Source organism: Ambystoma mexicanum, chromosome 4p, assembly GCF_040938575.1.
Source record: "Ambystoma mexicanum isolate Mex_15411 chromosome 4p, UKY_AmexF1_1, whole genome shotgun sequence".
NCBI classification, from domain to species: Eukaryota; Metazoa; Chordata; class Amphibia; order Caudata; family Ambystomatidae; genus Ambystoma; species Ambystoma mexicanum.
In genome coordinates this window covers 838,015,375-838,087,463 of record NC_090927.1, presented here as the reverse complement: position 1 = coordinate 838,087,463, position 72,089 = coordinate 838,015,375, and positions in this window count along the sequence as shown.

Genomic DNA, 72,089 nt, shown 5'->3' with positions numbered 1-72,089 from the left:
GGCCCGATCGCGTGAGAAACTTCACGCGAACCCCTGAAATACACGTAGCCCGCTCCCCCAGGCCCGATCGCGTGAATAACTTCACGCGAACCCCTGTGATGCACGTACCCTGCTGAAATCGCGTGTTAGACTTCCCGCGCACCCCGGTATACACGCACACGTATTTTTTGTCAGCGGGTGTCGTGTTTGTGGGTACCCCTTTGCACGTCATTTTTCCTGGAGGGCCACAGTATGGGACATTCATCATGGCAGTATATAGGTGCTATTTGTTGGCGCACCTTTTGGCGCACATTTCTTACAGCCGCAGAGACGCTACCGCCTGCTTTCTTGTGGCGGTCGTGTTTGTGCCTGTGCGCTGGTTTGAGCGTGCGCTTTTTTCCCCTATTCTATTCCATGAATACGTGTTGTAGGCGAGCGTGTGGACGTTCCGCGCACTTGTGCCCTGTACTTCCCCCGTGACGCCCACGTTTTGGCAAGTTGTTCCCCATTCCGAGTGTTACGCCCGTGTTCCGCCTACTTTTGTTGTGTGCGCCGCGCTATGTGCGAATTTCGCTGTGGCCTGTGCGATTTTCGCTGTGACCTGGCGCACGCTGTTAGATGGCCTGTGCGCCAACGTGCACCGCGCACTTTTTTATCGCACATACGCTGGTTTTCTCGTGCACGGCCTTCCATGAATCGACGTGCGCTGCTTTTCGTGCGATTTTCGCAATTGCACTGCGATTTTCGCTATTCCACTGCGATTCGCACGTTTTTGCCCACTTGCGCCGCGCTAATTATTCCATGAATCGGCCTGTTAGTTTCTCACTACACCAAATGTCACAGTGCCCATTATTGTGATCACATAACTAATCGCGCCTGGTAAAATCTTCCTACATTATGGCTTATCCTAGTAGCGCAATACCTGCTACTGAAATTTAACATCAGCAATGCTCTGGGCACTAAAGGAGCACAAATTGGTATAGAACAAGAACCACGAGTCTGTCGCTTATGTGGCACTCAAGCTATTGAAACTCTGGAGCACCTTTTGATTGAGTATGAGAGTTTGCAACAACTACGGCTTAGCTATCTCAAACTGTATAACAATGGTTGTAATTGTACTGACTTGTTTGCCCTTTGGTACTTGTTTTTAGAAGGTAATGATCACAATTTGGTTTTTCATATGGTGAAGGTCTACTGGAAATGCGCAGAAATTCTTAAACTCCTATCATTTTAATGTTTAGAAGAGCTTTAATTCACTCTGTAAGGTTGATATGTTTTAATAGTCGCTAGGTAGAAACCTTCTTAACGTCTGTGTTCCTTCTTTTAATTTTTATGTATTTTTATGGTCTGAAATCATAATATTTTCCTACTGTGTATACTGTTTTATGTTTTGTTTGTTTTTAATGCTCTTATATTGTATATACAAAGCCATTCGGTTGGAAGCAAATAAATAAATAAATAAAGGTTGTAATCAAGATAGGCCCTCATTCTAAGTTGATGGTATCCCTCTGATAATACCGATGAGATAGCACCAAATGGAATTACAGTTTCTTCCACTTGCTCTGCCAAAACTACCAGCAGATTCCAAATGGCAGAAAGGCCGGTAAATCCCCATTCTATGGAGTGCTATAGGAATCCATGCAGGATTTTGCCAGTATTACCGGCAGCGGCATTACTGTACTGTGTAATACCAGCAGTTTTTTGCCAGTAGTGGTTCGATTTACCTCCAGCTCTAAACTGGAGGTAAATCATTCGTCCCTACCGGCAAAGTTGTTGTTGGTTGGTCTGGTAAACGTGACAGTTAACGTTATTACCAGTGTGTTTACTGTGTACTGGCCAACTCATAATGAGTGCCCTCACAACGTATTCAATAATTCCCTGCATGCCTGCACAATTGAAAGGTTTATGTAGAACATTATTATTTGTTTTTAATCACCATGGCATTTGGTGGAAGTAGTTGCACATGTGGGGTTTCGAATTACCATTTGGTGACAAAATATCAGGTATAACATGGCATTATTAGCACGTGTGTGGCTGCATCTGGCACATGGCACTCAATGCCTACTAGCTTTGGCAATGCTTGTTTAAAATGTTTTTGGCAATTCACCAGAACGAAGCAACTAACTGGAGATTTCTGGGGACCTCGGTAAAACTGAGCAAACACTGGCTCCGTTTCTCGTGTTGCCTTTCATATAATGGAGACTGCTCTCTTTCCCTTTGTCCCTTTGTTGAAAGCAACCGGGGGACCAAATGATAAAAGCAGAAAACATCAATGCACACTGAAGAGCAGGGACATAGTACCGTAGCTCTTTTGTGCAGAGCGCACACCCACCGCATATAAGAGCTGCTTGCAGGCAGGAGTGTGGACACAGAGCTTATGCAGCTGGCCTGACCTTCATGCGACAGGGTGAAACAAGTCCAAGCTGGCTGGCCTTAGATTCAATTCATCTAGAGCGTCGTGCAGCTTCATAATTCATTTTGAGAAAAACTGCACAGAGCTGACAACCTTTCCATGGCACTAAGGGCACCCTGATAACATTCGTTCACTAACACAGAAGAAGCTTTTAGAGCAGAAAGGGTTGTTCGGCCTTGTTCTCCGTATATCTTTCCATTAGTTTCATTTGTGTTTTGTTATGTGTGCAATGTATGTAACTGGTAGCCAGTGGGCTGAGGACCATGCATTTGGAAGGATGTCAAAAGAGCTGCATGCATACAGTGAGTAGCAACAATGGAGCAAAGCGAGAACAGCAAATTAAAAAATAGACAACTGAATTGACAAATGCACCTGTTGCTGTGCTAGTATTGCTAACTAACTTATACCAGTATACTAACACAGAATGCTCCTCCATGGAGTTGTTTAGATCGTGCATGATATACATCATTTCCATTTGGTAAATCAAGACTAAAAGTAATTACTGGTAAAGTAATAATACACTGTGTGATGCTTGTATCAATAGTAGTGCGTTTTTCCGCTGACCATTCTGCAACTTACAAAGAAAAGGATGGATTTTGTATAGGTGTGGTTTGATTACATTTCCTGTGAATTTGAGCTGCTGATTAAGCACATGAGACTAAATAAATAGGTTAATCTCTGCTCCCTGGAATGTCCAGCTGGCATTGAATGGCAATGGACAGCTTGTTTACGGAAAGCTAATTACATGCTGTGCTTTACAGTTTTTAATAATTCAATCCATGTGGAGGCCAATGATTCTGGTTGTCCATGCTGATGTTTTAGCATCATTTTGGTAGAAGCTACTGGGATGAGGTCATTCTTTTGAATTCAAGAAAGTAATTAATGGTTACCAAAAATACAAAACCTATAAATATCCCGAGACAGACAGAGAGAAAAGGGGAGAAAGAAAAACAGAGGTAGTGATAGAGAGAAAGAGAGAGTGAGTGAGAGAGAGAGAGAGAGAGAGAGAGAGAGAGAGAGAGACTAAACAATACACAAAACTTACATTTTAATCTGAAACGCTTTACTCCATTCACAAAAGTTCCCCAAATATCCCCAAAGGAAGGTTTGTCTACATCACAAAACACTACTACATTTTGTGTAATGAGATTAATGGTTTCATCTAGAAAAATGTAATGTTTTAAATAGTGTTTCTGCAAGATTTCAGTACAAAAATCTTGACCACATCTATTTTAAAGAGAGCCCTAAATGGAAGACCATGCCACAAAAATGTCAACATGTCAGGTCATGAAGATGAGCTTATCACATGTGCAAGCAGACACTGGCAATCACCAGTCAGTTCATGCTTAACACATACATACACACGCATACAAATATGTAGTTCGGCATGAATGAATGAATATGCATTTGGAGCATGCTTGTCTAGACACAGCATTCAACTGGACAAAAAACATAATTAGGCATGCAAACGACATCTAGAAAACACTCAAATACATACAAATATGAAGTTCAGATTTGTATGTCTATATTTGGCGACCACATAAACGAGGAAGGAGAATCCAGACATAGGTAAAAAACATGGAAATTATAGATATTTTATAAAAAATGAGGTAAGTAGCTGAAAGAATCACACTTTTAAACAGGGAATCATTTCGTTGGAGCATGAATCATAAGAGTGTGTGTTGGATAATGTATTATTTGACTGTGTGTCGTAGGAGCACGTGGAGTCGAAGCATGTTACATAGGATGGTTTGTCATAGAAGCTAGTGTCCTAGGAGAATGTGTTCACTCTCTCTTCCTCCTCTTCCTCCTCCTCAACCACTCCTGGCCCATCTGAGGCTGACTCTCCTCCTCCTTTCTCCTCCTTTCCCCTGTCTACCCCTGACGATGTTTCTAAACAAGTCCGATCTATGAAAGTCTCATCAAAGCAGGTTCTCCCCTGCTCATCCAGAGCAATCAAGGACCACATCGACACCCTTGCTCCAGCCTTGGCTGATTTCTGCAATCACTCCTTTTCCACTGCAACTTTGCCCTACCCCCTTAAGCACTCTCTTGTTCACCCCCTTTTAAAGAAGCCCTTGGATCGATTCCTCCTCTCCAGCTAACTATTGCACGATCTCTATCACTCCTTTGCTGGGCAAATTCTTGGAAAAGCTGGTAGTCTCCGGGCATAATATACATACTGAATCTGTTGGTTGCCTCCATGACCACCAGTCTGGCTTCAGAGCTGCCAGAAGCATGGAAACTGCTCCTGGACACCGGTGAAGACTTGATCTCCAATTTTGACTCTAATCACCCTTCTGTCTTCATTCTCCTGCCATCCTGCTTAATCATCTCTGGGACAACCTTGGAATTACTGATCAGGCCATGGCCTGGTTGACATCCTTTCTCACCGACCAACCCTCTCAGGTCCAACTGGGGTCTTTCCTCTCTTCTATCTCTCTCTCTACTCGTGGTGTTCCCCAGGGGTCTAACATCTCTTTCTGTCTCTTTAACCGCTACCTGCCACCTCTTGCCCACCGCATCCCTACGTCCTGCTCCATTTTTCATTGTTATGCAGATGACATCAGCTCTCTTTAAGGCTGCCCTCAGCCACCTCTGCTTCTTCTCTCATGCCAGACTGTATGGCTGCAATTCAGGAATGGTGTGTCACCAATGATCTCTGCCTTAATGCCAGTAAGACTGAGATCCTCCTCATTGGGACATCCGCTCCCTCCTTTCCTCTCTCTCTCTGGCTGCCCACTCAGGACCCTCTTCATGCTCTTTCCTGTGAGCCTAAGAACCTTGGTGTCCTTGTCAACTCCACCCTCTCCTTCTCTCCTCACATCTCTGATGTCTATAAGAAGTCAAACTATCAGCTGCATCTCTTCAGAGGTATTCTTCCTTTTCTCACTTTCCCCCAGAAGCTCAGTGTCTCCAGAGCTCTGGCCCTCTCTAGGCTGAACTATTACAACAGCCTCTTTCTAAATCTTCCTGCCTCTACTCTTTGACTTTTACAACTTATCCAGAACAGGACTGCAAGACTTTTCCTTGGCCTCAAGCCCAGGGATCACATCTCTCCAGCTCTGAAATCTCTTCACTGGCTCTCTGTGGCTTCAAGCATCAGCTTCAAGACCCTCTCTGTTGTCCAGATGACTTTCATGGGCCTGTGACCGCTCTACCTCCAACTTTCTCTTTCAAAACATCTTCCTTCTCGAGCTCTCCGCTCATCCAGCTCCAACTCTCTGAGGGTCATATGCTTCTCCAAGCATTGATTTGGGGGCAGATCTATCTCCTTGGCTTGGGCCTCCCTTTGGAACAGCCTCCCTGCCTCTCTCAAACTTGAGCAGAACCACCTCCAGTGCCGGAAGCAACTCAAGACCTTCCTTTTCACTTCCGCTTTCTCTCTTCCTCTCCCCTGCTGATGTACCTGACTGCTCCCCGCACTGGTTACCCTCTGAACTCAGGCTCAGACTCCTGCGTGTCCAGTTGCCCTTGCACTGCCTCCAGGGTCCCCAGCACTTAAGGGTATGTATCTGCAACCCTACAGTCCCTTCTCTCTGCACTTATCAGCCACCCACTGGCTGCACTTGTGAGGTAACTGCACTTCCCCTTTCGCCTCCCCCTGGCACTTCTCCCCTTCCATCTTCACTGCACTTGCGCGATCTGAATGACACAAGGCCTAGTAAGATCATTATTTTGTCCTCCCTTGTTCCCCCCTCCTTGTCTTATCATGCCTAGAAACACTAGTGTACAGGCATGTTATACATGCCATATCATATCATATCATGTTGTAGGAGCACGTGCCATAGCAGTGTGCGTAAGAGGATTGTTTGTTGTAGGAGTGTGTGTTGTAACAGTGTATGTCATAGTAGCATATGTCATACCAGCACTTGTTGCAGAAGCACGTGACATAGGATAGTGTGTCAGAGCAGTGTGAGTCATATGAGCATGTGTTGCAGGATTATTCATCATAGTAGTGTCTGTCATTGGACAGCACATCATAAGAGTGCGTGTTGTAAGAGTGGGTGTCATAGGAGCATGTTTCATAGGAGTGAGTGTCATAGGCACACATGTCATAGGAATCTGTGTCAGGAATGTGTGAAGTAGGCGAGCATATAGTTCAACAATGTGTCATAGGAGCATGTATCATAGGAGCATGTGTTGTAGGAGCACATGTTTTAGGAGAATGTGTTGTAGGATGACATGTCATAGGGGTATGTGTTTAATCACAGATGTTGTCGGAACTTGCGTAGTAAAAGTGTGTGTTATTAGTGTACATTTATACAAAATGCTCATCTCCCATACATATCTGTAGTGTTTGAATATAAAATGTACCTTCAGTCTGCTCATGCGTTGTATGCCTCCTATACATACTTATGTATGAAAGCTCATATTAAAGTGAACTGTAACTAAGATGGGAGTTTTCAATATGTACACGGGGTCTATGATTATTACAGTTGGTTTTCTTTGCAATTAACATCTCCTGAAAACTGACATCAAAGTCAGCCTTGACTTTGATGTGAGATTTCAGGAGATGTAAATTGCGTAATGTACAAACTGTGAAACTCATAAACCTCTTTGTACAGCTCATATACAAAATTTGAATTTATTACATCTCCTTAAAACCCATATTAAAGTTAGCCCTGAAAATTGTGAAATATACAAACTTTAACACTTGTGAGCCTCTTTGTCAGTTTGTATGAGGGATAAACATTTACTCACATCAAAGTCATAGTGCATGTATAGTACATATTCCACATTTGCATGTTCATTTTGTATAGAAAGAGTACATTGATTTTGAGTGTGTAATGTACATATATTACACGAACATGTATATTTTGTATAGAAGCTGTACATTTATTTCCAGAATGTTTAATGGATATATTCTAAATGTTCATATACATTTTGTATAGAAGGTGTCCATTGTTTTAGAGCATGTGCTGTAATAGCATAACAGCAAACAGTGTAAGTATGTCATGTGTGTGTGCTGGAAGAGCATAGGTTGCAAGAGTGTGCGCTGTGTGTGTCGTTGGAGTATTTGTCATAGGATTGTGTCACTAGGATGTTTGTCTTAGGAGTGTGTGTCTTGGGAGAGCATATCAGAAGAGTGCGTGTCATAGGGCTGTGTTTCATAGTAGTGTGTGCTGTAGACCCAATAATCAAAGGAATTTCTGTCATAACAGAGTGTGTCTAAGCAGTGTGTGTCAAAGTAGTGTGTGTTGTAGGAGTGCATATAGCAGCAGATGGTGTAAGTATATTATAAGTGTGTGTGCTAAGACTGTGCATAGTAAGAGTGTGTGTGGCGTCTGTCATAGAGGTGTGGGTCGAAGGAGTGTGTGTAGAAGGAGTGTGTGTCAGAAAAGTGTCTGTCATTGGGCCATGGGCTGTAGGAGTGTATGTCATAGGATTGCTTGTCGTACAAGCATGTGTCATAAGAGTGACTGTCATAGGAGCGTACATTGTAAAAGCGTGTGTCGCAGTGTGTGTCATAGCAGCACATGTAACAGTACAAGGCATAAGTGTGTTGTAAGTTTGTCTTATAACAGCTGTAAGGAACTCATGGTGGCAACAGTAAAGACAGGCACAAGTGATCACCGTTTAAGGGTGTTTATTATACTGTAGGTTGGAAAAACACCTAATCTGAACCTAAATCTAAGACCAGAGTTTCTTGGAGCAGCACCCACGTGGTGCCGGTCCCCTTCTTCAGCTGGTCTCTCCTTTATAATTTTAGAGTTCTTTGAACTTCTCTTTGCCACTTTCCGACTTTCATTCACCACAACCCGCCACTTATCAGTTCCCCCCTCGACTCACCGGCTGTGATGAACCACTTGGCTTTCCTCTTTACTGGAGTCAAGGACGGTATCACGCAAGCAGGAGTCTCCCTTGCTCTGGCTTATCAGCATCCCTATGCCCTGTGTACCATTGACATCTGCTGCAGCACACTTGGGCTATTGTCCTCAGTCTTGCGATTCTTTCATCAACGGGTTCCCTGGGTTTTGTCGAAAGGGGAAAGGTCGTGTTTCTCCTTGTCAGCCTCTCGATATTTGCCACCTTTCTCCTCCTCTTGGACTGCCAGGTCTGGAGAGCTGTCTCGTTGTGCGGTCTGCCTTGCTCGCACTGTGTAGTCTTGCTTCATCTTTTATCCCTGTGGGGAAAAGGAAGGACCATCAGGTGGTTGTGGTTTAAGTCAATTGTCTGACTTTGCCTGATGCTTGTATTGGGACATGTCAGGGGAACGGCTCTGGTGTTAGTCTGCCGTCTTCCATGTGGTAAAAAGGTGTCTGGGTCGGAAAAGGGGTGTTAGAGTGTCAAATTGTTCTACGGGGTAGGATGTGGAAACAGTGCTATATGGGATTACAGCCCTAGTATTAGAGGGGTTTGGAAATAAGTAGGAGAGTTTGTAAGGCAAACAGGAACAGCCATGATTATGAAATAAACAAGAGGGATTGTGGGAATGGTAGTGTTTTGCCTGAGCGGGTTTGGAGTGCGAGAAATAATGACCAGAGGGGTGTGAAAAAGGATGACCGGGAGTATGCAGTTAGGGAACAGAAAAACAGGGAATCTGGGAGATGCGGTTTTCAAGTGCAATGGGGTTTTGGCTCCTAGGGTATTTATCAGATATTGTATTGTATTGTATTGTATTGTATTTTGTTATTTATATAGCGATCATTCCCCACTTGTGTGGCCTCAATGCGCTTTTTCCTTGGTCGAACACCCTTGATGACCGTAGTCGATGTGGTTAGAGATTTTAGGGGATTAGCTTAGATGCGTGTGTGCATGTTTGCCATTCTATGACTTGGGTGGCTGGCAAGGCTCGACTAAGCAGCTCAGTAGCGGTCAGACACGTGGGCGGGTGGTCTTGAGGTTAGAGATAGATTGCTGTTATTGGTAGAGTCTATGTGAGGCCAGCTGTACCGGGTGGTGCACGCTGTATGCTAGTGGCAGAGATGGTGTTGTACCTCAGGTGTTTCAGTCTGGATGGTTATGTGTGAACTAGGCCGCATGCGCCGTAGACGTGTTCTATTGGGCATGGATGTTTGGCCGTGGTTGCGGCCTGTGTCCATGCTAGTGGTGTGAGCAATGCATACCGTAGGCTGCGAGAGTTGCTTGTTTGTTGGGTCTAGAATTGAGAGTCCATCGGCTAGACTAAATACAGCGACCTAACAATGCAAGTTGTGTACAGGACTAAACACAGCTAGATTTGAGAATCCTGTATAGTGGGAGAGAGGCCCACACCCAACAGTGCAATTCTTGTACAAGACTAAACACAGTGACCTAACAATGCAAGTTGTAAATGGGACTAACACATCTAGATTTGAGAGTCCTGTATAGTGGGACACAGGCCTACGCCTAACAGAACAGTTGACTATAATACTAAACACAGCTAGATTTGAGGGTCAATTTTGTTAGTTGAGCATTGATGCTAAGCACAGCTAGATTTGAGAGTCTTGTAAAGTGGAAGAGAGGCCTACGCCTAACAGAACAGTTGAGTACAATACTGAACCCAGCTAGGTTTGTGAGTAATGTATAGTGGGAGAGAAGCCTACGCCTAACGGAACAGTTGAGTACAATACTAGACACAGCTAGATTAGAGAGTCCTGTATAGTGGGACAGGGGACTACACCTAACAAAACAGTTGAGTACAATACTAAAAACAATTAGATTTGAGGATCAATTGAGTAGTTGAGTACAAATGCTAAGCACAGCTAGATTTGAGAGTCCTGCATAGTGGGAGAGAGGCCTATGCCTAACAGAACAGAACAGTCCGAGGGGACATCGGCTTGGGACAGGATCGATCTAATGGGAGGAAGGGAGGCAGATGTAATACATCCTACAACGGTTTCAAAGATCTCACCCTCCTATCCTTCTACGGTACAATACCATGCAGTGTGACGAGGGAGTGTTCTTTGTGTTCCTTGCTCTGCTGTTTTGGACCAGATTGCTGCAGTGTTTCCACTAGCTCCATTGACAAGGAGGAGCTAGTGTACAGAAACCCCTCTCACCGGCGGAGAGATGCGGAGTGACGAGGGAGTGTTATTTGTGTTCCTTGGTCTGCTGTTTTGGACCGGATTGCTGCAGTGTTTCCACTAGCTCCATTGACAAGGAGGAGCTAGTGTACAAAAATCCCTCTCACCCGCGGAGCGACGCAGAGTGACGAGGGAGTGTTCTTTGTGTTCCTTGCTCTGCTGTTTTGGACCGGATTGCTGCAGTGTTTCCACTAGCTGCATTGACAAGGCAGAGCTAGTGTACAAAAACCCCTCTCACCTGCGGAGCGACGCATAGTGATGAGGGAGTGTTCTTTGTGTTCCTTGCTCTGCTGTTTTGGACTGGATTGCTGCAGTGTTTCCACTATCTCTATTGACAAGGAGGAGCTAGTGTATAAAAACCCCTCTCACCCGCGCAGTGACAAGGGAGTGTTCTTTGTGTTCCTTGGGGTGTGCGGGGTGTGAGGAGTGGAGCCGAGCGGTTTGCGCACATCCAGTGGTAAAGACTCCAACATGGAAATGAGACAGCAACTCTGTGCTCGCGCTAATGCCACATGCTGCAAGTCTGCCCCTGCGAGGATTCTGATACGGACATTGAAACAACTGTCCACAAAGTATCAAGTAAGTGAAAACACCTGTGTTAACCTGTGTCACATAATGACAAGAACCGAAGAAGTGACAGAGGGGGTGACGGAGGGATTGGAGGATGTCCTGGGCTCAGCTCTGTTGGATGCAGAGTACCAGGTTTTTGATGAGCCCCGCCCCCTGCCCTCAGACTCTGGGAACTCGTTGAACTCGGCGAACTCGCATTCGAGCACCGCCGCTCCAACAAGCAGAGCCAAAGACATAGAGTGGGTGATAAATGCTTCCGAGAGCAACCAACAGCGAGGTGGCTTTGACAAAAATGTGGAAATGGATGACCAAGTGTCGCATGCACCGAGATCAGATACCCCAAACCTGTGTGTGCAGGGAAGCGAATGTGATAAGGGTTCTAATGAGATAAAGTCTAAACCCCAAAGAAATCGGAAGAGCGGACGAGAATGCTCAGATTCCGGCTATCACACGCCTGTAACCGCTAATGGGGAAAACAATTGGCCTGACATACCGTAGCTTCCAATAACTGACTGCTCTACTCAACGATATCAGAAAGGATCTGGTCTGTCTGATCCTGCAGACACTATTAGGGAGAATGGCCCGACACACTCTCTGAAGGTGCACACGTCCAAAAACGGCTCCTTTCCAGAGGATCTGTTACAGGAAACTTCACGAGGGCAGACATACTCGCTAGTCGAGCAAAACATGAGTGACCTTGATATACAGTGCATTAAGCCTAATACAGCTTCTGCTAATTCATCATCTATGCAACTACATTTTGAATGTGAGATAAACACTGAACATGACCCTGGGACATCCATCTAATGATAGGCGTAACTCTCTCGCCGTTGCTGCCCAGATCATCAAAGATATTATGGCCTTGACCGAAAAAGTGATCATGTGCAAGGAGAAAAATACCTATGGCAAAAAAGCTGTTGAAAAACGCAGTGGCTTAATAACTACTGGCACTGAGTCGGAAAGCGGACTCAAAATTGGGAGAAAAAAAAAGGAATCACCCAAAACTGCGAAAACAGCAAAAAAAGCTGTGCAACTGAAAAGAAGGCGTGTGGACTCAAGCCCTACGACAGACCTGTGCTGCTCACAGAAAAGAAATCCTAAGTTGATAAAGTTAATGAATGATGAATCTACGAACAACGACAAAAGAACATCTAAAGGCAAGAGGCAAGTTAATTGGTCAACATCGTCTGAATCTTCAACTAACGATACCTCTTGTGATGACTCATATACTGACGAGGCCCCTAATCAAAGAAAATACAAAACAATGAGACCACCGACTAATTCTAAAGTGAGAACGAACAACAAAGCCTTGCTTCAAAAGAAATTTATTCATCAAATGACAGAAAATTTAATTAATGAACTAAGGGCAAATCTACTGTCAGCCATGGCTATCGCCATTACACCTTTGGCCAAAATATACGACCAATTCAACGAGAACTACAGAGATCAAAATACTTTGGTTGCTCTCGTGAATACTAAAATGAGTAGCCTGGAGATGAAGCTACAAGAAATGAAAATCCAGTCTCAAAACAGACAGAAAAGGAATTACGGTCTCTCCAAATGTGCTACCTATAAATCAGAACGCATTGCAGCCTAACTAAGATGGTTGTGTTGGTAACATCATCCACACCTATTCGAATGGAATTAGTGAGATAAGACTGCATGCCGAGTCACGAAACCCACCGCTGTCTCAGTCCCTCGCACCTATAGAGGATGGCAAACAGATTCAAGACAAGATTTGTCCCAAAATCACGGAAAGAGACACGTCCTTTCCGTCAACCTCAAAAAACTATGGAGGATTATCATTTGAAAACCTGAGTGCGAAGGACAAACTAATAGCGCAAGCAGAAAATCATAAGGACCTAGCAGAGAATAAGCAGGTCCATAAGCTAATAGAGACAGAAGAGGTGAAAAGGCCTAAGAGTTCTACACCTGCCTCTAGTGATAATGAAGCAACAGGAAATTCGATCAAAGAAAGCTATCCTATCTTTGGAAAAAATAAAAAATCAACTGACAAAGTGAAGGAGTCAAAGATCGAGCAGAAGGAGATGCCAAACGTGAAGACAAAAACAAAGAGTATGATAATGAGGAAAAACCCGAATGCCAAGAACTCTTGTAAATTCTTGAGAAACCTTAAGGCTCTGAATGTATCAATCCAAACATGCGGCAACCCGACATCTGAAAATGTGCCTACAAAACCTTTAATGGCGAAAACTGCTGCGCGAGCACGCCAAAAGAATGCACAGAAGGCCAAACAACTAGCGGTAGCTGCTCCTCGGGAAGAAGCCATCATTGAGGACTTACTGGAGTTATCTACCTATAAATTATCTGATGAGAATGAAGAACGTGAACAATCATCTGAAGACGAAGAACAGATCTTAAATTCATCATCCGAACAGGAAAATAATGCTGAAGGAAAGCCAATTGTCGAGCCTTCACATCATGATGCTAAAATATGGAAACGAATGGTTGCCAAATTGTCACCTGATAAGAAGCTAAACTTCAGTGAAAACACCAAGAGTGAAAAAATGGTAGCTTTTCAAGAATTCCTCACAGTGAAAGAAAAAAGGGAGAGGACGCTCGCCAAAACAAATATAGAGAATGACAGAATAAAAAATGGCAATGTGGACGAAAATCTCTCCACACACTTGGAAAGAGAATAAAACCTAAAAAATGATAAGATGAAGAAAGGGTCATTCGCTAAGGGAAATCAAGGTGTGCAATCCTCTGATGAAGCATGGAGAGTGCATATAAGAGTGAAATATACGAGCCAAAAAGCTTGTTCGCAATCGACCCTAGGTGACTTTAACTATCGTCTACTTTTAGAACGAACAGAACCCAAAGACAATGGTTTGATTCTAAATCGCTTTAATGTATTGCAGCTCTTGAACCATGTACCAAACATCAAGATGGTGTCATCTAATGACATCAAAAGAGTGGAATTCATTGACGATTGCACCTTAGATAGGGTAGTGCTACACATCCATTTGAAGGTTGTGCATGACCTTATATTAAGAAATGCCGAGAATATCTACTACCTGGGATTCTCAATCGAAGAAATAAGTAACAAGAAAGAGCTTGTGAAAAATCCCCTGATTACTGACCACAGCGCCAATGAGGATTGTCCTTCGTCGCATGGCACAACAATGAGCCGAGAAAATCTATATGAGGCTAAACTAACTGCTAAACCAACCCAAGATGAACCCTGTTGGGCGGAACAAAACATTAGAGAATTAATGAAATTAAAAGAGCCTTTTCGAGTTACTATTGAAACGCAAAACTACAGAAAAAGCTCGATCCAAGAGTAGGAAATACAGCTAAGAGGTGCCATTGGTGATAACTGGACCTGGATGGCGGGAGCCCTACACAGTACACATTGGAGTTAACATAAGGATGGAACAGAAAAAAATCTGAAAATATTGGGCTCCTGGAACACCCGTGGTTTTAGCCATTTACTGCAGACTTCAAACAACATCCTGCAGCCTCTGGACATAATTTGCTGTCAGGAAACATGGCTTACCGATCCACCCCTGGTTGATGGGTTTGACCTGGCATTCAACCCTGCCATATGGAAATGTGCCCGTAAAAATGCATATTATAAACATATACTGGCAGCATAAAGCGGTTGGTGAAACTGCATTTGTTGACCAATTACGTGACCTCGTGGACCAGTTATCAGAGTCTGAAGACAATGCCTCTATCATTATATGCGGTTACTTCAATATGGATTTACTAACAAAAACAGATATGGGACCAAAAGAGAAACATTTACAAAATCTGAGAAACGTTATCTGGCAGGAGCTGGATGCCAGGTGCTTGGACATTTTAAATGGCAACATATTGGGCGACATTCCGGTGCACGCAACATGGAAGAGAGGCACACAAAAATCGATCCTGGATTATTTCATAACATCAAAAGCTATGACAAACAGGATTCAAAGTATGAAGGTTATTGAAACCAGTTTAAGTGATCACAACCTTGTAACCATCACCTTTAAAATTAAATAAATGGAAAAGCAATTGAAATGGGACCAGAAAATCGAAGTCATACCTGGTGGCAATTAGCTACAAATGAGCAGCTCAAAAATAAAGGACCTCACAGCAAAATTAAATAAGTCAAATAATGAAGATGAAGGAGAAAAGCTTGAGTATGATACACTCCCGCAGTTATACAAAGTCTCAACGCAAATTAATCATAATGACAGTGTAAAAAAACATGTATATGATCCTGAAGTGGTGGGAAAAAAAAGAGACCTGAGAAAACAACTGTGTATAATTGAAAGCAGCAACAAATAAAGAGAAAAAAAAACACAGAAAAAAAGAAACAGAAAATGCATTACAGAAACTGTACAAAATGGCATAAAGCTGCAACGGAACAGAAAGATGCTGAGTCAATGATATCTTGTCTTGCTCAAAGAAACTTGAGAGATTTTTGGGCAGTAATTAATGGTTTAGAGAAGCCACAAATTGCAAGTCTAAGTAATGTGGTTACAGAATCGGAATGGATTGCCCACTACACGGCACATTTCCAGAAGAACAAAGACAATGAACAACCTGTAATGCCAAATGTGGGGCCTTGGAATCTCTGTATAGAGAGAGAGGACATCCTAAACAACATCAAAAGACTAAATACATCAAGGGCGCCAGGACCCGATGGCTTAACAAATCATATTCTAAAAAACAATCCTGAAGAATGGGCGGACTTTTGCTTCCAGCTGTTTAAAATGGTATTAGAACTTGGAAGAGTCCCAAATACTTGGAGAAGAGCTATAATTGTGCCAAATTTTTATAAAAAAAGGCTCAAGGCTGGAAGCCAATAACTACAGGCCAATTGTGCTACTCGACGTAGTTGGAAAACTCTTCGCCATTCAGCTGTTGAACCAACTAACAGCTTGGATTAAGAAGGCAGGTGTAGCGGATCCACGGCAAACTGGATTCGTAAGAGGAGTGGGTTGTAATTTAAATCTATTCATCCTGAACATATTGAAATTTGAGGCTTTAAGACAAAAACAAGCAATCTACGTTGCTTTTATTGATCTGGCCCAAGCCTTTGATGGATTGGACAGAGAAATGCTGTGGCGAAAAATGAAAAGTAGAGGATGCCCAACAAGTTTGGTTGCGGCAATGACTGCGCTGCACTATGATACCTCTGTCCAAGTCCGGCTTGATCAGAAAGGGAATATTACCGCACTCATCCAAACTACTTGTGGGGTCAAGCAGGGCTGCCCCTTAGGAGCTATGCTCTTCAACTTCTTTATATCAGACATGGGTGAGGTGCTGAGTAATGTAAATTCTTTCCCTCCTAAAAATAATGAAGAACACATCAATATGATTCTATATGCAGACGACATTGCAATTCTGGATCTAACGCCAATCGGACTTCAGAGGAAGATCAATGCCCTAAAAGTCTACATTGAAACAAATAGATTGAAAATCAACGTATCCAAAACAGAGATCCTGGTTCTAAAGAACTTACAAGGCGCACACAACCAAAATACGTGTGGTAAGTTTCAATGGAAGATGGGCAAGGACGTCATCAAAGTTGTTTCAGAAGCAAAATACTTGGGTTTAACAATGAGTGCTAGCATTTGTGACAAGCCAATGGTCAAAAAACTGGTGTCCAAATGCAATCAACTAGCTGCCCAAGCCTCTAAACTCAACACAAAATACGGAAAGTTCTCTATTGTGCTGGTTGTTCGCTTCAATCGAAATAAAATATTACCCGCATTACACGTAGCTGAGACTGTATTCGGAATCAGTCGAGAGTTTTGAGTAAGATGCGAACATGTGATTTGGCGAAGAATCCTTAATTTGCCCAAAGGCTTTCCAACTGCCTGTATGAGGTACGAACTTAGTTTATCATCGATGCATGTTATTGTCATATGGAATGCACTAAACCTCTACAGAAAAATCGTAGGATTTAACTATGCTCCACAATTTGGAATCTTAAAGCAAAAGAAAGAGGAAAGCAGAGAGGGCCTCTTCAAAAACTGGAAAGCAGCTTGTGAAACCATTCTAAACCAACTGAACACTGACACGCAAACTTTAGTGCAGAATCCGGATGCAGTCAAAAAAAACTGCTAACACTTGACTGGATATAGACACAAGACAAGAGAATTCAACACAAAAGAATGAAAAATGCTCCATACGAAACTAAGAAATTAAATGAACTCCCGAAATACCTGATGCAATTTCCATGCAAAAGGAAGAAAAGAACCTTTATTCTCTTCAAGCTAAACGAATGGGAGACTGAAGAAAGAGGATGAGATATGTCGACTCTGTAATACTGGAGAAGACTCATTGAAGCATCTGGTGGTAACTTGTCCAAGCCTACGAGATGACAGAACGAGATGTTTGGGACAAGAGCTTGATAATCACTCCATATATACCGTCAAGGAATGGGGGAGAGCTATCCACATAGGAGAAAACAAAACACTGACCTTTGCATTGATTGCATTTTTAGAAGCGATAGAAAGACACTTGAAAGCAAAAAGTGATGCATCCTGTTAAAAGATCAATGGCTCTCCCCCGTAAGGAAAATAAGTTTATGTAGAGCTGAGTAGGAAACCATTCTGCTGTAAATTTTTAAAAGTTTGTAATAAACTAAAAAAAACACACAAAAAAACCAATACCACGTCTTCCTTGGGCTATTCCCTCGAGTACAACACCTGGCTTCCCCATCCTGGTGAGCCTTTCTTGCTCTTTCACCCCCAGAGCTGGGATCTGAGTGGATCAGCCTTTTGTTGGCCACCTGAAAAAGGGTTTGTCAAGGTTCGCTATGTGAGATACCTTCAGGTATTTCACACAGCATGCATTGTAACAGTGTGTGTATCATAGGAATGTATTTCAGAGGAGTGTGTGTCTTAGGAGCAGGTGTCCAAAGAGTGTGTGTCGTAGGACGGTGTGTTTTAGGAGCATGTGCCGCAGGATCGTGTTTCATAAGAATGTGTTTCCTAGAGAGTCAGTGAGGATTTGTGGGAGTTAGGAGATGGTTGAGGAGCAGGAAGAGTGAGAGGCATAGGAGAGAAAATTGAGAGGTTGCAATGTACGAAAGGAGTGAAGAAGTCATGGTGGAGGAGGAGGGTCAAGTAGAGAGAGAGTAAGGAGCAGAGCAGTAGGAAGTGAAGAATGAATATATTTATATAATACAGGGCATGCAGTTGTGGCCCTGTAGTTATGGTTAAGTTGCTCAACCCATAGGAAGAGCACTTTATGGGTGGCTTATAACTTTGCACCCCGGCCCCCTCTGGACGAATCCTCACCAGTCTTTGCAAAGAAAGGTATATGACCCCCACAAATTGTTTCTGTGATGCTGGTGAGATTTTGTTCAGCAGGGAAAAGTTATAGGGGGGGTCACAAAATGTGTAGTTTTTCTCACAGATGTGATGGAATATAATGTTTGGTCACGCCTACAGCCCAAACTGCTGGACTCATTTTCACCAAATTTGCACCAGTAGCGGTGGCTGGTCCCAAAAGCATGCTTTTGTAAATATGGTGTAAATCTGTCAGTCGTTTTTTTTTTACATGTCCAAAAAGAAGGTAATTAGTGCTATCTGGGTCTGATCTGCGGGCTCACTTAACCTATTTGGTTTGCGGACACCCTACTGGGTCAATCAGAGAGCAGTGTGATGTCCATGGACATTGTATGTGCCTGCTGATTGGTCAATTAAAAATGTGAGGTGCATCAGATTTCTTTAAACGGACGCCATGTTTGATTTGGAAATAGAGCCATTGCACTTGTCATACTAATGAAAGAATCTCTGGGGAGGTGAGGGGTGATGAGGATGGGATTGGATATGGCCTTAAAAAGCAAAACATTTTGTGTTTTTTCATCTCCAAAGTCTGCGAACAGTCCGGATGTTCGGAACATCCATACATATTTCTGCATTACATGGTTGGGAAAAAGCTGTTTTTGGATGGCTTATAACTTTGGCACCACTCCATGAAATTGCATGAGCATTTGCAATATCATGTTGGACCTGGCCCTGAATAGATCTGCAAAGTTTGATGCTGTTTCGCAAGGGGAAGCAAATCAGAGGGGGGGGGGATCCCAAAATATTTGAAAGGCTTATACATTTGGTGCCGTTTGATGAATCTGCACAAAAGTTTGGAAAACAATTTTTGACCCAGATTCGAATGTCTATGCCAAGTTTGGTGGGATTTCGTAAGAGGGGGCAAAGTTAGAGGGGGGCCTCAACATGTTCAGATGGCTTATAACTTTGTTGCCGTTTGATGAATGTGCACAAAATATTTCAGAAAGATTATGGACCCAACCTTGAATGTTTGTGCAAAGTCTGCATGGATTTTGTCAAGTGAGGGCTAACTTATATGACTATTTTTTGTACGTACATTTTGACACTTTTGAAAAAATAAAACATGGACGGATTTGCAGCGTGGAAAGAGAATGGCAAGGACCTGAAAGCATGGTTTTGCAAGTCTCATAATGTAGAAACAAAAAATAGTGATATACCTTTGGAGACTGAGATATAGCCAGCGGCCAAAAGCCATGACTCGGACAATCTGGCTACTGGCCATGGCCACGAGCGACCGACAATGGGGTTGAAGTGGGCATGGCAACCAGGGACCGGCTATGTTTTAAAGTTTTTTAAAATCAGGATAGGTCTGAATGGGAAAAGAATTCTGCTTGTGGCTACAGCCTGAAGCGCTGGACAGGATTGCAGCAAACATTCAGGAGGATCATCAACAAGGAACTCAAAGCATGGTTTTGCAAATCTGACTTGTGTTTTATTTTTGTAAAGTGTCAAAATGTAAGTACAAACAATTTTGATATAACTTTGGTGCCTGGGCAATGGGTCTGGCCCTGAGCAAGGATAAATGTGTACTCGGATTTGCTTATTATGGCATGCGGCATAGCCGAAGCCCTACGTTTGAATGGGAAAACATATTCTGCTTATGGCTATATCCTGAAGTGCTGTACTGGATCACAACAAAGATGTGCAAGGAGCGTCAGCAAGGACCTGAAAGCATGCTTTTGTAAATCTGTCTTGTGTTTCAGTTTTCCAAAGTGTCCAAATGTAAGTACATAAATTGTGATATAACTTTGGTGCAGTGGGCCTGGCCCTCGGAAAGGACAAAGGCCTACTCTGATTTACTCATTGGGGCATGTGGCATGGACGAAGCTCTCGGTTCAAATGGGAAAAGAAACGCTGCTTGAGGCTGCAGCTCGGAATGCTGGATGAAATTGTAACAAACTTGCGCAAGGAACCTCAGCAAGGACCTGAAAGCAAGCTTTTACAAATCTGTCCTGTGTTTTGCTTTTTTGAAAGTTTTAAAATGTAAGTACAAAAAATAGCGATATCACTTTGCTGCCTGGGCAGTGGTCCTTGGCGCTCGGCAATGACAAATGTCTACTCTGATTTGCCTACTGGGCAATGTCACATGGCCGAAGCCCATGCCCCATGGATTGTGTAGACTGGTCATGCAAGCCATGAGCAATGGCCATTGCTCACATTATGAGGGTATAGTGGACACTGAACTAGGATGCAGGGTAGGTGCAGTGGACAACAGGGGTGGTTTGGTGGGTCTGGGGTCACGGACGAGCCTCATGCCCTAGGCAATTCAACCATGACTTGCATCCCCAGCATGTGCTGCTGATAACGAAAAACATCAGTATGCGTTGCAAAAAATATGTTTGTGAAAGGAGATTTACAGTTCTTTCATATATGTTAAGAGAAATTATTAATAACTTATATACAGTGATGTAACATCGTGAAACATTTTCACTCATAAAAACCTATGAAATTCAGTGAAAAACTTTGTTAAAGGGATGTTATGGTTAAGTTGCACCAATTAAAAACCCATGAAATTTAGTGAAAAAACATTGTTAAAGGGATGTTATGATTAGGTTGCACTAATAAAAACCTATAAAATTCAGTGAAAAAACTTTATTAAAGGGACATTATAGTTAAGTTGCGCTAATAAAAACAGTGAAAACACTTTGTTAAAGGGACGTTCTGGTTGCAAGTAAAACCAAAAATAAACAGAAATTCGGTAGTTATGGTAAGCTACGCAACCATAACTCGCGCCAGCACCGTGAACTGCTAAGACTAACACTCAGGACATCATCATTTGTATATGTATATTATAGAGCGGCGACAATCACCCTATAGTTAAGGTGAGTCGGGATATCATAGGAACCCCTTAAAATTCTATTATTAACAACGTTTCATTCAGGTAACAAATTTGACCGAAATCTCAAAAGCGATTAGGGACTCACGGGTCCCCCAGACTGCAAAGTTTCGTAAAGATATGCTTAAAAATAAGAAAGTTATTAAACAGACAAAAAATGACTTTCTCCAAAGTTGCAGCCTACTTTTAAATCATTTTCCCATAGACAAACAAGGTACATTTTTGCCAAAGCCTAAAGCCCAAACCGCTGGACGGATATGGACCAGGTCCAAAACAACTTGGGCACAAAGTGCTTGAAAGAAGCCTTTTTGTGGTTTGGGGTTATTTTGTTCAGTAAGTATTTAAATATTTAATGGAGAAGGGGGTGCCCCCTTTTCAAAAATAGATAGCTATATCTCAGGCACTTACCCAAAACCTGGGGATTTTAGAAATGAAATGACCGCCATCTTGTTTTTCTTTCGATGGCAGAGAAAATCATGGCTATAGCATGTGTTTTAGGGGGACATGGAGATGACAGGGGAGGTGGGGAGGGGAGGTGGGGAGGCCATCTCGTGGTGGGGGAGATGAAACAGATGAGGTGGGCCATGGTGAGGGCCTGAGAGGGCATAAAACCATTTATTTCAGCTTTTTTTCTGATAATCTAAGCTATTTTCGAGGCTATGCAGGACTATAGATAGCCGCGGGTCTGAGTAGTTCTGTGCCCGCGGCTATAGATTTTGGTGGGTTTGTGTTTTATTTCTTTTTAAAAGTAATTTTTATAGGTATTGTGATGTTGGGGTGAAAAATCACTGGTAGATATTTGGGAGTGTTTTCAGACTTTCTTACATGTGAGACTGTGGAGAAAAAATAATATTGTTTAAAAAAAATCAATACAAAAAGGATCCAGCCTCCTCTAGTTTTAGGTGCATCATCTACTGTATTTTAGCATGTGCATTCCCACCCATGCTATTATATCTTGTGTAATTGCACCCATTAAATCCCTACCTAGTTTATTGCTCTCTTTATCAGCATCTACCCGACATAACTCCATGAGTAGTCATTTACTGAATTGATCTTTTAACTTCCATTGTATTACTACTATTCGTCATTCATATTCCATACTCAGATATGATATTAAAAAAAAGCTATAGCCGCGGCTATACAAAAAGGGGAGCGATTGGTGTATTGAGGATCGCGTCTAGCAACAGCAACAACTGGAGTGTTTACCCATGGCCTCTCGTTGTTTGGAACTCCTACCCCCAGGTACACATGGCATGCTGTGCAGTCATGGGTATACACCAGCAAATGGAATGCTTGGTGTTTGTGGACATGTGGTAGCCGTAGTGACCGGGCAGAAATAATTTTATTGGCTGTTCTTGTAAACACAGATATGGTTATAGCCGCGTCTATTGAACCACATATTTTCTGTGCAATAATCATATTATGTGGATGATACAGCACAGAATTCCATTTCTATTTGTAATTTTATGTGCTTAGGTGTTCCCTTGTTTCAGTAGAAGTTTTGAAGGCCAGCTTGGTTTGATTTTGAGCTTGCAAAAGAATTACGTGTGTGTGTGTGTGTGGCAAAATTACTGAGTGTGTGGCAGTAGTGGAAGTAAGTACCTGTAAAGATTTAAATATTTAAAAGTGTATATGGGGTGTTATGTGTCAGTTACATTTGCACTGCTATCATACATTGACACTATTTTGGGCCTATTTAGATTGAATGGTATTTTATTTTTCATTTATTTGTGTACCTCTTTCTTTAATGCTGCTTACTATAATGTATGCCAGTCTATTACTATTGTAAGATGCTATATTTTGGTACTATTTTGCATACACTCCGATTTAATGGCAGTTAATGTTTGATGTTTTTCAACTTTTATTAATATGCTGCTTGAATTCAATTGTATCTTTATTCATCTATTTCTTTTTTGTATGCAGGTTTTTGAGGGCATGTGCTGCAACTGTGTTGAACAATAGTCTTCCTATAGGGTTCTTCCTTGTCATGTGAATGGACCTGAACAAGGTGGTGGATGGCAGTTGAGTTCTCAAACTTTGAGATGGTTTATTAGACAAAAAGTACACATCTGCAACAGTTTTCTGCATATTTGGATTGTTTGTTGAGTGGAGGTAAAGCAGAGGATACCCAGACCATGTCCTTAGGTAGTTGTTTCTTTTCAATCCATGTTTCTTTTCCCAATAATCAAATGGTTCTTTTTTGTCATGTTCTTGGCAGTCTTGTAGATCGGTTTTAGACAAACAAGATGGGATGAGGTTGGGAGGAAGTGACAGTGATGGCAGAAGTGGAATTTAATGGTGCACCGCCTCTATGTTTTTTTTAATCCACCTTGGATTTTTTTTCCCAATGATTACTATGTGTGAAGAGAACATCAGTATTGTATGCACAAATGGTGTGTCTTATATAGTGCATGTGATGCACTGCATATGAGATATGAAGGTCATACAAATGTGTGAATTATATTGTGTTTCTTAAAATGTGTGTGTTCTCTAACTAATTTTGTTTTCCGTTTTTACAAATACAAGAATATTATTGTATCTTCTCTTTGTTTACATATAGTGAATCTATTCACAGCTTCTGTACATTAGAGATTAACTATACTCCCACCTCTTTATTCCGATTGATTTAACACATATATGCAGATTTTTTTATTTAATCCATAACCACGGCTACTGTATTGTCCAATTTGAAGCAGCAATTTGAAGGCACTGGTAATTGCAGCCACGGCTGGAGCTCGTAGCTGTGGGTTCAATGGACTATTAGGGCCCAAAATGCTGAGAAGGCATTCTTTGTACCTGAAAGCGACCTTTTTAAGAACAATATATTACAAACATATGTATATATGTATAAAACCCTATGTGAGCCCATCTTTACCTAATATTTTGTAACAGTGGCTACAAACAAAAAGGTCAAGGAGCTCTAGCGGCGGTTATACTAAAATAATGTTTTGGGAAATGATTTTATTGCATTTGTGTATTTATATTTGATAAGTTGTCCTTAAAAGGACTGTTTTGGGGTACACTGTGTGTAGTATTTTATCACATTTGGAGTACTGTATTGATGTTATGAAGGACACTGCATTTCCTTCATCAGTTAGGTCTACTGCATCATGTATATAGAAATAGGCCATGTAGAACTGTATGTTGTTGTTTGAAATCCATAATTGGTTGTGTTTTCTCATTGCTGACATTTCTTCATTAACATTTCTCTGTGATTTTCCAATTTTACCATTAAATCTGGTGGTCCATATCTATTTTAGCATCTGGGGCTGATTGGAAAAAAGATAATTATGGCATGAGGAAAAGGTTCCATTAGCTTTCCCATGTCTTGTTTCATTATTAAAGTAAGAGACACACCTTGTGCATTCCTCAAATCATTGCCTACACAATGAATTTGTATGATGTCTGGGTACCCTGTACTTCTTAGACTGAACAATTTTGGAAAAACCTGGAACCAATGCATTTTCCACAATTCAAACCATTTAATTCTAAAATCCCTCAAACCTAGGACCATGCTTATTTTGTTTCTCACAAAAAGCCAGTAACCAAAACAGACAACTGTCTGCGATCAGCCACACAGTTTTCAAACCAGCCATGATATCTGAGTCTTTCACTGTTTCCATGAAAATTATTCCTAGTTTGAATTTCTAGTAATTTGTATGAGTAGGGTATGTATGATGTGTGTGCTTTGTTTTTTGTAATTGGTTAATTTTACTGTTGTAATTCTGTGTTTGTCTGTGATAGGCTACACTCACAATGTGTCAGCCATTTTTAGTATGCTGGTTAGTAAATATAGTCCTCTCTTTGTGGTTTTAACATTGGAGGGTATAAAAGCTATCATATATGCAGCTTTGTACTTCTGATTGTAGAACTCTCTATGCACTATACACTCATTGCTTGTGTCCAACCCATCATTTACCTGTTTTTTAACCTTATCCCCCCTATCTGCCCAAAATCTTCTTTTCCTAACTCCTATGTATATTTTATCATCATCCACTTTAAATAACACCATGAGCAGTCATTTATTTTATTGACACTTTTAAGTACCATCGTATCACTACTGTCTCTTTTGTCATTTATGTTCCATACCCCGATTTAAAAAAAAAAATTCTTATAGCCGCGACTATACCGAAAAGGGGAGTAATTGGTGTATTGAGGTTCACGCCTAGCAACAGCAACGGCTGGGGGATGTTTACCCATGACTATCCCATGTCCACCTAGTGTACTGTTTTACTACCCGTGGGTATAGGTGGTACCTTATGGAGCCACGGCTATATACCGGCAAATGGCACGGCGTGTGTTTGGAGACAGGTGGTAGCCGCGGATATCAGACATTATGGGTGGAGTATCATCATAGATGTATTGAGTGTTTTGGGGGATTGGGAGAGACCAGTGGAGTGGAGGAGGACCATAGGGAGAGGAGAAAAAACTGGGTCTATAAAAAAGCACGTGTGTAGGTGCTTCAATGCTTTTCATCATTTTATTAGTTGTACCTGTAGGTGTAGGTATGGTTATAGCCGTGTCTATTAAACCATACATTTTCTGTGCAATAATCATATTGATATGTGGATGATACAGCACAGAATGTCAGTCATGTGTATTATTTTATGTGCTTAGGTGTTCCCTTGTTCTATTTTAAGTTTTGAAGGTTGGCTTAGTTTGTTTTTGAGTTTGTGAAAAAATGTACATTTAGCAGTGGCTACAAAGAAAAATCTGAAGCTGCATCAAATGACCAAGGCTATAAAAGTTACTGGGTGGGGAAAAAAAGATTTCTGTGAGTTTGATTGTCTGTTATTGGTTGTTGTTACTGTTCTATTTGTGTAGCTCTCTGTGGTAGGTTGTAGTGAAAATGTGTCATCAATTTTAGTAGTTTTATTAGTATATAGTCCTCTTTTTTGGTATTCAATTTGGAAAGTGTAAAAGCCACCATTTTCTGCAGTTTTGTCCTTTTGATTCCATAACTCTGACTGTGCACATGGCAGGAGTGTGGCTGATGTGAAAGTACGTGTTAGTATATTTTTACATATTTGAAGGCTTATTTGCAATGTTGTGTGTTAGTTATATTCCGCACTTCTACCTGATGGTGTTCATTATAATTTTGTTCATCTGCTCTGGTTTTGCAGCAATTATTATTTCATGTTTTTTTTTTACTGTCCCTAAAATGGACCTACAAAATTAGATTTGTCAGTTAATGGCATTTATATGCAGGCATTTCGTTTTTGTATTCATGTTAGTGAGCTTAAAGGTTTATTAGATTATATTTGTTTTAATTTTAATGCACTTCAGCTATGCAGTACTCTTTGCTATTTTGAGTTTTCTGTGAGGTAGTACAATTGATTTTGTTTTGCAACTTTAATTTAGTCATTTATTTTCTTTTTGTATTTTCTTTTGGCTCCTTTTTTGGTATCTGTTGAAAGAAAGTTGGATTCTTTGCATTTGTTTTCTGATTGGGTCTTTATTGTTTTTAGGGTGGGTAGGTGCTGATTGGATTCAAGTACTTGAGGTGCTTTGTAGTGAAGAAGTTGTTCAGGTAACTCCAGTGAAAGGTCAACCTGTATTCAAAATGTAGGAGTGGATGAAGAAAAACTGAAGGAATGAGGATTAGGTGAAAAGTAGTTGTACCTCTGTGTGAATCTTATGTTGTTACATCTTTCATGGAAATCAAATTATGGCTTATGGAACATTTTATTTTTGTAACAGATAAATTGGTTGCAGGTAGATAAGCAAGAGGTTAAATTGAATCAGTACCCACAGAAGTTGAAGGGTTGCTGAAGGTTTCCCAGTGGTGGATCGGCTTGAGTTAAGGTGTACGTCCCTATGACGTTGCGTACCTGAGCTTCCAGGAGATGCACGTTGAGGTGATGCCAGTCTGTCGGTTGATTGGTAGTATGAAGAAAGATGACGCCAAAAGTCAGCCCCACTCCCACCCTAATGGCACAGGGCTGAAGGGGAACCAACTTCTGACGCAACAATTTAGGCGCTTACCTGGATCTTAATGTGGCGCCAGAACAGTGCAAGCACTGACAGGGAAGGCCGTTCCAGCATGGTACTGGGCTGGTTGATGTCAGGTCCGGATGTAGTAACAAGGTATTGAAGATGCTGGTATCACACTTGAACAATAGCCCCAGCCGGAGGTGAACGGTAGACAGGATCAGGCAGTGGAAGGACAACTGAGTGGGAAACCCCCAAGGCAAGGGGACGGCCAGGAACCAAGGGCGGACTGGGAACAGGGAATCAAGACAAGGAGGAAGGGACAAGGACCTTGGCAGAAGGGTAGGGAGGAAAGGACCAGAGAGAGGCTGAACCCCAGGGCAAGAGCAGACAGGACAGGGATCCAACCCCCAAACCAGGCAGGGAGAGGGCGAGGAACAGAGACCCTACCCAACAGGGCAGGAGAGCAAAACAAGAACAACAGAGCAGGGCAGCAATTCACAGGAGCGATGCGGAGGGTCAGGAATCAAGCCGCGATCAGGCGCATCTAGTTCCTGACCTGACATCACTATAAGGAAGTTCACATGAGAACGAAGCCAGGAACGCAACGCCTCCTCCTCGCACGAGACCCCGGCGTGAAAGCGAGGCTTGCAATGCAAGCCTTGTACTGCCGCCGAACTGCGCATGTGCGAGGCGGCGGTGTTCCAATCACCCGCGTCCCCACCAACGATAACGGGGGTAGAGCCTCCAGGGTCAGGCATGACCAGGGAAACCCCTCGGGAGCTGCCTACAGGTAGGTGGTGTCCTAACACTATGCCCCCTTCCAGAAAGGCATGGGGCCCCAGGTTTCCAGGGATGACAAATATAGAATTCACAAACCAGACGGGGAGCATGCACATTATTCCGAGGTTCCCAGGTCCGATCACAGGCAGGATAGCCTTTCCAGTCTACCAAAAACTGGAGCACACCCCATCGGATACGTGATTCACAAATCTCCAGTACTTCAAACTCAGGTGCGCCTTCCACATCAATAGCAGAGGGACGAGAGCCAGAATGACCATAGGGATCAGGTAGGTAAGGTTTCAATAAAGAAACATGAAAAACGGGATGAACCCGCCAGGAGGATGGTAACTGCAACCGAAATGCCACGGATGAGATCTGTTTCGTGATCCGAAAAGGCCCAAAGTAGTGTGGAGCAAGTTTAGTTGGCAAGTTATGTAAAGGTAAGTTCTTGGAGGAAAGCCATACCTGATCGCCTACCAGCAAAGCAGGTTACGGCTCCGCCGTCTGTCTGCCTGATCCTTCATGTGTTTGCGAGCCCCAGCAAGAACATTCGTAGCCAAGGTATGGATCTCCTGGATCTTGGTCACAAGCCGATCAGCTGAAGGTACGGCACTGGGCTGGACTGGGCACAATTGCAAAAGCTTGGGATGCAGACCAAAAGTACATTGATACAGACTCATTCCAGTAGCTGAATGTACCACATCGTTATAAGCCACCTCAGCTAGATCCAGATGAGTTGACCAATTGGTTTGGGTGGCTTTGGTGTAACAGCGCAGGTACTGCTCCAAAGTCTGGTTTGTACGCTCAGTCTGGCCGTTAGTCTGTGGGTGATATCCGGAACAGAGGGCCTGCTGAACGTCAAGGTGACGGCAGAGTTGACTCCAAAATGATGAAATGTATTGAGATCCACGATCAGTAAGTATCTTGTCTGGAAGCCCATGCAAACGGTAGATCTCGTGAAAAATGCCTGTGCCATCTGAACTGCAGTGGGAATCTTAGACAAAGGGATGAAATGGGCCATCTTGGTAAAACAGTCAATGACAACCATGATACAGGTGTTGCCTTCAGACAAAGGGAGATCCACGATGAAGTCTGTAGTGATGATATGCCACAGGTAGGGTGGCATTTCTATGGGTTGTAATAATCCCAAAAGTCTTCTTCGTGGTATCTTCGTCTGGGCACAAACAGGACAGCTCTCCACATAACGCTTGGTCTGGCCAGCCCACCCCGGCCACCAAGATTACCTCGCTATCAGCTCTTGGGTAGATCAAATGCCTCAATGTCCTCCGATCTTGGTATCATGGGATCCCTGTAAGATGGCAGACCGTAGTGGGGTAGTGGGAATGTACAATCTGTTACTGTAATAGAGCATACCATCCTTTTCACTGATAAGAGGCAGTTTCAACAGAGTTAATCGTTCAGGACTAGCCAAAGTGTCTCGAGCAACAGAACGCAGAAAAGGTGAGACATGCAACAAGAAATGCTTTGAGGCGAGAAGGGACTGGTCCAGATGGTCTTGTTCGATGTCGTCTTCAAGAGAGCGGCAAAGTGAATCTGCTTTCAAATTCTGGGTACTGGGAATGTAGGTAATGGTGAAGTCGTAGTGGGAAAAGAAAAAGGCCCACCTAGCCTGGCGGGAAGTTCAACACTGTAAGGAACGAAGATATTGCAGGTTACGGTGATCAATACAGACTTCTACAGGATATCTTCCGCCCAATAAATGGTGTCGCCATTCCTCGAATGCTGTTTTTATGGCCAGGAGCTCCTTCTTGAAGACTGCATAGTTGTGCTCACTGGGATTCAATTTGCGAGAGTAGTATGCCACAGGGAATTCCATCCATGAATCTTGGTCCCTTTGTAATAGAACTGATCCCACGGCGAAGTTGGACGCATCAGCCTCCACAATGAATGGTTTCTGTTCACCTGGGTGATGCAAAATAGGAGAAGTGCTGAAAGCTTCCTTAAGACTCCTGAATGCTGCCGTAGCCTTGGACTCCCATACGAATGGTATCTTGCTGCTTGTTGAGTGTTTCAAGGGGGCGGTCAACTGGGAAAAGCGAGGAATGAATCGTCGATAAAAATTGACGAATCCCAGGAAGCGTTGCAGGGATTTCACATCGTGAGGCAGCCTCCACTCGAGAACAGCTTGTACTTTAGCAGGATCCATCAGAATGCCAGAAGAACTGATTACGTAACCAAGAAACTCAATGCTGTCCTGGTGAAAAAAGCATTTCTCGGCTTGGCAAAGAGATGGTTGGAGGACAGTCGACTGAGAACTTCTTTCACATGGGAGACATGGTCCTTCCTGCAGGAAGAAAACACCAAAATGTCACGTAGGTAAACCCAGATGGTAATTCCAATCACGTCTGAAAATATCCCATCCATAAAATGCTGGAAGACGACTGGGGCATTACACAGGCCAAATGGCATCACCCAATATTCGTAATGCCAGATGGAGTCTTAAAAGCCATCTTCCATTCGTCCCCAGATTTAATCTGTACCAAATGGTAGGCCCCACGAAGATCCAACTTGGAGAAGATACGAGCCGTGCGCAGAGATTCTATGATGTCTCGGATCAAGGGTAGTGGGTACCTATCCTTCCGTGTGATGTCGTTCAGCTGTCTATAGTCCACACAGGGGCGCAAGGAGCCCTCCTTCTTCTTAACAAAAAACAGTGGGAATCCTGCCGGGGACTTGGAGGGAGTGATGTATCCTTTATGCAGGCATTCCTCCAAGTAATCTTGAAGTGTCACTCTTTTGTTGAGAGACAAAGAATAAACTTTTCCATGCAGAATTACCACGACAGGTAGCAACTCCATCGAACAATCACAGGACCTATGGGGAGGCAGTGGTATATCCCCGGGTTCCGAGAACACATCTTGAAACGCAGCATATTCCGATGGCACCGATTCCAGAAAGCAAACCCTGGATGTTATGTCTCTTTTACTGCTCATTGTAGCTGTTAGGGGCCTTGGAACAGCCCTGGCTATATAGCAGTTTTGAACACAATGAGTGGAATTGAAAGTTAGGGTTCGGTCCCCGAATCAATCTTGGGATTATGCTGCAATAACCAAGGTAACCCAAGAACAATGGGATACGCAGGTGACCTGATCGCATACAATGATACGATTTCCTGATGTCCATCAATTTGGAGCTGCAAGGCCCCAGAGTGTTGTCGAATTGGTCCAGAAGCCAACGGAGTTCCATCGATGATTTCCACCAAAGTGGCACACTCCTTGGTAAGAAGAGGTATGCTGTTCCTGACAGCAAAATCAAGATCCAAATAATTACCAGAAGCTCCACAATCCAAGAGACCGAATGTTTCCACTGACTTGTTCTGCCAAGATACTTCAAGCTTCAATACCATCAGGACCACGGGCTGCATGGGTTGCAGGATTGCTTCAGAGCCAGGAAGGACAGTTGTAGGTGAAAGCCCCGTCGTCATTTTCCCTATACACGACAGGCCCATCAGTTTTCTGACTTCCTCAAGGGTCGCAGGGGACAGGTTCCTAAATAGTGACCTGCAGCTCCACAAAAAAAGACACAACCGTAGATCCATCCAGCGTTTCTTCTCTGCTTCAGTCAAGGGTCCTCTTACTGCACCTAACTGCATAGGTTCTGGACCAGTCTTGGTGGTGCCAGGTACTCCCGCTGGCATTGGCAGAGGTCTTGGGAAGGTTCTTTCGTACTGCCGTCTTTCACCCTTACGTTCTGCCAATCAATGCTCAATCCGGTAACACCTGGTCCTGGACGGCTTGTAAGGTGTCTGGTTCAGGTATATGGAGTAACTCGTACTTATATTCTTCCCTCAGTCCTCACTGAAACAGAGTTTTCTGGGTTATTTCCGGCCATAGGGAATCAGTGGCTAGCTAACGGAAACGACTGATATAGGCAATGATGTTGCTTGATCCTTGTCTTATATCCACCAACTGGTTCTGTGCTGTGAAAGCCAGGTTGGGAGACTGAAAAACCTCCAAGAAGGCCTTCTCAAATGCACCGAAATCACTAAGAATGTGACTATTAGCTGCAACCAAAGGTGCTACCCATGCCAGGGCCTTTCCGGTCAAGTTTCCCAGGATGTAACCAATCTTAGCCTTGTCTTGACTGAATTGTGAGGATCGGTACATGAAATGGATCTTGCAATGGTTGCAGAATTCAGCCACACGTCTGGGATCACCATCAAACTTCGGTGGGATCGTATGGGCAATGGCAACCTCTGCCTGGGGAGTAGTGCCAGCTCCATGAACAACTATCTGTCGTAAGGTCTTGTGGCCTTCACCTCTTCTCGAAGTTCCTGGGTGTCGTCCATCTCGGAATCGGAACTAGTAGTAAGGCGTCTCAATCTGTTAAGGTGTACGTCCCTAGGACGTTGCGTACCTGAGCTTCCAGGAGATGCACGTTGAGGTGATGCCAGTCTGTTGGTCGATTGGTAGTACGAAGAAAGATGACGCCAAAAAAGTCAGTCCCACTCCCGCCCTAATGGCACAGGGCTGAGGGGAACCAACTTCTGATGCCACAATTTAGGCACTTCCCTGGATCTTAATGTGACACCAGAACAGTGCAAGAACTGACAGGGAAGGCCGTTCCAGCGTGGTACTGGGCTGGTTGATGTCAGGTCCGGAGGTAGTAACAAGGTGTTGAAGATGCTGGTATCACACTTGAATGATAGCCCCAGCCGGAGGTGAACGGTAGACAGGATCAGGCAGCGGAAGGACAACTGAGTGGGAAACCCCCAAGGCAAGGAGAAGGCCAGGCACCAAGGGCTGACTGGGAACATGGAATCAAGACAAGGAGGAAGGGACAAGGACCTGGACAGAAGGGTAGGGAGGAAGGACCAGAGAGAGGCTGAACCCCAGGGCAAGAGCAGTCAGGACAGGGATCCAACCCCCAAACCAGGCAGGGAGAGGGCGAGGAACAGAGACCCTACCCAACAGGGCAGGAAAGCAAAACAGGAACAACAGAGCAGGGCAGGAATTCACAGGAGCGATGTGGAGGGTCAGGAACCAAGCCGCGTTGAGACGCGACTAGTTCCTGACCAGACTGCACTATAAGCAAGTTCCCGTGAGAACGAGGCCAGGAACGCAACGCCTCCTCCTCGCGCGAGCCCCCGGCACGAAAGCGAGGCTTGCAACGCAAGCCTTGTACTGCCGCCCAACTGTGCATGCGCGAGGCGGCGGTGTTCCAGGCACCCGCGGACCCCACCAACGATAATGGGGGTAGAGCCTCCAGGGTCGGGCATGACCAGGGGAACCCCTCGGGAGCTGCCTACAGGTAGGTGGTGTCCTAACAGCTTGCTAGATGAGGTGCTGACTGTCTGTAATGTAATGCATGAGGCACATGCATTTTAATTTATGGTACTGGTGCGATTTCCGATATGCATCGTTCTCATCTTCCCAGTGGACTCGCGCTAGATGTTGTACAGTTAACTCATGTGAAGGGCTAACCCATATTAAAAACATAAGATAGAGGTGTGGTGGAGGAGGTATTGCTTTTCTACATTGATTGTCGTAGTGCACCTGCAACAGAGAGTTGATCAGTACTGATGTTCCTACGTTTTGGGACGGAACATTGTTGACTAAAAATGACTGTTTTCAATGATCAATAAAACCTTTTTTTTTTTTGGGTGTGGTAGATATCGCATCTATGGAATCTCAGGTGTCCTGATTCGTCATGGGTACTGTTTCTATATGCGTGACTGGTTTGTTTATGATGTTCTCCAAGTTTACTTAACCTACACCAATCCTTTCTTGTTCTGCATGTTTACTTAACCTACCCCATTCACTCTATTGTAATTCCTTAGCATAATTTCCCTTGTTTATTCTTACCCGGTTTATATATGTATGTTCATTGAGAACAGTAACCATTTTTATACTTTTATTGTACCTCTAATGTGTTAGTGAATTAGTGATGACAATGTACATTATGTTTGGAGAGAGTCATTTCTCAATGGGCTAGAGTGGCATCTCCCGGGAGAAGCCAATTGTGGCATAAGCAACACATTAATCTCATAACTCAAACATTGGGAGCAGTAAAATTGGAACAGGTGCAAATGACAATGCTGCAGAAGTCGAGGGTCGATTCACTATTGATGGCATCCCACTGAAACTGGATGTTTTCAAGATTTGAAATGAAACATTTGAAGGTCCACGTTTAAGTGTCGTTTTGCACAAGGTGCATAGGATTTCTCCATTATTTAAAAAAACAGTGCTTTTTTATCTTGAAATATTTCCAGCTATCTGCAGTGGTCCTCACGGTGGTTTTGTTGTGGGGTGAAAAAGACTGCTAAAGAAAATGATAATACTAGTGTTTCTACCTGTGTGATTGTTTTCTATCCCTTCTGCAGGTTTACTTATCCCACCCTATTCTCTCTTGTTCTCCAAGTTTACTTAACCTTCCCATCCTTGTTATTTCTCATCCTGTTTATGTATCCCTGGTTGTTTATTGTAGTGGTAGTTTTTATAACAGTATTATTAGTTTGTTGTGTGTTTTATTGTAGTTGTAGTTTATCCACATCTTGCACAGGCCTAAGATGTTTATCCATGTGTGCCCAATTTTCCATTGCTGTAGCCCTTTTAATAGGTGGGGGTGGGGATGGGTTGGGAACCCACACTTTTTTGTGATGACTACTGGCAGTTGGGTCACACATACCATCACCTACTGTATGATGCCCTATGCATTGTACCCTTATCCTTTGTACCGCTCAGCACTATACTGTTATTCTTTGTATCCAACTGATCCTTTCCCTGTTTCTGAACTTCAGCCACCCTAGTCTAGTTTTGAATGCTGCACCCAGCATTGGCAACAGTCCTGATGTTCTGAAACAGCCTTGTTAAATCTATCCAGGGTGGCAACTCCCACCTTGATCCAGCTGTGACTGGTTTTACATATTACCAAACAATTTGACAGTTCCGGTGCAGGCTGGATGTGATGGGGTGGGTGTTGGTTGGTGGAAAAATAGTGATAGTATTTGTACAATCTGGTGCAGATGATGAATACTGGTTTGCTGATTTTATTCCATGTGCTTTGAATTTATGTTTCATATGAGCCTTCCTATGTGATTCTTTCACTTCATTCCAATGTACACAGACACGATTTTGAATGAAGGTTGAGGTTCCCAAACTGTGAGACAGCTTGTTTGAATTGTTTGAAGGACCACTTTGTTAAACCTTGCCACATAATTTGTACATCACTTTCTCGATCTCCTTTAGACTGTGTTGGTCTTTCACCCGGTAATATCGTCAACTGTCAGCAATTGTTTTTTATGTACCTTGCTTTTTATGGAGGTAAAGCTGAAGCCACTAACACCAGCTCAGTCTCCAGGTTTACTTATCCTACCATACAGTCTCTTGGTGGGCAAGTTTAGTTACCCTACCTCATCCGTTCTATTGCATCTACCTAGTATAATTTCCCCTGTTTATCCTTACTCAGTTTATATGTTGCTGTTCATTTATTTTATTGACAGTTTCAATACTTTTTATATTATTGTATGCATTTTTTAAACCCAGTTAGATTATTTTTCAAAATAACCCAATGATTAGTATGTGCAAAGAGAACAACAGTGTTGTATGCACAAATGTTGTATCTTATAAAGTGCATGTGATGCACTGCATGCAAGATATGAGGGTCATACAAACGTGTGTATTAAATTGTGTTTCTTAAAGTGTGTGTGTTCTTTAACGACAAATTATGTTTTTTGTTTTTTTTACAGATAGAAGGATATTATTTTTTTTTTAAACATAGATAAATAACTGCGGCTATGGTATTGCCCAATGGGGTGTTTAATTTCAGAGGCTCGATTAACCACAGCAACGATTAGGGAGGGCCGTAGCCGTGGGTTCATTGGACGATACCCGTGGCTATAGGCTTCAATGTGCCAAACAGGAAACTGTTGGTAACTGAAAGAGTCCTTTCTAAGAATTATCTATTACGTAAATATGTATAAAAATCTATGTGACTTACACGCCAAAGTTTCATTTTGTAACCGCAGCTAGAAAAAAAGTCAGTGAACTCTAGCCGTAGCTATGAGTGATGAGTTATTTTAGAAAACGTTGTTGGATGTTATTTCTATGGGGTTTATTGCAAAAAGGTTGCATAGACCCTTAGTGCGCGATCGGCCTGGTATAAAAGATTGAATCCCATAATACCTAAGAAGAGGAGCAGGGGTTGCGGGTGTGTCCCCCACCCCCTAATTCAGTATTTTGGACTGCAGGGGTTGCAGGGGTGTCCCCTGCATACATTAGATGCCCAGCGGAGGACAAACAACCAAACTCCAAAAAGCTCGATTTATAAAATGCAAAGAAGTGGGCTTCACAGTTTTGTAATTCAAGCTTTTTGTATTTGTTTTTTTAATGCAAATCCATTTCAATGTATTTATGTATTTATATGTGATGGATGGTATTTCATTGTATTTGTATATTTATATTTGATAAGTAGTCCTTAAAAGGACTGTTTTGGAGTATACTGGTTGTCGTATTTTAGCACATTTGGCATGCTCTCTTTATTATCATGTACCTTCTATAACTCCTTTTAACTGCCATTGTATCACTAATGTCTCTTTTGCCATTCATATTCCATACTAAGTTTTTTTAAATAAAAAAACACAATCCTATAGCCATACTACATAAAAAAGGGGAACCATTGGAGTATTGAGGATCACACCTAGTTGCCTTGAAATATTTTTTTAAGATTTATTGAGTGTAGTATTTGTAAACAGTTATTGTAACATTATTGATACTTTTTAGTCATTAATAATACATATACGTGTAAATACTTTAGAAAGGTAAATAAATATGCAAACAGAGTTTGTTAAAAACAGGTTTATTTTAGGGGGGTGGTTGTGGTTTTTCTTTTTCTTTTAGTTTGAACACATGATACATCTTCTTCCTTAGCTCAATTATCTGGATTCTTACTGTCCATGATTTGCCTTACATTTTCAATGTCCATTTTCATTGATTGTACTTGTTTTTGAACATTAATTAATAGTTGTTTTAATTCTATTAATGAATCCATGATTAGCTTCTTTTTAATTAATTGTTGTACTTGAATGACTTCTTAATCTGCTTGAAAATATTTGAAATATGTTTAAACAATTCAAGATGTAATGCACTTAAATATTTGTGTTGGTTGCATAGATATTTAACAGTAGTTAGATCAACTATATCTCTTTGGTGACTGATATTTGTTCATTAACATATTATTGTTAGTCTAACATTACATAAATATAAAGAATGGACTCACGAAATCCTGAATATGATGTATTTTCTTCTGGTTCCTTTTCTTGAGCATCTTCTCTTTTAATGTCTTCTTCTATAAAATAATTCTTCTCCAGCCATTCATGTTGTTTGCCATTGTACCGTGATAGAAGAAAATACTGCTTGTCCCCTCAGATATTAGAATTAGAAATGGAGGAAGATTAAATGAGGTGTGAAGGTGGAATTTCTTGTATTTACTTTCTGATTGGTTCTTTATTGTTTGTGTGGTGGGTAGCTGCCAAAAGGATGCCAAATACCTCAGATGCTGTTAAACTGTTGAACCTATCAGAGAATGTACTTTTCTGAGGAATGCTTATATGTGCCAATACAACTGAACCTTATATTATATTAAGAGTTTTTTAATATAATACATTTTTATTGCTTGAGAGTGAGGTCAAGTTTTAGGAGATTGTTCTATTTTTGGGGTATATGTATTGTTTCATTGGATATTTGAAACATGGAGCCAATTTCAGAAGCAGAGGAATTCCATTATTCAGAAGACTGGAGAATTTCAGAATTTTGAGAATGAGTTTACTAGTGATGTTGAGGACATAGGTGTTGTGTTGTGAAAGCATTGGTTTACAAGAGTTTTTTGGTACTATAATATTATTTTAGACAGATTGTTTGAAATGATAGATTTATGCTGCAATTGTAGACAAATATTTTTGACAGGGACCACAGATTTCTTTCTCTTTGTAAAAGAAAATAAATGAATCATCTAATGAAAGAGCACAGGGACATTTTCCAAGATTTATTTAATTGTAATAGAGGTGACGAGTAGTTCTCTGATTGAAAGTATATTTTTGGGTTATATATGGTTAAAATAACCCAAAGCTCTTTAAGAGCCACCAAGATACCTTTTTACGTATATTGGAAAAGGAAAATACCTTTGATACCTTTTTTTATATAAGTAGTTCCAGCTACAACTGTAGCCAGTGAAACATGGAGTCCTGTCGGGGGGCAGCAGGGGGTGTGGTTATAGCCACGGGTACCTGTAAGCCAATGGGATGTCATGCAATATTTTGCAAGTGCAGCCGCGTCTACAACTATCTCTTAGCCACTGATATAACAATACTAATAGTTGTGCATTGATCATGATCTTTCATGGATTTTCCAGTCTGCAATTTGACATGTGTTTCTGACTCTATACCCTCACGTGTACCTTGTTAATATGTCTTTTTGAATCTGTAAAAATGTTCTGGGTAGCCGTGGCTACCAGAGGTTGACCACACCGGCGTTTATCAGCGGTCCAATTGGACATTGAGCATTTTGGCAGGCTGCTGTAGCCACTGGTATCTGCCCTACCCACGGCTACAACTATTTGTATTTTGGTGCAGTGAGCATATTATTTTATGGATGTTTTATCACAGTATTTTACATGTCTTTCTGTTTGGACGTTCTCACCTAAAGGCATGTGTGATTTGAATTTGAAACCTTTGCAAATGTATTTTTCAATGTATGGAAAAATGTACGTGTATCCATGGCTATGGGAGGGTCCTCTCAGTATTACTGGGGTTATAGCTGCAGATATGGAATTTGTCTAATAAAAAAAGATATAGGTTTCATTTCATTCTCTTTCTACATGTTCTATTAAGTAGTCTTTAGAAGGATTGTTTTGGGGTTCACTGACTGGAATAGGTTATGGTAAAAATTGTGTTCATCATTTTACTTGTTTGCTTTGCACACTCCTCTTTTTGTACTATTGATTTCTGAAAACTATGAAAGTGACCATTTTGTGAACTTTTGGCATTCGGATTGCAGACCCTAGAGTTTGCAGATGTTCTGTGTTTGGCTATTGTGAAGATCTATTATTTCTTTTGAACTACTGAATATATTTTATGTATAATATTAATTGCTGTTTATATAAAGTATATCAAGTATGTATAGGTTTGTAATTTAGTACAGTTTATAGGTATTTTTTGTAAAGTATGGTTTTCCAAATTTTATTTCAGTGTTTTCAGAAGAGTGATGAACCATTAGCACATGTTATGCTATGGTTATGTGTTAGATGAATGTAATTTCCATTAAATGTTTTGTTGAAGGACTTATTTAGTAATTTGTTGATAATGTGGCTTTGGGATTTTTTGTTTTATCTTCCTTATTCATTAAAAATAATGTGCTGTTTGTCTGTATGTAAGAAATATATCCTGAGAACTCTTAGAAATTATTTGTTAGGGAAGAACATGTATTTTAGTTTGACGAAATAGGGTGTTGTTTCTGCATTTTGTTGCATTATGTAACTTTGGTTTCCACAGTTTCCTCACTAAGGGGGTAATTCATAGAAATCGGTGCACAAGTGGGGCAGGCGGCTGGTGCACAGTGTGCACGTGCGGCAGTCTGCGCCAGCCGCGTGTGCCAAAACCCATTTCAGCGCACAGCATATTAATAGATTTCAACATCCATAACCAGCCAAGGCGCAGAGTGGCGCAGCGGCCCTGCAGCAGCGCCAGTGCAACAGTGCCAGTTATGCCCCCAACCCCGCCCCATGCACCATAAACATTGCACAAATCCAGTACATGGCGCAAAGGCCAGTGGACCAGCATACAGCCCCCCAACCACGAAAATGCATGTAGAACCCCCCGCGCACCCCTCAGACTACATGTACGATCTTGAGCTAGCGAAAACGCGTGTAAAACTCCCTGCGCACCCCTCAGATTACACGTACCCCACTCGCGCTAGCGAAAACGTGTGTGAAAATCCCTGCGCACCCCTCAGAATACACATACCATTCTCACGCCAGCGAAAACGCGTGTAAAACTCCCCGCACACCCTTCAGACTACACGTACCCCTCTTGCGCTAGCGAAAACGCGTATGAAAATCCCTGCGCACCCCTCACAATACACGTACCCCTCTCGCGCTAGCGAAAACGCAGGTGAAAATCTCTGCGCACCCCTCAGAATGCACGTACTCCTCTCGGGCTATCGAAAACACGTGTGAAAATCCCTGCATACCCCTCACAATACACGTACCCCTCTCGCACTAGCGAAAACGCATGGCAAAAGTCCCCCCTGTGGTGTGGGCTGCCTGTGGGGCATGCATTGGGGTGATGGGCTGCCTGTGGGGCATGGGGAGGGTGGATGGGCTGCATGCGTGTATTCTGAGGTGTGCGCAGGGAGTTTTACATGCATTTTCGCTGGCACAAGAGGGGTACGTGTATTCTGAGGGGTGCGCAGGGATTTTCACATGCGTTTTCGCTAGTGCAAGTGGGGTATGTGTATTCTGAGGGGTGCGCGGGGAGCTTTACATGTGTTTTCGCTAGCGCAAGAGGGGTACATGTATTGTGAGGGGTGCGCTGGGATTTCCACACGCGTTTTCGCTGGCGCAAGAGGGGTACGTGTATTCTGAGGGGTGCGCAGGGATTTTCACACGTGTTTCGCTAGCGCAAGTGGGGTACATGTATTCTGAGGGGTGCATGGGGAGTTTTACATGCGATTTCACTGGCGCGAGCAGGCTACGTGTATTCTGGGGGTGCGCTTGGAGTTTCACAAGTGATTTGGCAGTGTGGGTCCTCCCGGGTGTGTCCTCTCCCCCCTCCCCAGGCCCTGAAGGCAGCCCACACCACAGGGGACTACCCTACACCCCTGGCCATACCCGGCAGGCAGCCCATCCACCCTGGGCATGCCCCGCAGGCAACCCACATGTCCCCCTGCCCCCACCCACCCAGCAGTGATGGGCACCTGCCAGCAGGCCCCGACTCATGTCCCCCTGCACCCCCACACACCCAGCAGTGATGGGCACCTGCCAGCAGGCCCCGACTCATGTCCCCCTGCACCCACCGACCATTGACGGACACCTGCCAGCAGGCCCCAACTCATGTCCCCCTGCACTCCCACCCACCCAGCAGTGACAGGCACCAGCCAGCAGGCCCTGACTCAGGTTCACCTGGACCCCGACACACCCAGCAGTGACAGGTACTGGTAATGACAGAAGACCACACAAGTAAAGTATAGAAAATAAGTGTATTGAAGAATCAACGAAATGCATAAAACAAAATCACACAATAATGAAAGGAAATAATCCAAGTCCGGAACTCCAAAATTTATCCAAAAAAATAAATACTGCAACCAATAAAATCCAAAGGAAAATGGCTCCTATGGGTCTGTCCATAAAAAAAAAATCAGAGTTAAAAAAAGCAAAGTATTCCACCATGGGTCCAAGAAAATGAAATCCACATCGAAAACTATTTACAAAAGAACATCAAAGGGTCCATGAGCACAACAATCCAAAGGAAACCTACAAAAAAGCTTACCTAATAAATAACTATATACAAAAAGGTGGGGCATAGTCCATGCGCCCCAAACGAAAGAAAAATAGAAAGGAAACCCAACACTAATGAACTATATACAATGGCAGCGGGCAAGTCCTACGGCTCATTGTTGATTTCCCAGGCCAGGGCATCATTGAGCTCCAGTTCAATGTCCTGGAGGCGGGTCTCTTCCCTGGCCCAGAGGTCTTGCAGGGAAAAAGCCATGTCCACCTCCAACTCCCTGTGCATTTCCTCGAGGCACTCAGCCCGCCTCAACGCCCTGCACATGGAGTTCTCCGCCCTGACCATAGTGAGCCGTGCCTCTTCCGCCCGCCGCCGCTCTGCATCCATTTGCTGGCCCAACCGCTGCCACACGTAAGACACTCCCAATCCAGGGTCCTCCTGGCCTCCGGCCGATGTCTGCTCCTGTGATGTAGATGGACCCGAGCCATCATCGCTCCCACCTTGAGCCTGCTGTTGCTGTGCATGTACTCTGCCTGTCGATGCCTGCATGTCCTCCTCCTGCTGGGGTCCAGTTTTTGTCGTGGCCCCCCCTGCTGGACTTCTGACTCCCGGCTGTGGCAGGGATGTGTCCTCCACCATCCTGGCCGCTGGGTCAGGGCCAGCTCCACAGGGTGGCCAGGTGATACATGGCCAGGAAGATGGCACAGAGGACGACTGGCGCATAGGGGGTTCAGTTGAGGAGGAGGTTGGTAGAAGGTCCAGCACATGGAGGGCCCCAGCACCGGTGATCCCTCCTAGTCAGTCGATACGGTCAACGAGGCATCCGAAATAACGTGCAGCGTCCTCACGAGAACCCTGCACGTTATCTTGGATGCCAAGTTGATGCAACGCCACCCCAGACAGGACAGGCTCAACACGGTCCCGGATTGCCACGTCTGCAGGGAGAGGAAGGCCAGTTGTTGTTAGCGGATCCCCTCACTGAAAACGGGTCTGGACGAAGGCATCCCTGCTGGTGCGGGATGATGCAGTCACAGGATCGGGGACAGGATTACACACAGGCACCTCCGCGGCCGCCTGTGCTGCCTCCTGTCCCTGCCACTGGACTGCACCACTAGCACCAGTGAAATCCCCCCTCCAGACCCTGTGTGTGGCCCTTCCACGACCTCCTCCTCAACCAAACCCCCCACTGACCTGGATGACTCTGTGCCATCTTCCTCCATAGGCCCCTGTGGGGTGTCAGCTGCCCCTTCTGCTGCCAAGGAGTCCACCTCGGCCTCTGCCTCTTGGATCTACCCTCGGCAGCTGTGGCCGTGGATGCGGCACCAGACTCCTCACTCCCCGATGAGATGACAACATGGGAGGGGTGCTGGGCCTTGCGTATCCGGCTGGCGGTGGGTTCCCTGCCGCTGTGCTCCACAGCACCGTCTCCGCCCTCTTCATCAGTTGACGCTGCAGACAGGGAGAGACAGAACACAGGCATCAAGGCACTGTACAATGGTCTGATACACACATGGCAGTTGCACATGAGTGGCAGTGTCAAACTTCACACATGGCATCACACTCCCCAACACACATATCATTTGAACCCACACACATGCGCAAATTCACAGGAATGTTGCAGCAGGCAGCACCATCCATACACATACAAAAGCATGAACATCCGAAGGTTTGCCTGACGTCACATGCAACACGTGGAGTGCCAAACACATGCACACACACCACCAGATATACATGCACCTGTACATCTCCACCACCTGTCGCAGTGAAATCATCAGCATCCATGTCACATCTGCCAATCAGCCTCCTACATGTCGGGGTCACATGCATCCATGGTGTATCACAGTGGCACACATGTCAAATACACACACACGCACATGTACATTGTGCACATACATGAAGGTGGAACCAGCATCCATGTGTCACACCACAACCATGCCACAGTACATACACAGAAATCTAAACATGTGTGCACCCACACATGCATTTGGGCACCATGCATTTGAACACATACACCATTGATGTGCCTCACACATGACTGGACTCACATGCAGAAGGCTCATGTCCCTGTGCATACACATCCATACATGGGCCTTTCAAGACATATGTCCAAGCTGCACACTCCTGGCACACCTCAACATGCACAGCGTCCAATCAGTACGCATGTACACTTACCACTCGACTCCGGACGGGTCTGCCTCGGCAGGATCTGGAGGCGAAGCGCTTGGTCTATGCATTCCAGGACCCTCATCTGGATGTTGGTAAGGCAGACCTGGCACCCCTCAGCATCCGTTGCCTTCAAGAGACGCCAGGCCTTGCTGAGGGTCCTGGACCTGAAGTCCTCCCAGAGCTTCCGGACGTGTTGCATGTCGCGGGCTGCCACCCCCTCCACGTTGATGGCAGCCACAATGTGCTTCCAGATCCTCTTACGTCCTTCATTGTCGGCACGTAAACTTCCAAAGAGGGCATCATAATGCCCCAGGACTTGCTCCACCAGGATGCCAACTTCATTGGCATCCTGGTGGAGCCTTCGCCTGACCTATGGACCCTTCATATGGTCTCTGTGCTCTCTCCTTTCTCCTCCTCTCCCATTAATGGTGGCACCCGTTGGGATGTCCTCTTGGCCCCTTTCCGCTCCTCTAAGGCCATCATTAATGTCTAGGCTAATGGGACTGTCTTGGTTCAAGGCCCTCAGGCCAACCTTCACCTCTTTGATAGACGCTTCCCACGCCTCATCAACTTCCTCTCCTCTCCTCTCCTGCTGTCCCCCTCCTCTGTCCTCGGCTACCTTGCCTCTACCCTCCCTCCCTGCCCCCTCTCATGCTCATTATTCACCTCCTTCTCCAACACCTCCGCAGGGCGTACCTCTGATCTGTACCCCTCCCCGGAAGTGCTTCAAGGATGGCAACCTTCTCCACATTGCCACTCTTAATTCTCGCTCTGCCATCAAGCATTCCTCTGATATCTGTCGCCTTCTTGAGGAACTGGACCTCGACGTCCTCGGTCTCACTGAGACATGGTTCACTGCCAGCTCTGCCACCAGCTTTGACACACTCCTACCTGACAGTTACAAGATCCTCTCCGTGCCCAGGCCCAACCGTGCAGGGGGTGGTGTTGCCCTTATCTTCCCTGAGTGGATTCCTGCCACTATCACTCCTACGCAGACCTATTCCTCTTTTGAATGTATCGTCTGCCGACTCTCTCTCTCTCCTAGCCATTCCCTTACCGTGGCTACTATCTATCGGCCACCTGGTCAAATTTCCTCCTTCCTCTCTGAGTGGGCTGACCTCTCCTCCTCACTCCTGTCCTCAACCACTCAACTCCTCTTTCTTGGTGACTTCAACATCCACCTCGATGCCTCCTGTCCCCCCACTGGTCTCTTTCGTGACCTCTGCGACTCTCTCGCACTCTCTATTCTCCCGTCTGGGCCTACTCACTCTGCAGGGCACACTCTTGATGCTCTGATCTCCTCCGACCTTCCCCTCTCCGTCCCTCTCTCCACTCCTCTCTCCTGGAGTGATCACTTTCTCCTATCCTCCCACATCACCCTCCCTACCCCACAGGCAAAGCCACCCTCTGCACTACCACCCACCTTCTCGGTCATCCGACCCATGAAGCGCGTGTCAGTTGAGGCTTTTGCTGCTACCTTCTCGCCCCCGCATCCCCCTTCGGCTGACTCCCACCCTGACACAGCCCTCTCCATGCTCCACTCTGCTATATCTAATACTCTTGATATCCTTGCCCCCGTCATGAGAATCCGCCTGAAGCCCAAAGCCAAATGTAACTCCTGGTATGACTCGGATCTCGTCACCCTAAAACGCAAGTGCAGGGTGGCAGAGAGGAAATGGCGTGCTTCATGTTCATCCTCTGACAAACTGGCCTGCCGCCTTCTCCAAAGGCAATACCGGCTCTCCGTTCTCACCAAGAAGAGAGCCCTTATCCAAGCCCGCATCTCTGAGGCATCAAACAACTCGGCCGAACTCTTTAAAATCTGCAAGGAGCTGGCCAACCCTGCTGCAGTCTCTACCTCTCCTGTCCCCTCCCAGGCCCTCTGCACTGCACTGGCCTCTCACTTCATCTCAAAAACTCAGGACATCCTGTCCTCGCTCTCCTCTGTTCACCTCCCTCCCTCTCTTCCCGGCTCTTCCTCTGGCCCTTCTGCAGCCACCCCTACCCCCTCCTTCTCTGCCTTTCCACTTTTTTCTGCTGATGAGGTTTCCAGACAAGTCCGATCTATGAAAGTCTCGTCTAAACAGGTTCATCCCTGTTCTTCCAAAACCATCAAGGACCACATCGACTCCCTGGCTCCTGCCCTGGCTGATTTTTGCAACCACTCCTTCGCCTCTGGCGTCTTCCCTTCCCCCCTCAAGCACTCCCTTGTGCACCCCCTCCTCAAGAAACCCTCTTCCGACCCTTCCTGCCCGGCTAACTATCGCCCAATCTCCATTACTCCCTTCCTGGGCAAGCTCCTGGAGAAACTGGCCATCTCCCAGCTTAACCTCCACGCTGAATCTGTTGGTAGTCTTCATGACCATCAATCTGGCTTCAGAGCTGCCAGAAGCACGGAAACTGCTCTCCTGAACATCCGTGATGACCTGCTCTCGAACCTCAATTCCAACACTCCGTGTGTTCTCATTCTACTCGATCTCTCCTCTGCCTTTGACACTGTCAACCATGCCATCCTGCTCAACCGTCTCCGTGATAACCTGGGTATCACTGGTCAGGCTCTGGCATGGCTGACCTCTTTCCTTTCCAATCGACCCTCCCAGGTCCAACTGGGGTCCTTCCTCTCTGACATCTTTTCCTCCTCCTATGGTGTTCCTCAGGGATCTAACCTCTCTCCCTGGCTTTTCAACCAGTATCTGCCACTCCTTGCCCTCTGCATCGCCGCTCTCTGCCCCAACTTCCAGTGCTATGCGGATGATAACGAGCTCATTTTCAGGCTACCCTCGGCCTCCTCCTCTCCTTCCCTCATCTCTGACTGTCTGTCTGCTATCCAGGAATGGTGTGCCGCCAATGACCTTTGCCTTAATGCCAGTAAGACTGAGATTCTATCTATCGGCACACCCACTCCCTCCTTCCCTGCAGCTCTCTGGCCGGCCTCCCTTGGCCCCCTTCCTGCTCCTACCTGCAAGGCAAAAAACCTCGGGGTCATCTTCGACTCCACACTCTCCTTCTCTCCTCATATATCAGACGTCTCTAAGAAGTCACACTACCAGCTGCACCTCCTCAGAGGTATTCTTCCCTTCCTCTCCTTCCCCCAGAAGCTCACTGTCTCCCGAGCCCTGGTTCTCCCAAAGCTGGACTACTGTAACAGCCTCTATCTTAATCTGCCTGCCTCCACTCTCCGCCCTCTGCAACTCATCCAGAACAGAACTGCAAGACTTGTCCTTGGCCTCAAGCCCAGGGACCGTATCTCTCCAGGACTGAAATCTCTACACTGGCTCCCAGTGGCTGCGAGGATTAAGTTCAAAACCCTCTGCATTGTCCACAAGGCCTTCTGGGGCCTGGGGCCCAAATACCTTCAACTCTCTCTTCCTAAATATCTTCCTTCCCGAGCCCTTCGCTCATCCGTCTCCAACTCCCTCAGGGTCAGCCGCTTCTCGAAGCAACGAGCTGGGGGTAGATCTCTCTCTGCAGCAGGGGCCTCCCTCTGGAACAGCCTTCCTGCCTCCCTGAAACTTGAGGAGAACCACCTCCAGTTCCGGAAGCACCTCAAAACCTTCCTCTTTGCTTCTGCTTTCTCTCTCCCTCTCCCCTGCCGAACAGCTTTAATTCTTCACTGAATCTGCTCTGAATCTGCAACTGGGCCACTCTCAGTGACCTCGGTCCAGGGCCCAGCCACTCTCCACTTGCACTGCCTCCCTGGCACCCCCCTGCACTGCGGGACTGTCACTGTATCCTTACAGCCCCCCCTTCCCAGCACTTGTTCTTCATCTACCTTGCACTTGCCACCAGCTGGCCTTATTTATTATTTTTTATGCTACTTACCTTGTACTGCACTTCCCCACCACTCCCCTTCCCCTTGCACTTTTCCATTCCCCGGCCCTGCACTTGCGCGATCTGAATGACACCTGGCCTAGTAGGATTGTTGTCTGTCAGGGCATGTGGCCAGCAGGCAGGCAGGCAGCAGCAGATGGCAGGTGGGAGGATGCTCAGGGCTCTTGGGGGCAGGAAAATTGCGTTCTGGGCAGGAGCGTGGTCTTCCGTGTGTTGTCGCGTGGCCAGCTTCATATGAGTGATTTGGCACATGAAAAAACTGCACGTCAGCGTGTTATTCGAGGAAAGGCCGTTAGCGCGTAAGCGTATATGTGACGTGATACGTGCGGGCATTTGCCCAGCACAGGTGCATCCGCATGTGCAATAAATCATGTACGCGTGTTAATGTGTGTAATCCGAGGAAAGGGCCTAAGCCCATAAGAGAAGTGACGCGCACAGGTGTTTCCCTCAGCAGGGGTTAAAGGTGAGCGGGGCCAGCATTTTGCTGTACCTGCCTTTCGTGGAGACCGACGTGTGTTGCTGATTCGTGTTGTTTCACGCACCATCACAACTTCACAGCGGATCAAGGACGTATCTCTTCTTTTGGCGGGGGTATTGGCTACGTGTGTTTTTCATTATCACGCTAGTATGGCGGTGAGTCGCGCACGCTATCTTTCCCACTGCGGGTGCCCCTGTGTAACGCGTGCCTGTTTTCTAGGTCATAGTAGCCTGCGTGTCCCACGCGTACGTGTTTTTTGTGTCCCTGGCTGCCACTGCATACTGCGGGAGGTTAATTCCACACACGTGGGCTACTGGGGGTTGCGTGCACGGTTTTACTGCAGTTTTGAGGTGCCTGAGTATTGCGTGACCTGTCACTTTATCACCGGGGTCACATACAGCCTTGCAGGGGCAGGGGTGTTGTTAACATCTTGCATCCTACCCCCTTCACCCCAATTGCCCAGGACAATTGTCGTGTACACCTCCCATTGGCACTACTACATCTGTGCCGGCACTACTATATCTGTGCCATGGCTGGGAGGCCACGAAAGGTGAGGGGCACCTCAGCTGGTCATACTCCATGTGGCGGGTGTGGTCAGGGATGTGGCCGGGGTGACCAGGGAGTAGGGGGACTCCAGGGTGTCCAGGGTGGCTGCAGAGGGGGGGGAGGCAGGGGTGCGCCACTTTGGCACGATGTTGTGCCACGTGTTGGTGCAGTCATGCCACCACCCCCTGCGGCTCCGGGAGATGCAGTACTTGCATCTGGCACTGGCGCCCATGTGACCCGGCAGTCTGTTTCATCGACTGCCACGGGCCCATGGGTAGTGGTAGCTGCAGGTGCGGCTATGGACACCACCACCCAGGCTCAGGGTCTGCCAGCGCAGGCTGCATTGGCACCTGGAGAGTCCCTGGAAGATTTCCAGGAGGTCAGGAGGCACACCGTATATGCACGCAGGACTGCCCTGACAGAGGCACGTGTCCCTGGGGCAGTAATGTCATCTGCTGCCCCGACCAGCCGGGTGTTGGCAAGTGCATGGGCAGATGCAGCCGACACCACCCCGGTTGTGAGTCTACCATCCAGGACAGTCCCGGTCAATGACCCTGGCACAGCGGATGTTGCTGTGCAGGGTCCATTCCAGGGCACCTAGCAGCCACTGACGCAAGTCAGGGCTTCCGTCCTGGTTCCACCTGCCAGTCCCTCAGTTCAATCCACCAGTGCCACAGCCCATACTGATCAGGGCGGCATTTGCCAGCTTGGGTCCGGACCACTTTCCAAAAGAAGGAAGGATGCACCTGCAGTAGAGGCTGGGAACCCAGACACAGCTCTGGCCTCCAGCACATCGAGGAAGAAGCCTTTCTGCGTGCAGGAACTAGACTTCCTTGTGGACTACGTGCGGGACCACAACCGTGATATGCTAGTGGGGCCGAATTGTCAAACTACAGCTGCCCATCGTATGCCCCACTGGAAGCAAGTTGCGGATTGTGTGAGTGCATTCGGCCATGAGGTGCGCACAGCTCAAGAGTGCAAAAAGCGTTGGGATGACCTCAACCGCAGTACTAAAATGAAGCGTGTCTATAATTACAACATGACTCTGGTGACTGGCAGTGGGCCACCACCTGAGGAGGAAGACCTCACTCCGCACGAGTCAGTCGTTGCGGAGTTCATACCGGCAGGAATGATCAAAGGAGTGGGAGAGATGCTGGACTTTGTTGCCCCGTCCAGTGAGTGTTGGTGCGTGTTTGTGGAGCCCATGTGTGGTTTGCTTGTGTGATGTGTTGTGCTTGACTGCTACTACATGTCATGTGTACATGGTTCTCATGTGCAAGTCATGCAATGCTTCACTGATGCGTGCCTGCTGTGCAGGATGCTGGACATGTAGAGCAGAAAGGGACTAGTTGCACCCTACTCACATGCTACTCACCCGGCTGCCCCTCCAGTCCATGTTCCAGCTTACTGGCCCTTCTACATGTAGCCTGAGGTGTCTTTCCTCTCAGCACTGGGAATATGGGCCTAATTCCGAGTTTGGTGGTAGTCATGGCGCTATTAGCACCATGACTACCTCCAATACCGGATTTTGAGTCCGCCCTGGTTCAATGGGGACTTACCGGTCTATTCGACCTTTGCAGGACCGGTAAGTCCCCATTGAAAAAGCCATTCCCCATTCCCATTTGAGCCCCCATAGGGCTCAATGGGAAGGGGGAAGGCGCTAATAACGGTACCACAAATTGCGGTACAGTTATTAGCTCTAAAGTCCCTTAACGGGTGCCGTCCTTAACGCCTGGTAAACCCAGGTGTTAAGGACGGGACCCGCTAAGGGAACTCGGAATAGGGCGCAAAGGGATTACCGACACCGGTGTCCTTACCGGTGCCCGGTATCCCTTTGTGCCAAACTCGGAATGAGGCCCTATGTCATTACATGACTACGTGCATGTGTCTTCTGCCTGCATGCGGGTACACCATGTAGGCATGCTCACTTACCCCTCCACCCCCCCCGGACCCCAATTTCAACATGGCACTGGTGTGCATCATGTTGGCGTACTGCAATGGCCTGTTCAAGGCTCCTGTGTCCTTGCAAACTTCCACCAGCCAACCTGCCAGACACATACAGTGGGGTCATCCTCTGTCCTTCATGCAGGGTGTCTCACTTGGACTGTGCAGATGGCAGATGCTCCGCAGGGACATGAGTGCCCATTCATGCTACATGTGCAATTCCATGCATGCCCCTATGCGTCCTTGACCGGATGATCATTGTAGTACGTGTCCAGGATGACCTACATTTCATGGCATTTGATCATCCATTCCATGCCCACTTTGGCTCAGTCCTGCATCACACACATGTTTAGGGGGTCACAGTCTGTGTGGGGCACAGGCCTCCCCCTGTTGCAGGCCCACTGACTCTGTTCAACTGGTGTAGTGGCTTCTGCACACATGGGTGTACTACTGAGGGTTCATCATGTGTCCTGCTTGCTGTCCCATCATCATCTGCTGTGTTGTCAGTAGACTCAGATGATGCAATTGAAGCTAGTCAACACTGTCTGCTAATACACAGGTCTCTAGTCACCCTTTCGCTGCCATGCAATGCCTCCCTGCATTTTCACTTAGGGGATGGGGGGTTTGCTTGTAGCCGTGCAACCCATTGCATGCACATTATACGTGATGCCTGCACTTGCCCTTGCACTGCCTTCACGTTTTCTGATAGACATTATAATGTACTTGTTCATGTAGAAAGTGGGTAACGTACACATATTCAGCACTGCATCAACCCACTTCTGAACTGTGTTACACCTGTCTAAATGCCTACTCACTGATGCAATGTCAAAGTCACCTGGCATGTATGGCCAGTTTTTCATCCCTTCTCTGTCATGAATGCGACGGGCACAGATGCATCCTGTGACACATGTACTCAGTATTGGAACTTCCAAGTGGTTGTTTAGATGAGTTGATTGGTCAATCTGCGGCCTATACCAACTGGCATAGGGCACTGATTGGATGTAGCCTGTCAATCGGGTTGTTTTTGAATGCTTTCACATGTACATATGCAAGCAGCTTCAACGTTGTGTAGTGCAACATTGCGAGTACTCGCTTATGTGTTTGTGAAAGTGTTCATTTAGACATGTGTCTTCCGCAGCTTTTTTGTTGACTGACTAATGTGTAGTTGATAGACATTTATGCTGGTGAGATTTCTGCATTGTGCACGTTATGTGGAACTGGCATGATCCCAAAGGTTCACTGTTGTGCAGTATGTGTATGCCCAGGCCCACTTAGCTACTATGGTGGGTCCTGGGCATGGAGATTTCCACAAATAATTATGTAATAGGGCACATTCATAGCCCAATGTGCTCAATCAGGCCCTGAGGCGTGTTGTGGAGGCCTCATGTCCTGCAGTTTGGACCGTACTGGACGTTATGGTCCCTCATGCCTGGTTGCAGGCCCTTGCTTTGCTTGGGACATTCACTATATCTACATGGCCCATGCCACCCGGTACGGGCCGAGCTGCAGATGGATGTAGCTATATTCATGATGATGCTTTAGTGATGCATGTCTACATGCATGTTACCTGTGTCATTGTGTGTTTGGATTCACTTGCAGCAGTGGTCAATTTGCAGTTCTTAAATGCTTATGGTGTGTTGCATCTCTTAGTTGCCATCTGTCTTTTCTGCCTGTGACATGTACCTGACAGAGGCGGTGTCTGATGGAGTTCATATACTACATTTTGTACTTGTGTAGGCTTTGCTATTTAGACTTATCCATTTCTGATTTTGGGATGTGTTAGCATATCAAGGCCACTGGATGCATGCCAGGTTCTCATTTGTGTGTGACATGTCTGCTTCATGTGTTGGCTGTCTATGTGATGTCTATGTGTGTGTGTGTGTTATGTGCTTCTGACATGTGTACTAATCTTAATTTTTCTCCACTTTTCAGATGATGACGCAATGGAGCCAGAGGATGGTGTTGTCATGCCAGGCACAGGGTTGCTATCACACCAGCAACCCAGCACAAGTGAGGGTCGTGGGGTGGTAGACCACGAGAACCCACTTGTGTTACAGACCATCTAGTCTACAGCCGCCAATGAGTCTAGTCCGGATGATCACTCTGACAGCAATGTCGAGTTGGATGTGCATCGGGCCCATTCGTCAGGGGTGAGTGATTCTGATGTGGACGCTCCTCTGTCCGCAACACCTGCACTGAGGGGCCAGACGGTGGTGGGACCTCTGCCTGTGGTGGATCCGGACACAGGGTCACCCTCCACTCCAGTTGCTGATGTGCCTGGGGCATCACGTCAATGGAGGAATGTAGTCCTGCAGCCACGGGCGGTGCCAACCCAACAAGGACGTCGGCTCCTTGGGCCCCGCAGGTGTCAAGCCCAGCAACGCGGTGGCTGCGTGCCACTGGGGTATACTGAGTGGAAGCAAGCCATGGTTGCCAATTCAGAACACCAAGGGGCAGCAATTGATAACATTGCTGAGAGCATGGAAAGTGTGGCCCAATCCGTGCTCCCCCTGCTAGGCAAGTGGAACTCCAGAAGCAGGGTGGCACAGTCCATGGGCGGCTCGCTCAGGCTGGGCATGGCGGCCTCAGACAGGGCACGCCGGGCTGAAATGGTGTCTTTGCATCAAGCAATTGCTGCTCACGCAGAGGCACACATGGAGGCCATGAGGGTTGACTAGGAATCCCTCAAATCTACTCTCAGTGCTCTTGATGTCCCATAGGACTCGGTCAGAGGAGAGGTTGGAGCAGCTAAAGAATACCATCTCGGCTGAGCTACGTGCTTGCCGGGAGGTGTACCATTTGTCCAGCCAGGCCATTCAGGAAGAACTCTGTGTTACATGTGTTACCTTGCAAGAGGAAGCACGCGTATCACATGAGGTTCTACGTGCTGACCTACATGTCATCGCCGCACAGAACCAGGTCGCCCGTCCCACAGACTTGCTGCCGACGAGGGGCAAGCTGCACATAGGCGTGATCAGGGTACTGTGCCACGTCAACCTTTTCAGCCAGAGGGTGATGAGGACGACCAGTTATCTCCCACACAGGTCGGGCTATGCAGGCGTTGAGCCCATGGAGGGTTTTTTTTTGTCTCAACATCATCGCATGTGGGTGTTGAGGTGCCCCCTGTACCTCCCCCCTCCTGGATGCCTCCCCCCCGCAGGTCGTATGTGGCCATTTTTTATTTTTATTGTTAGTTTAGTTAGTTAATATGGTTTTTGATAGTTAGTTTAATAAGTTAATATAGTTTAAAATTGCTTGTCTATTGTGCATTCATGTGACGGTGTGGTGCTTTGTGGCTTTTGAAAGCATCCACTGTCTGTTCCAGCTTGGCCCTTCAAGCTTGTCTCGTGTATGTGTTTGCAGCTTGGGGTCCTGACTCACACGGGCCACTCCTGCTTCCCTTATCCATGGGCTCGCAAGGATGGTTCGGTGTAACAACCATTTACACAAGGGCTTTGAACTTTCATCATATCTGTGGCCTGTCTGCTGCTGTCCTACTTGTGTTAACACCCCTGGTGGGGATTAAGTGGGTTTTATCCACAGCATGTCTGTAATCAATTTGAGTGAGGACATGATTGATATCTCCATTAATTGATGTGGATTGTGATGTATGTTCTTTTCTTGCCTGTACATGTGCTTGATGCACTTCATGCTGTAGACAGTAGCCTGCACCCTTTGCCTGTCAAGGTCACACTGATGGTGGGAGGAGTTCGGATGTAGGTCTCTAACATGGCCCAGTGACAACCAGCATTAAGACACACACACAGGGAACTTTCCAGCCTTATTAATATCTTTTATGCTCTTTCTGCAGGAAAATGAGCCCCCAGACTACCTTTCTCAGCAGACACAGGGCCAAGTACTACTGAAACCTGGCCACGTTCGGTGGTGCAGACGTGCGCATGTGTGCGCAAACAGAAGCACAGGGTTTGTGCTGAGACGTCCAACAGAAGCAGACGTGTTTCCAGAAGCTCTAAGCAAGGTGAGCAGCACAAGGGGCCACACCGCAGCCAACCTTCCACCAGGCCACTTGCACATGCATGCTAAGCCAGACCAATAAGGGTAGCGATGGCGGCGGTCAAGACTATGTCTCAAGAGGGGTGAGGGTGACTGAAAGCTCGCAATGAGCATACAAAGCAAGGACGCTTACAAATTACTCCAGACATTTGTTATATTAAAAATATAGACACATTTATTACAAGGCCTTTGTAACATCGACCATAGCAAAGAATCAATGTAAAACTCCAATAAACCAACACATCATAATTAATACAATATATATACAAGACCAAGGGGTCTAAAGAATTAGAAGCACAAAATTTGCAGACCACCTAGATGGGGAGGAAAACAGGCAGTGCAAGTAGTCGTTAGACCCAGTTCGACATCAGAGGCCACCTAACTAGAAGGAAGTCCGAGCCCTACGAAGAGTGGAGCCTTGTGCTCAAAAGTACCTGCACACACGGGTGCCAACGGGCAAAGGAGAGTCTCTTCAGGGAGTTCAGGCAGTTCAGAGAGGTGAACAAAACGATGATGAACAGTTCCGCGCTACTCAAGCGCGGCCTCCACTTGTAGGCAGAAGCAGGGCGCGAGTGCGGAAAAGGGTTACTGTTTACGACAGCGGTGGAGAGCCACAGGCTCCTGTGGGAGGGCGACTGGTTAGGGTATTGACTACTCACCGGTCCCCGATGCAGGCAGACCAAGGCTTCTCCGGTTCCGTTTCGGTACTGGCAGGTTCAGATGCGATCAGCAGGATGTCTCGACGCCGTGTAGATTCCGCGACAGTAGGAGTCAGGGTCGAGGGTGTCCCAAATGCAGCGAACATGCACAGGTTTGTTACCAAAGCAGGGCAACTCGGCAACCGCATGTATTCCGGTCCCAAAGCACACGTCTCACTTCAGACCTGGGAATGCCAGGTGTACGAATCGTGTGAGAGTGCCGAGGACACGGGATTAGCAATAAGCCAGACGGCGGTGACAGAGCAAGGTTCCTGTGTAGGCTGGTCAGTCCACTGGATGGCCCAGGGACGCTTCCGAAGGCTTACGTACAGGATTTGGTGGAGATGCCGAGAATAGTTGGTCCCACTATTCTAAAGGGTCGAAGCGCCAGTACAGGCCTTCTCGTTTGATCAGAGGCAGAGGGGTCTCACAGGACGACAGCAGTGCAGGGTGCCAAACCTTCAGCGGGTCACCAGCGATTCCTCGACTCAGCTTCTTAGTTGCAGGATACTTGGCTCCTTATCCTTTGTTTGTGAGAACTCAGGAGATCGACCTGGTATTGGTGTTTCCAGCCTCCTCTTATCCAGAGTTCCCTTTGTGCCAAAACGGAGAGGACCCAATGGGAGATCTGCTCACAAAACACTCACACCATACGTGGACCTATCACGGACCACGGTGGTCCCAGGCATTCAAGACACTCTAGACTCTCTGGCACCCAGGATATGTATTGGGAACAGACATCCCAGCCCACATCCTGGAGGCACACACAAGGCATGCAGAAGCCTGCGAAAACCTTGTGTTTCGCGGGAAAGTGCATGACCAAATAAGGACTGCCCCGGGTCGGCTCGACCTGGGGGAAGGTGAAGGGGCAAGACGGTCAGCGGACAGGACAAAGAACCTCATGGCATGGCCATTTTGGAGGCCAGGCCACCCATTTGGGCCAAACGCAGGAAGCACGGTTAACATGGCAAAAAGGGGTTCAAAACACAAAGAAACGATAGCTGCCCCCAGTCCCGTCTGTGACACACTTGCACATTTCATGATAAGTCCAGCGAGAGTTTCTAGGGCCATTGGAATGACTAGAGACCCAAGAGCGTGGTAATGTAAGTTACGGTGCACTCTTGTTTTATGTTGCTCAAAAGCTGAAACATGAGGAAAGAACTAAGGGAAACAAAGTCTCCCGGTACTGACTGTCTTAAGGGCATGTCAGTTTCCCCGTAAGAATACAGCAAAAGCCCAGAGGAGTGCGTCGGAAGGCTGCGCTTCTCCGGCAAAGTATAGATCAAGGTGTAAAACAACAGCAAAAAGTTTGGGGGTTGCCACATGGAAGGAAAATTACCTACAATTATGAAATCTTTTCTAACACATTGCAACCCCTACCATGAAACAAGCAGTGTACCTTTGTTTTTTAGAAATATTACAGCTGTGTATATGCTTTGTAGATGACCATGAAGCTTTATCCTGTCACCCTTTATTAGTGACTCCGTATTCTGTCAGAATTGATTTTACTTGGTTATGTCATGTAGGATTTGCACTGTGTTTTAAGAAGTTCCCCGAAAATGAAAAGACCTTTGTGAGGTATAGTGAGGTATAGTGGTGAAAGAAAAGCTTCCCTTAATATAGGCTTTTTCAGTGTACGCTGTAGAAATGGAGGCACTCTGATTGAAGAAGTCAGTTTTGCCCTTACTATTAAAATATTCTGTCAAGTGGAAAAGAGTTTTATTGCCTGTATTTGTGTAATGAAACTGTCCATCTATTCAATTTGTAGAAGCATGAGTGATACATGTGGACACATTCATCCTTTAGAATGGTTGTTACAAGGACCTTCGCTCTGCACCATTGCCTCACATATTTATATAGCTATGGCCCAGCAATTAAATCTGCTCACATAAACACCATTAGAATGCTCTCAGTTGTGAACTCTCTAATAAGGTGAAAGAGTCACTGATTATATTTCCCAAAGAAAGAGGTACAGTGTGGTTGTCAGCAGTGCAATGTAGCCCACATTTAACAGTTGGAGTATGGGTTTATTTCGACTGGTCAGGTTATGTAGAATAGGTTCCATGTTTAAGGTATTGTTTGACATTTAAAAGAGTATCTGAGGTACAGTTCTAAGGAGATTTTCTGATAATATGGACTTGTTTAGAAGATTAAGTTCTTTGATAGGATAGGTTACTGTAGGTTTTATCACAGCAATATGTACCCATTTATTCAGTTCATAGAAGCATGAGTCTCAGAAGTTGTAGTATTCATCATTTAGAATGGTTTCTGTGAGCATGCCAACTGTGCACACTTCTGTTACATATAATGTCTTTAGCAATGGGTGCAGCAGTTAAAGCTACACACATAACCACCATTAGAATGCTCTCAGTAGTGAAATCTCTGATTATGTAAAAAGTCCCCAAATCATTTTTCTGTGTGAATTTCCCAAGAAACAGGTGCACTATGGGTGTGAGTATTGCATTGTAGCCCATATTTAACCGTTTTTTAAAACATTTTACAAGACTAGGTGTGTATGTAGTAATTATATTATTATTGTACACCACTCCTTTATAATGCCTATGAATAAGACTGAACAACGTGCTAGAAGAAGGGATCGACTGCAAGGAAGTAACGTTTTACAATATAATATTTTAAAAAGCACTGTTCCCAAAGCTGTACATATAAATAGTGCTGATAATACATATATAGCTGTTATTGATAAAACATTTAAAAATTTGCAATTTATATAGGCGATGTGCCAACTGAACCAATTAATGGAACCCAAAATATTTTGAGATAAAGCGATAAAAGAAAAAATATATCAAATCTGTTAGTAGTTAGCAAAAAAAAATGTTTAGAAGAAAAGATAGCAACTGCGCTTTCAATTTGAAACAGAGAAATACAGATACATATAGAAAAAGGTACGTCTCTCGAGTTTTTACAAATCTTTGGAGAAGTGTGGAACCAAAATCTAGATATGTTGCACAGCTTTTTTTTGCAAAAGAAATAAGTAGAAGTAATAATTAAAAAAGCTTTTCATATGAAAATAAAATTGTACATTTTTGTATTGAATAAACTTAAGAAATTACTTAAGGTGACTATGTCATTCCATTGAAATATAGATACAGTTCATGTATCTACACGTGACAACCTTTGTGACATGTTTGGTGGAGAGTGGAAACACACTTCTCATACAGAAAGATGTTTTAATGAGGCGAGTTACATTCAAGGAAAGAATGTGCCCCTTGCTATTTATGAGAGTGGGTATAGCTATGAAGTCCAAAATGGTGTGATTTCTAAAAAAGAAGAAATCCTAAGGTCTGATAATACAGAAATTGAAAGTTTAGGTCAGTGTAGAACCAAACCTCAAAAGCACAGTGAGGTATTGACATGCAATTTTATGTGCAATATTCATACGTTTTCTTGTAAAGTCTTAAAGAGATTTTTGCAAATTTTGCACATAAATAATAAAAGACAGATCAAAATTCTACAGAGAAGTTCGTAAAAAAACAGGACTTCTCTTTCACTCTGTAGCTTGTCTTGATAAAACTAGATCTAAGAGTCAGGTTCATCATATATGGATGCTGGCTGCACATCATACTAAAATGAGATACCTTCTAGTTAAACTATATGAGTGCAAAACACCAAATATGTCTCTTGCACTTTTAAATCAAACATCTTTGACTGGAACTGTAGAAGGTTTAGTTTGTACACTGCAAATGATAAATATAATGCATTCAAAAGATTTTGTATACATAGATAAAACACTTACAGGAAGTGGAAATGATAATCTGATTTTGCAACAGAATGAAAAAAAGTATTGCATTATTTAAGTTGTCTTCTCCTGAAAGACCTGACATTGTTTTTGTATCTTGTCAACACACTTTTTATAAGTCTCAAGTGTAACTAGTGTACATTGAGGAGAAAATTAAACAGAGTGTAGAAGACGATTAGAAAGAACGTTATCTGTTTTTGTTTGTAGAAGAACGATTTGACACAAGAGAGGCTCTTTATGTTTGTAGAGCCAGTGTTGGGTTTTAAAATGAAATAAGTATTCCTCCAAGAATTGACTTGAACGAAATGCTAGTGCCAGATATCCCTGTTGTGCTTAAAAGATGTAATATGTTTGAAGTGATAGCATTGCAAACTGTTCATCCTTTTCAAATTATTGTTAGATTGCAATCACATATGTCAAACATGCCTAAAAAATCATTAGTGCAAGGTGTGAGAGGCAAAGTTGTGTATTTACCCCTCAATTTGGAAGAAAAAGTCGGAACTCTAGGAGTGAAGCGCGACATTGCAGATTCTTTGTTTGTTTTAGTAAATTGTGTTGCCACAAAAGATAAGAACATTTGGCAACAGCTTATAGATGTTGGAAAGGTGAAAAACGCATTGAGGTTTCTATTGGAGAACAATGATTTATACAAAGGCAGTGTGACTGTACCAGACTTACACCAAATGCAGTGAAGATCAGTTCCATTGTTTATCTGTTGAAGAAGGGAATCGTCTTTATTAACATTAAACTATTCATCCTCTATACTCACGTGAAGTCATAGGGGAAAGTTTAGAATTGTATCAAATGAAAGAAATGAAAGGTGCACCATCCAGTGTCTGGTAAAAGACGCTAGAAGCTTGTTGTTTCCCTATTCTTTTTCCAAACGGTACAGGAGGCAGATTGAATGATCGGAAGTTTACAATTTTTTCTTCAAAAAATCATTGTACAAGAATGTATTGTGAAAATTCCCGATTTTCCACCAATATTGAATATATTTTTCACTTATTGTATGAAAGTGAATTTCCAACATTATTCTATGCAGTTGCTCATACACTTCAGACCAGAACTAGATTTCAGAATCTTTCTGCATGTGAGATGCTGCAACAGGTCAAAGAAAAAAAATGGAAATTTAGATGTTAAACTTACCAATATTCTTGCTACAATGAGAGGAACCAAGGAATGTTGGTAGAGAAACACTGCAAGGTTTAATGCAGCGTACTGAACTGCAACTTTCTATGTCTTCCTACATTTTTATTTTAAAATGAAATCCTTTCTGGAACGGTTTCTTTTGAAAATAAAAGTACAGGAATGGTGAAAATTAATTAATTAAAAAAAGTAGAGGAGCACAGCTCCCAACCCCCCCCTGCCCACTTCGACCACTAAAATTTGCAGATGCAAATTATGATGAAATAGTTAGTAAACTTAATGTAGGGCAAAATTAAGTTTATTATAAAAATCAAAGATAGGTTCTTACATGGTTTACAGCATGGCATGCGTCAATGTTCTTGTGTTCACTACAAACCTGCATTATTGTATGCTAGTGGACAAGCAGGACCAGGTCATTCTTTTTAATTCATGCAATAAGAGCATTGATGCAAAATGTAACTCATTGCTCTGTGTCATGTATTATAACTGCTCCAACAGGTTTAGCAGCCTTCAATGTAGGAGGTGTTACTTTTCATCGACTGTTGATGCTACCACTGGAGCATGACAACAAATTAGAGTATCAAACACTTCTATCAAGTGCAGCACAAGATATAGGAAATATTCTTAGAAAATCAAATACCCTGACTGTAGATGAAGTAAGCATGGTGTCTAACTTGATGCTAGCTTTCATTCACTTGCAAATGCAAGAGGCTTTGAAGACTGACTACAATGTTTTGTTTGGAGGTTATCATGTACTTATTTTTGGATATATTTTACAATTAACTCCTGTGAAAGGTCAACCAGTTTTCAAAATTCTGCAATATTAGGATAGACAAAAAACTATAGGAAGTATTGGTAATTTTAACCTTTGGAATTGTTCTGAATTCCAGGAACTTACCATTAATATGAGGAAATCTTCAGACTTGGAGTATGCAGAAATACTTAATAAGATTTGTATAGGTATTCTTGAGGAGAATGTGAAAGCAGTCTAGGGAAGACTGATTTCTAACATGTTTCATGCAGATTGCAGTCCATCTGATGTCATGTTGACGCTTCAGGAAATAAACCTTTCTTGATTTGCTTTGATGTGCACACTTGCAGAGTGTAACAAGTTTAACTCAACAATGCTACTGTCAGAGAAGCAAAATATTATGGAGATAAAATTGTTTCATTTTTTAGATGGTCATGTTATGCCATTAGATTTAGATAATAGAGCAAAAACTTGATTAGTTTAATTTGAGAATTCAATTTCTAAAACAGCAGGTCTAAAAGCACTTTTAAAAATGTGCATCAGTGCAGGAGTAATATTAAAGAGAAACTTGAATGTAGGAATTGGTCTAGTCAATGAGGCGATGGGAAGAGTGATTGCATTTCACACTTTTCCTCACAATACAAATATTGAACATGTTAAACATGTGAAGTAAAGTTTGATCGTGTAGAAAAAACTCATTTGATTTTTAAGACCTTGCATGTTTCATGCTATTTAAGGATACCTTTGTTAATTCTGCATATGCAATTACTATTCACATGTCAGAAGGGTGGACTTTAGAAGTATCACTTATTGACGTTGGTCATACGGTGTTTATAGTAGGAATGTCATATGGTTCTTTGTCATGTGTGAAAAATATTGAAGGTTTATCTTTAATAAAGTTTGATGAAAGAAAAGAGACAGCTGACATTTCTTGCATTGAAGAATATAATAGGTTACGTGTACTGTATGCACCTCACCTGAACCTTATACGTCTACCTACAAAGCACTTAACTAGGAAACATAAGTAGTCAGTGAAACTACATTCACATAAAATCATTGCTCTTAAGACTTAAAAACAACAGAATCTACCGGAGTGGGAGAGGCATTCAACTATGACATACTCTCATTGCAGATTTAGTAATGAAACACGAGTTCAATGCTATTCTAATGCAGCTTTGTGTATGTTGTTTCAAATGACACCATTGACGCAAGAAATAGCTTCCACAGCAGACAAGCAGCTATGTGTGGAACTTTCATTTCTTAAAATATCTCTAGATGAGAAACCACACAGTACACCTTCGGCAATGTCAATCCAAAATGTAATAGCTGTTGCAAGTGGAACTCAATAATTTTCTCAAAATACACAGGAAGATAGTCAAGAAAGATTGCAATCCTCAGCATATTTCTGACAGATTTTTATATGTTCCCATCCCAGATCAGTAAAGTGTAAATATTTCTGATCTTCTAACTAAAGCATTCCATGACATGCAGTGCAGTTACTGTGGTTGTGATTTACAATCTACACTGCAAAATCTAGTTTTTAATATGTATGTATTGATTATGTTTCAAAGATACAGTGTGAATGGTAGGATAATTAACATGTCAGTAATTAATTCTGTAAATAGTCAAGTTTCTATAAGTAAGACATCTTTTAAGACCTGTGCAATTTGTTTCATGAGGAGGCATCCATTCACTGTGGTAATTTCACAACATGGATGCATACAGATGTGGATTGACTTGTTTGTAGTTACTCTATAGTCACGCACCAAGCTAGATTGTCAAAGGGTTTAAAGAATGTTTATTTAATTTAGTTAGAGCCAATGTTTTAAAATATATGTTTTATATTCTTTGTAAATATAAACATGCTAAATAAAAGTTTGAAATCAAAGAAATTGGGCAATGCGTGTTTTATGTAGAGTAGACTATGGATTGCTACTAGGATGTACTTACCATATTCTGAAAATTACTAAAACAACATTCTGCAATCATCTAATTCTGTTTTATTGTGTATAACTGTGTATATTTTAATATGTACAAGTGTTCCCTATAAGTGCTAAATTACATAAATGGCTCTATATACATTATTTTGAGTGTTAAAGGAATGGTTCGCTCAAAAAGTTTTATTGCCCAAAAATATGGGCAATAATAAAACAAATATACTCGCACTTTTTTTTTTTAAGTTCCTATGTAAAATTTTGAGCAATTCAAGCTCAAAATTTGCAAAAGCAAGCACATGGGCGCATCCATTTTGTGAAATGGATGCCCGCCTGTGCTGGCTTTTGCTTTTGCGGCACTAATGAAGGAAAAGCCAGCCAGCTGTAGTAAACAAAAGCTACCACTGGGTGGCTTTTCCTTCATTGGTGCCGGGACTCGGAGGACGCGGACCGGAGACTACAGGCAGAAAAGCTGCAGCTGAATCTTGGTAAGTGCTATTTATCAACAAAAAAATAAATAAACACTAGCTGCATTTTTTTTTCTAAGTTTTCCGGGCTGGAGGAGCCCAGAAAACCTAGAAATAAAACCGCAGCTTTAAAAACATTGTATTTATGTTTGCAGTAGCTTTTGAAGCTACCGCAAACATAAATACAACGTTATTGTGTTTGAAAACACTGCGGTTTTTCTTTCTAAGTTTCTCAGGCTCCTCTGAGCCAGAGAAACTTAGAAAGAAAAACCGCAGCATTTTCAAACACAACCGCGTTGTCTTTCTGCCTAAATCTGCATTCCCATTTGGGGCTCCAACAGCAACCCTAGACACGTGTTTCGGTCTGGTTGAACCCCATCAGTAGGGTGTAGCTGTGCCTCCCGTGGGGAGCCCGAGAGCCCCAAATGGGAAAGCAGATTTAGGCAGAAACACTGCAGCATTTAGCATTGCAGAAAACAACCGCATAGTGTTTCTGCCTAAATCTGCTTTCCCATTTGGGGCTCTCGTGCTCCCCATGGGAGGCACAGCTACATCCTACTGATGAGGTTCAACCAGACCGAAACACGTGTCTGGGATTGCTGTTGGTACTCTTGTTCAGAGGAGAATTGCCTATCATTTCGGTGCTGGACTGCCCCAGGGCAGGACAAAGACTGATATGTTTGGGATATTTTTGGGATATTTCTTCTCTGTGAAAGATAGTGAGCTAAAGACTCTGTGTAATGCTCTTGTAACCAGGACTCATGTCTGGCAGAGAGTCTTCCAGGACCCCCCTTGTTATTTGCATGTTTCAAGTAACTTTAGGTCTCACCCTAAGTTACATGGGGAATCCAGACGTGGACCCCTTGCTCACTATTCTTAGAGAGACACAGCTACACCCTACTGATGAGGTTCAACCAGACCGAAACATGTGTCTGGGGTTGCTGTTGGTACTCTTGTTCAGAGGAGAATTTCCTATCATTTCGGTACTGGACTGCCCCAGGGCAGGACAAAGACTGATATGTTTGGGATATTTCTTCTCTGTGAAAGATAGTGAGCTAAAGACTCTGGGTAAGGCTCCTGTAACCAGGACTCATGTCTGGCAGAGAGTCTCCCAGGACCCCCCTTGTTATTTGCATATTTCAAGTAACTTTGGGTCTCACCCTAAGTTACTAGGGGAATCCAGACGTGGACCCCTTGCTCACTATTCTTAGAGAGGCACAGCTACACCAGCTACACCCTACTGATGAGGTTCAACCAGACAGAAACATATGTCTGGGGTTGCTGTTGGTACTCTTGATCAGAGGAGAATTGCCTATCATTTCGGTCCTGGACTGCCCCAGGGCAGGACAAAGACTGAAATGTTTGGGATATTTCTTCTCTGTGAAAGATAGTGAGCTAAAGACTCTGGGTAAGGCTCTTGTAACCAGGACTCATGTCTGGCAGAGAGTCTCCCAGGACCCCCCTTGTTATTTGCATATTTCAAGCAACTTTGGGTCTCACCCTAAGTTACTAGGGGAATCCAGACGTGGACCCTTGCTCACTATTCTTAGAGAGGCACAGCTACACCCTACTGATGAGGTTCAACCAGACCGAAACACGTGTCTGGGGTTGCTGTTGGTACGCTTGTTCAGAGGAGAATTTCCTATCATTTCGGTGCTGGACTGCCCCAGGGCAGGACAAAGACTGATATGTTTGGGATATTTCTTCTCTGTGAAAGATAGTGAGCTAAAGACTCTGGGTAAAGCTCTTGTAACCAGGACTCATGTCTGGCAGAGAGTCTCCCAGGACCCCCCTTGTTATTTGCATATTTGTTTTTTATAGTACTTTATACAAAATTGTCATTAGCTTGTTAAGTGTGTAGGTGGCCAAAAAAGGACGCACACCAAATTAAAAAATAAGCATTCTAATGGCAATGTAGAGATATTTATATTTTTAAAAGAAGATTGATTTCATTAAAAAAGTCTTCCAAACTACTGTGCAAATAGAAGTTTAAACAACAATTCCCATTTTATAAACATTTCAAATATGTTGTGTACATTTTGAAATGTCATTATTAACTTCTCATGTGTGCATGTGGCCAAACAAAGGACACACACAGATTTCAAAAGAAGCATGGAAATGACATGTGTTAGGTTCTTAGCATAGCTTTTTGTAAGTGTTAATATGTTTAGACACACAAACGTTTTTGTCGACCTTTTATTTGAACTATTGGTATGACACCACTTTAAAAAGATTTATACTCAAAACAATGTTACAATGTTGGCATGCCTTCATACATTTATTTGTAAAACGGAAGACATAGTTAGGCTATATGTCTTGTTTTCCTGGTTACGGTTGCATACATTAATCTGCAAATGTGTCATTTAATATTAAATAATGTTTTTACAGTAATGAAACATATCTTCATTGTAGTCAAATGCCTTTATAGGTGCACAAACTATTGACATTGTTGGCAATTCTATTTAGAATGTGCCGATGTACCAAGTTTGTAGTTGCCTAAATGGTTAGTGTAGCTGAAGTAATCATACCGCATTTATTTATCTGTACTACACTGTTTATCCCACTTCTCTTTGGAACTGTTATTGTTTTAAGTTTATTTTGACATAATGTTAATGTACACAATTGTTAAAATTTTTATTTAACCTGTCATATAGATATACTTGTAGAAAGTGAGATGGTATATAATGTATACATGTATACATATATATTCACAAAAAAAAACTTTGTTAATGGGACGTTATCGTTCGAAGTAAAACCGAAAACCCCTTGAAAATCGCCAGTTATGGTAAGCTAAGCAACCATAACTCGCGCCACATTTGTGCACTGCTAAAACTAACACCCAGGACATCAAAGATGACATCACAAATGTCATTGATGACATCACTGATGAAGCCCGCGGCGGGGCAAGGGTGCAGTGTTTGGCGCCGCGTGGTGTTCGGAGTAGCTGGTGTTGAAGCAGGAAGACTCGTGGTACTGGACTGGTACTGGACATTGAATTTGGAGGTGAGCACGGGAGGTAGACGGTGATGGAGGTGTGTGGTGGGCCCCCCCAAAGATGTCTGGAAACAGAAGCCTCACAGTATCTAACCATGGAGTAGCTGACCTCTGATCCCTTATCCCCGTTTCCCCCGCTCCTCTTCTGTCCACTAATCACTTGCCCTGACCCCCCCCTGCAGAAATCCCAGCGCAAGACTCTGGTACTAATGAGACAGCGCCCACAGGGGGTGCCACCCCTAACCACCACTACCACAACCACAACCACTACCACTACTACAGGCACATCCCCCTGGTTGTGGGGGACAGTTTGTCATTAAGTGCCCAAAGGGGCAAGCCCTCCTCAAGCTCCCATAACAGCTCGTGGAGTGATGTACTCTCGTCTACCAGTTATGGGACTAGCCCCCCTTCCGTTTGACCCCTCTTCGGATGGTCGAGGCCATCAACCAACTATCCGATGTCAGCAACCATGAGCTCAATTTGACCTCCAACCGATCCCCAGAGGAGGCGCCCCGTGATAAGGGGTGTGGGTGCAGGTGTGGGTGTTGGTGTAACAGAGTTCTGGCGGAGCTGGCCATCATAAAGGCTTTGTTACAAACTTTGCTAGAGGGCCAAAGGAAGGGAGGTGGAACTGTCCAGGAGGAGGAGCCCATGGTCACCACTTCAGCTGACGCAGGGCACAAGATCTTACCCCTGGAAAATTCCCTGGAATGTACACCGGTACTGGTCCCCCTGGTATTGCCTACTCCCAAAGGGTCTGTCGTTCACCGAAAACCTGGCACAAGGGGAATCGCCCGCCAATAACTGCCCCTGCGACCCCCATGCCATTATCAGAGAGAATAGCAGGGTCTCCGATACAAGCCCAATGTCTCTGCCATCAGTGGCGTCGGCCTCTTCCTCTATGGGCCTCGATTGCACTGAGTCCAAAGCCGTGGGTCCGTGGCATTCTGGGTCCCAGCACAAGCTACTGGAACAAGGAAAGCTCCAACACCCTACAGTCTTCCTTCAGGGGGTGCCCAAACTGGCAGTAAACAAGACAGAGCCCAAAGATGCCCTACTTATAAATGTCTATTTTGGATGAAAACCTCTGGAGGCGGCCCGTCTGTTCGTAGAGAAGCCCTGGCGGGATGCCGCAGAATTCCCAATTTGGGCAAGAATACCCTGGACTGTATCAAACTGACATTTTGGGATCGCAGCACAGCGAACAGGGTTTTGGGAGGCTGTGGGCGGGCGGGCCAATCATCCAAGAGTGGGATCTCAATCAGCATACTCCCTTTTTTCAGCTCTGTTGCCCCACCCAGATCTGCCGTAGCAAATTCTGGGGTCTTCTCTAGTAACTGTCCCCTTACAGGGGCAAATTTGATAACCTTGGGCCTGAGGTGCCATGGGAACTGGTTGAAGCAAGGGGTTGGTGGGACCTGACTACCGGCCCAAAGAACTGTTTAGGGTCTCCTATGGAGGGGATGGCTTGTTTGCATTGCCCTGATTTCTTTCCTATATTTTTTGTGGACTCTTTGCAATTTTGCATCAGAATTGTATCTTTATTTTTAGAATTGTCTTGTAGGATGTACTTTGATGGTCTTTTCGGGCAGAATAAAGTTGTTTGACTGACTGACTGAAATACATTCTGACTTTGCAACAACATGTCTCAATGCATTCATGAGAACTGGTACTCCCATACACTTGCAGACCCGCTGTTTCCATCAAACACTGCAGGTGGCTGCCTCAGATTTCAAACTCTAGGACGCCAGTCTGACTGCAATATTATTTTAAATACATTGTAACACAGACACAGTAATTCTTCGCCTTTACTTAATGGACACTATATTGAGCAGCAACTTCCAATTTACCGTATGATGTTGGTGACAAGAAAACACCATTTTTGACTTCCTGCTGCCACATCCCATCCCAGCCTCATTAACCCTCACCTTCCGAGACAGTATTTCATAAGTTTAACAAGTGCAATGTTGTGTTGTTTTATATGTGTTAGCGGCGATGTCCGCGTACACCAAAACACGAATGAAAGATGGCGGGTGCAGCGAAACAATCTGACGCACTTCACGCTGTTCAACATCCAATCAGTGAACGCATCACATGTCCGTGGACATGACGCTACGGATTAGCCAATCGGTATCTTGTCCGTGGAGTGAAGAGGGAACTGTGACCGCAGAGCAGACATAGATATCACAAATTTCTTTAGACATACTTTTTGGTCGTTTTCAAGAAAACTACTGGACGGATTGGCACCAAATTTACAAAAGCACACTTTCGGGACCAAGCTCCTGCCGCAAATTTGGAGAAAATCCGTCCAGCGGTTTGGGCTGTAGGCGTGCACAAAGTTTTTCCCCCATTCAGTCTATGGGCAAAAAAATACTTTTTGGGACCCCCCCTATAAGTTTTCCCCCCTGCACCAAAACATCACCAAACTGCAAAAAAAATCACAGTGGCCCATATACTTTTTTTGCAAAGTTTGGTGAGGATTCGTCCAGGGGGAGCGAAGTTATAAGCCGCCCAAAAAGTGCTCTTCCTATGGAAACAGCAACTTAACCATAACTACACAGCCACTACTGTGGCTGTGTAATATATATGTGTGTTTTGTTAAATATTTTAACTAAGTGAATACAGTTTTTTTCTCTCCAACAAGATTTCGTTTCCTGTGTAGCATGATTAATTAATACAACCTATATTGGTTGTGTATTAGGAATGCATTCAGCATTCACTTAGGACCATTATGAAAAAAACAATATTCTTAATTTATTTTATTATGAAATACATTTCATTCTGTTTCAGAATTACTATTATTCAATGAAGAATATGACACATATAAAGGTATTATGTAAGACATCTCATTAATATCTATTCATATAAAACAAAGTTGTGTTTGTTTACGGGTTTGTATGTGGCATTCTTAGGGATGTAAGTCCTCATGAATGGTGAGGTCTGGTGTCAAGAATTTTGCATGGAATATTCTTTATTCTATTGCCAAATTAATGAGACTATTTCTGGCTTGATAGGTCATCCCGCTCCCGAGATAATTAATCTTTTTTATTTTTCAGCTTTGATTTTTGGCATTATATTTTGTGGTCTTACACCACCATCTACAAGTCATTTGTGGAAAGTGCTCAGCATCGCGCATCGAAGCTGAACATGATGCTCACCTGATTCATTTCTATTGCAACATATTGTAAAGGGCAGGTATTTCACCCTCATGACATCAAATGGAATTTTTCTACAATTTGAAGATGACATTATCCCACACGAATCAAAACAAAACATTGAAAGCTGAAACATGATCAACTTTCTGAAGAAGGAAGATCTCAAGACTATGAAGCTGAAAGAATTCAACATGCTTTCAGGCAGAGCAAGGAAAGTGCTGAAAAACCTGAAGCAAGACTTACTAATCAGAGAATGTGTGCTGCTAAAAAACAAAGCAATGAAACTGTTGAAGAAACTGAAGTGAGACTTACCAATCAGAGATTTACAAATCTGAGAATTAAAATCCTGGGAGAAGCCGGGTAGTTAAGCTAGTAATATAAATATATTTACAAGCCACATACGTATATAAATAGATATGTATATATTTTTTATATTATTATTTATGGCCGCGGCTACAGCACCAGCCTATGAGTTGTGGGTATATGCAGGCACTGCTAAGTTGAGCAACGACTGGAGTGATTATATTGGCGGCTACAGGCCCATCGGGAACCATTATAACTGCAGTTATAAGTGAAGGTTTGGGGGATTCATAAATTTTTGTTACTTAATGGGTGGCCCTTAAAAGGGTTGTTTTGGGGGAAGGAAAGAGGGGGGCAAAACAGGGAATGGAAACACATACAAATTAAACATATAACAAAGGTAATTTTAACAAAGGAACATATATTTTGGGGTATTTCTTTTTATTTGTTTCTCAAAAAAGGGGGGTGAAAATGCCACTTTAAAAAAACTAAGAATTGACAGTCAATCTGGTGTTGAGATATTAATTTCTCCCAATCCTTAGTTGTGGCACCTCCCACGGCTACCCATTGGTGGCATAATTCACATATGACTCTCATAACTGAGACATTGGGAGCTGGTAATATTGGAACAGGTGGAGTTGACACTGTTGCAGAAGCAGAGAGTTCATTTAGTGTCAATGACGTCCCGCTGGTGGATGCAGGTGCTGGAGCTGGTGCTGATTTTTGATGCACGTAATGCATGAGACCGTGCATTTTAAGTTTGTAGTGTTCGTGCGATTTCCGACATGTGTCATCTTCATCATCCCAATGCACTCTCACCAGATGATTGCTCATCACAAATGTTTCAAGGCTTTGTGATGGCACATTTGATTGAACACATTTTAGAGTCTTTAAGCACAATGTGCACTGTACATGCTCTGCTCTTTGTTTTTAGAGCAGTGTTCTTTGAACTTTAAATATCTCCAACTGTCTGCAGGGGCCTTTATTCCTGTGGCTTTCTTCTTGGGTGTTGATGGATTGCTGACCCAGATGGCATTATCATGGCAGCTGCTGCTGTTGTCATGGTTAGACATGTTGAAATGTCCAACTGTGGAGGAAAATGTAAAGGCACAAAAATTACAACACTAAAAAGACAATGCCACAAAAATGAAAAAAAGTTTTTTTTAAAAAGAGGTAAAAAAGTAAAACAAAAAATAAATGAACTGAACAAATGTCAAGACAAGGGAAAAGACTATTAGATTAATGGTGGGTAAAACTGAGGAACAAATTAAAGGGTTAAAGCACTAAATGTTCTTGTAGTTACTTGGTAAACCGTTCACTAACAAGCACTAGTATCAATGATCAATATAAACGTATTTTTTTGTGGGTGGGATAATTATTCGTGGCTATGCACTGTGCGCACCTTAAATGGTCATTTTGGCACGCACAGATTTCATCATACAGTGTGGGCGTAGCCATGTCAAGACATTGCAACATATGATTGGACCAAACATTGACATGGATATGAATCACGTGTAGATGCGCAGTTGCAGCGCATGATATGATTGGCTGGTGCATCAGGCACAAAGATGAGTAGCCACATTGAAGAAGCTTGACGTCCTATTGGTTGATTTTGAACATTTTTACAGTATTTATTTTTCATCCGCATTTCATAATGACTACAACCAGCAGTGATGATGATGTGGTGTGAGTGGCCTCAGCTTTACAACCACGGAAGAAGAAATGTGCACAAAAAAACATTTTGGACCGTTGGCAATATTTCCGCCTCTGGACCAACACAGCAAAAAGGAGCTTGAGGAGGTCATGTGCAATTTTGGTGGTAAGGATTTGTGGAGGGGACCTTCACACAAACCATTGCAATGCTTGGGAACATCCATGTTAATTGAACATCTTGTCCGTGTTCATTGGGATGAAGTGGATGATTCAGATAGGAAGGCTAATGTGAACATTAAGGTCAAAGCACATGGAGAAAGATCAGCACAGCAGTATTTATCATCTGCACCACAGACTTCCCATACAATTACTAGCTATGTTTTAATTATGTTAATGAATCCATGATTAGCTTATTTTCATTTATTCGTGAATCTTGAATGACATCTTCATTGTCACCATGGGAGTTGCTAGGTCTGGAAAAGACCCGTGGCTAAACTGATGTCGGAACTGTTGGGACTGGGGGCTAGCTAGTCTTTTGGCTGTAGCTCCTGAGATTCTATCCGGGGCTACAACCAAAAGATCAGGAGCTATAGCCCCCTTATCCCCCCCTAGCAACACCCCTGATTGTCACAATACCTGCCCCCAGACATCAGGAACCGATCAGTCTGCCCAGAGTACTGGGACCCATGGGGACCTGTAAGGCCCTAAAGGATTGCCTAAGGGCTTCCTGGACTCAGGCACCCTTGGCGCCAGGCTCATATTGCCTTTTCAGGCAAGTCAAGTTATCAAGTGGTGAAACCATGTACAGCCCACCTTGAGGAAGTTTGAAGGGACTACTTTATTTAAGGGACTATTTCATTGGGTGTGGTACAGGGACTACTTTACCTGGGAATTACTTCTGGGAAGCTATTTAAACCACGCCCGGACAACAGAACACGCTTCGCGTTATTCTGCACTCC